The sequence below is a fragment of the Megalopta genalis genome, unplaced genomic scaffold (genome assembly GCF_051020955.1).
Source record: "Megalopta genalis isolate 19385.01 unplaced genomic scaffold, iyMegGena1_principal scaffold0237, whole genome shotgun sequence".
In the NCBI taxonomy this organism is placed as follows: Eukaryota; Metazoa; Arthropoda; class Insecta; order Hymenoptera; family Halictidae; genus Megalopta; species Megalopta genalis.
In genome coordinates, this window is record NW_027476306.1 from 20,159 (window position 1) to 92,247 (window position 72,089).

Sequence of the window (72,089 nt, forward strand, 5' to 3'; positions counted from 1 at the left end):
TAAATTCTTAATTTACTATCATATAAATTCTTAATTTACTATAAATTCTTAATTTACTATAAATTCTTAATTTACCATCATATAAATTTTTAATTTATTATAAATTTTATATTTAAATTTAATTTATTATAAATTATTAATATAAAATTTTAAATTTATATTAATTATGTTGAATTCAATTTAATATGAAAATGTATTTAATTCAATTATTATTATAGTAATTTAAGATAATTATTAATTTTCTTTAAATTATTAAAGAAATTTTCATGTTTTTGGGTGCTAAGGAGGTTTTTTGGCCGTTTTTCGGGGTTTTTTGGCCGTTTTTCGGGGTTTTTGGGCCGTTTTCGGAGATTTTTGGACAGGTTGGCATTTTTTTTTATTTTTTCATTAAACATTTATTGGTTAAATATTTATATATTAATAAATAATTTTACGATATATCATTTGTTAATTATATTTAATTATATTGTAGTGAGATTTATAAATTTATTCTACTTCTTAATAAGAAGTAGGATCAATAATTATTCTATAAATATATAAATTGATTTATTAAACCTTCATTATTTATCTAAATGGATCCATTTATATATATCTATGAGGACAGGTCATATGTCTAAATTTATAGTTGATCTATCAAGAATACATTTTAATAAACTCAATAATTCTGTGATTATTATTTTATAAATTTATAATATATATATTTATATATATATATAAATATATTATATATATATATTTAATTATAGTTAATTAATAAAATATTTAAATTAATATAGATATTATTATATATATAAATAAATCAATAAAATCTAAATAAATATATTGTTATTATATAAATATATATATATATATAATATATATGTATAATTATTAAATTATAAATAATAATAAATTAATAAATAAATTTAATGATTAATATAATAATAATTTATTAATAATTAAATAATTAATAGATCATATTTAATATTAAATATATATATATATATAAATATTTAATATATATATATATATATAAAGTTAGGGGTAAAAAATTAGTCAAATTAGAATTTGTATGAAAATATATTTATATAGGTATTTATTATTATACAAATATTATGTATGAATTAGAATTTGTATGAAAATATATTTATATAGGTATTTATTATTATACAAATATTATATATGAATTAGAATTTGTATGAAAATATATTTATATAGGTATTTATTATTATACAAATATTATATATGAATTAGAATTTGTATGAAAATATATTTATATAGGTATTTATTATCATACAAATATTATATATGAATTAGAATTTGTATGAAAATATATTTATATAGGTATTATTATACAAATATTATATATGAATTAGAATTTGTATGAAAATATATTTATATAGGTATTATTATACAAATATTATATATAAATTAGAATTTGTATGAAAATATATTTATTAGGTATTATTTTATATAAATATTATATTTAAATTAAGATTAAAATGAAAATGTATTTAATTCAATTATTATTATAGTAATTTAAGATAATTATTAATTTTCTTTAAATTATTAAAGAAATTTTCATGTTTTTGGGTGCTAAGGAGGTTTTTTGGCCGTTTTTCGGGGTTTTTTGGCCGTTTTTCGGGGTTTTTGGGCCGTTTTCGGAGATTTTTGGACAGGTTGGCATTTTTTTTTATTTTTTCATTAAACATTTATTGGTTAAATATTTATATATTAATAAATAATTTTACGATATATCATTTGTTAATTATATTTAATTATATTGTAGTGAGATTTATAAATTTATTCTACTTCTTAATAAGAAGTAGGATCAATAATTATTCTATAAATATATAAATTGATTTATTAAACCTTCATTATTTATCTAAATGGATCCATTTATATATATCTATGAGGACAGGTCATATGTCTAAATTTATAGTTGATCTATCAAGAATACATTTTAATAAACTCAATAATTCTGTGATTATTATTTTATAAATTTATAATATATATATTTATATATATATATAAATATATTATATATATATATTTAATTATAGTTAATTAATAAAATATTTAAATTAATATAGATATTATTATATATATAAATAAATCAATAAAATCTAAATAAATATATTGTTATTATATAAATATATATATATATATAATATATATGTATAATTATTAAATTATAAATAATAATAAATTAATAAATAAATTTAATGATTAATATAATAATAATTTATTAATAATTAAATAATTAATAGATCATATTTAATATTAAATATATATATATATATAAATATTTAATATATATATATATATATAAAGTTAGGGGTAAAAAATTAGTCAAATTAGAATTTGTATGAAAATATATTTATATAGGTATTTATTATTATACAAATATTATGTATGAATTAGAATTTGTATGAAAATATATTTATATGGGTATTTATTATTATACAAATATTATATATGAATTAGAATTTGTATGAAAATATATTTATATAGGTATTTATTATTATACAAATATTATATATGAATTAGAATTTGTATGAAAATATATTTATATAGGTATTTATTATCATACAAATATTATATATGAATTAGAATTTGTATGAAAATATATTTATATAGGTATTATTATACAAATATTATATATGAATTAGAATTTGTATGAAAATATATTTATATAGGTATTATTATACAAATATTATATATAAATTAGAATTTGTATGAAAATATATTTATTAGGTATTATTTTATATAAATATTATATTTAAATTAAGATTAAAATGAAAATGTATTTAATTCAATTATTATTATAGTAATTTAAGATAATTATTAATTTTCTTTAAATTATTAAAGAAATTTTCATGTTTTTGGGTGCTAAGGAGGTTTTTTGGCCGTTTTTCGGGGTTTTTTGGCCGTTTTTCGGGGTTTTTGGGCCGTTTTCGGAGATTTTTGGACAGGTTGGCATTTTTTTTTATTTTTTCATTAAACATTTATTGGTTAAATATTTATATATTAATAAATAATTTTACGATATATCATTTGTTAATTATATTTAATTATATTGTAGTGAGATTTATAAATTTATTCTACTTCTTAATAAGAAGTAGGATCAATAATTATTCTATAAATATATAAATTGATTTATTAAACCTTCATTATTTATCTAAATGGATCCATTTATATATATCTATGAGGACAGGTCATATGTCTAAATTTATAGTTGATCTATCAAGAATACATTTTAATAAACTCAATAATTCTGTGATTATTATTTTATAAATTTATAATATATATATTTATATATATATATAAATATATTATATATATATATTTAATTATAGTTAATTAATAAAATATTTAAATTAATATAGATATTATTATATATATAAATAAATCAATAAAATCTAAATAAATATATTGTTATTATATAAATATATATATATATATAATATATATGTATAATTATTAAATTATAAATAATAATAAATTAATAAATAAATTTAATGATTAATATAATAATAATTTATTAATAATTAAATAATTAATAGATCATATTTAATATTAAATATATATATATATATAAATATTTAATATATATATATATATATAAAGTTAGGGGTAAAAATTAGTCAAATTAGAATTTGTATGAAAATATATTTATATAGGTATTTATTATTATACAAATATTATGTATGAATTAGAATTTGTATGAAAATATATTTATATGGGTATTTATTATTATACAAATATTATATATGAATTAGAATTTGTATGAAAATATATTTATATAGGTATTTATTATTATACAAATATTATATATGAATTAGAATTTGTATGAAAATATATTTATATAGGTATTTATTATCATACAAATATTATATATGAATTAGAATTTGTATGAAAATATATTTATATAGGTATTATTATACAAATATTATATATGAATTAGAATTTGTATGAAAATATATTTATATAGGTATTATTATACAAATATTATATATAAATTAGAATTTGTATGAAAATATATTTATTAGGTATTATTTTATATAAATATTATATTTAAATTAAGATTAAAATGAAAATGTATTTAATTCAATTATTATTATAGTAATTTAAGATAATTATTAATTTTCTTTAAATTATTAAAGAAATTTTCATGTTTTTGGGTGCTAAGGAGGTTTTTTGGCCGTTTTTCGGGGTTTTTTGGCCGTTTTTCGGGGTTTTTGGGCCGTTTTCGGAGATTTTTGGACAGGTTGGCATTTTTTTTTATTTTTTCATTAAACATTTATTGGTTAAATATTTATATATTAATAAATAATTTTACGATATATCATTTGTTAATTATATTTAATTATATTGTAGTGAGATTTATAAATTTATTCTACTTCTTAATAAGAAGTAGGATCAATAATTATTCTATAAATATATAAATTGATTTATTAAACCTTCATTATTTATCTAAATGGATCCATTTATATATATCTATGAGGACAGGTCATATGTCTAAATTTATAGTTGATCTATCAAGAATACATTTTAATAAACTCAATAATTCTGTGATTATTATTTTATAAATTTATAATATATATATTTATATATATATATAAATATATTATATATATATATTTAATTATAGTTAATTAATAAAATATTTAAATTAATATAGATATTATTATATATATAAATAAATCAATAAAATCTAAATAAATATATTGTTATTATATAAATATATATATATATATAATATATATGTATAATTATTAAATTATAAATAATAATAAATTAATAAATAAATTTAATGATTAATATAATAATAATTTATTAATAATTAAATAATTAATAGATCATATTTAATATTAAATATATATATATATATAAATATTTAATATATATATATATATATAAAGTTAGGGGTAAAAAATTAGTCAAATTAGAATTTGTATGAAAATATATTTATATAGGTATTTATTATTATATAAATATTATGTATGAATTAGAATTTGTATGAAAATATATTTATATAGGTATTTATTATTATACAAATATTATATATGAATTAGAATTTGTATGAAAATATATTTATATAGGTATTTATTATCATATAAATATTATATATGAATTAGAATTTGTATGAAAATATATTTATATAGGTATTTATTGTTATACAAATATTATATATAAATTAGAATTTGTATGAAAATATATTTATATAGGTATTTATTATCATACAAATATTATATATGAATTAGAATTTGTATGTAAATAAAAATTTTTTTAAAATTTTATTATAGGAAATAAAGTTTTAATTGAATTTTTATTGTGAATAAAATTTATTATAGATTATGATTTAATGCTAATATTAATAAATTTAATTAAAGGTTATTTTATAGTAATAATTTTATTATTTTAATTAAATATACTAATAAATAAAAATTTTTTAAAAATTTTATTATAGGAGATAAAGTTTTAATTGAATTTTTATTGAAAATAAAATTTATTATAGATTATGATTTAATGTTAATATTAATAAATTTAGTTAAAGGTTATTTTATAGTAATAATTTTGTTGTTTTAATTAAATGTATTAATAAATAAAAATTTTTTAAAAATTTTATTATAAGAGATAAAGTTTTAATTGAATTTTTATTGTAAATAAATTTTATTATAGATTATTGTTTAATGTTAATATCGATAAATTTAATTAAGGGTTATTTTATAGTAATAATTTTATTGTTTTAATTAAATGTACTAATAAATAAAAATTTTTTAAAAATTTTATTATAGGAAGTAAAGTTTTAATTGAATTTTTATTGTAAATAAATTTTATTATAGATTATTGTTTAATGTTAATATCGATAAATTTAATTAAGGGTTATTTTATAGTAATAATTTTATTGTTTTAATTAAATGTACTAGTAAATAAAAATTTTTTAAAAATTTTATTATAGGAAGTAAAGTTTTAATTGAATTTTTATTGTAAATAAATTTTATTATAGATTATTGTTTAATGTTAATATCGATAAATTTAATTAAGGGTTATTTTATAGTAATAATTTTATTGTTTTAATTAAATGTACTAATAAATAAAAATTTTAAAAATTTTATTATAGGAGATAAAGTTTTAATTGAATTTTTATTGTAAATAAATTTTATTATAGATTATGATTTAATGTTAATATTTATAAATTTAATTAAAGGTTATTTTATAATAATAATTTTATTGTTTTAATTAAATGTACTAGTAAATAAAAATTTTTTAAAAATTTTATTATAGGAAGTAAAGTTTTAATTGAATTTTTATTGTAAATAAATTTTATTATAGATTATTGTTTAATGTTAATATTGATAAATTTAATTAAGGGTTATTTTATAGTAATAATTTTATTGTTTTAATTAAATGTACTAGTAAATAAAAATTTTTTAAAAATTTTATTATAGGAGATAAAGTTTTAATTGAATTTTTATTGTAAATAAGTTTTATTATAGATTATTGTTTAATATTAATATCGATAAATTTAATTAAGGGTTATTTTATAGTAATAATTTTATTGTTTTAATTAAATGTACTAATAAATAAAAATTTTTTAAAAATTTTATTAAGTTTTAATTGAATTTTTATTGAAAATAAATTTTATTATGAATTATTGTTTAATGATAATATAAATAAATTTAATTAAAGGTTATTTCATATAAATAATTTTATTGTTTTAATTAAATGTACTAGTAAATAAAATTTTTTTAAAATTTTATTATAGGAAGTAAAGTTTTAATTGAATTTTTATTGTAAATAAATTTTATTATAGATTATTGTTTAATGTTAATATTTATAAATTTAATTAAAGGTTATTTTATAGTAATAATTTTATTGTTTTAATTAAATGTACTAGTAAATAAAATTTTTTTAAAATTTTATTATAGGAGATAAAGTTTTAATTGAATTTTTATTGAAAATAAATTTTATTATGAATTATTGTTTAATGATAATATAAATAAATTTAATTAAAGGTTATTTCATATAAATAATTTTATTGTTTTAATTAAATATACTAGTAAATAAAATTTTTTTAAAATTTTATTATAAGAAGTAAAGTTTTAATTGAATTTTTATTGTAAATAAATTTTATTATAGATTATTGTTTAATGTTAATATTTATAAATTTAATTAAAGGTTATTTTATAGTAATAATTTTATTGTTTTAATTAAATATACTAGTAAATAAAATTTTTTTAAAATTTTATTATAGGAAGTAAAGTTTTAATTGAATTTTTATTGTAAATAAATTTTATTATAGATTATTGTTTAATGTTAATATTTATAAATTTAATTAAAGGTTATTTTATAGTAATAATTTTATTGTTTTAATTAAATGTACTAGTAAATAAAATTTTTTTAAAATTTTATTATAGGAGATAAAGTTTTAATTGAATTTTTATTGAAAATAAATTTTATTATGAATTATTGTTTAATGATAATATAAATAAATTTAATTAAAGGTTATTTCATATAAATAATTTTATTGTTTTAATTAAATATACTAGTAAATAAAATTTTTTTAAAATTTTATTATAAGAAGTAAAGTTTTAATTGAATTTTTATTGTAAATAAATTTTATTATAGATTATTGTTTAATGTTAATATTTATAAATTTAATTAAAGGTTATTTTATAGTAATAATTTTATTGTTTTAATTAAATGTACTAGTAAATAAAATTTTTTTAAAATTTTATTATAGGAGATAAAGTTTTAATTGAATTTTTATTGAAAATAAGTTTTATTATAGATTATTGTTTAATATTAATATTGATAAATTTAATTAAAGGTTATTTTATAGTAATAATTTTATTGTTTTAATTAAATGTACTAGTAAATAAAATTTTTTTAAAATTTTATTATAGGAAATAAAGTTTTAATTAAATTTTTATTGAAAATAAATTTTATTATAGATTATTGTTTAATGTTAATATTGATAAATTTAATTAAAGGTTATTTTATAGTAATAATTTTGTTGTTTTAATTAAATGTACTAATAAATAAAAATTTTTTAAAATTTTATTATAGGAAGTAAAGTTTTAATTGAATTTTTATTGTAAATAAATTTTATTATGAATTATTGTTTAATGTTAATATCTATAAATTTAATTAAAGGTTATTTTATAGTAATAATTTTGTTGTTTTAATTAAATATACTAGTAAATAAAATTTTTAAAAAATTTTTATATTAAATAAAGTTTTAATTGAATTTTTATTGTAAATAAATTTTATTATAGATTATTGTTTAATGTTAATATTTATAAATTTAATTAAAGGTTATTTTATAGTAATAATTTTATTGTTTTAATTAAATGTACTAGTAAATAAAATTTTTTTAAAATTTTATTATAGGAGATAAAGTTTTAATTGAATTTTTATTGAAAATAAATTTTATTATAGATTATTGTTTAATGATAATATAAATAAATTTAATTAAAGGTTATTTCATATAAATAATTTTATTGTTTTAATTAAATATACTAGTAAATAAAATTTTTTTAAAATTTTATTATAAGAAGTAAAGTTTTAATTGAATTTTTATTGTAAATAAATTTTATTATAGATTATTGTTTAATGTTAATATTTATAAATTTAATTAAAGGTTATTTTATAGTAATAATTTTATTGTTTTAATTAAATATACTAGTAAATAAAATTTTTTTAAAATTTTATTATAGGAAGTAAAGTTTTAATTGAATTTTTATTGTAAATAAATTTTATTATAGATTATTGTTTAATGTTAATATAAATAAATTTAATTAAAGGTTATTTCATATAAATAATTTTATTGTTTTAATTAAATATACTAGTAAATAAAATTTTTTTAAAATTTTATTATAAGAAGTAAAGTTTTAATTGAATTTTTATTGTAAATAAATTTTATTATAGATTATTGTTTAATGTTAATATTTATAAATTTAATTAAAGGTTATTTTATAGTAATAATTTTATTGTTTTAATTAAATGTACTAGTAAATAAAATTTTTTTAAAATTTTATTATAGGAGATAAAGTTTTAATTGAATTTTTATTGAAAATAAGTTTTATTATAGATTATTGTTTAATATTAATATTGATAAATTTAATTAAAGGTTATTTTATAGTAATAATTTTATTGTTTTAATTAAATGTACTAGTAAATAAAATTTTTTTTAAAATTTTATTATAGGAAATAAAGTTTTAATTAAATTTTTATTGAAAATAAATTTTATTATAGATTATTGTTTAATGTTAATATTGATAAATTTAATTAAAGGTTATTTTATAGTAATAATTTTGTTGTTTTAATTAAATGTACTAATAAATAAAAATTTTTTAAAATTTTATTATAGGAAGTAAAGTTTTAATTGAATTTTTATTGTAAATAAATTTTATTATGAATTATTGTTTAATGTTAATATTTATAAATTTAATTAAAGGTTATTTTATAGTAATAATTTTATTGTTTTAATTAAATGTACTAGTAAATAAAATTTTTTTAAAATTTTATTATAGGAAATAAAGTTTTAATTAAATTTTTATTGAAAATAAATTTTATTATAGATTATTGTTTAATGTTAATATCGATAAATTTAATTAAAGGTTATTTTATAGTAATAATTTTGTTGTTTTAATTAAATGTACTAATAAATAAAAATTTTTTAAAATTTTATTATAGGAAGTAAAGTTTTAATTGAATTTTTATTGTAAATAAATTTTATTATGAATTATTGTTTAATGTTAATATTTATAAATTTAATTAAAGGTTATTTTATAGTAATAATTTTGTTGTTTTAATTAAATATACTAGTAAATAAAATTTTTAAAAAATTTTTATATTAAATAAAGTTTTAATTGAATTTTTATTGTAAATAAATTTTATTATAGATTATTATTTAATGTTAATATTAATAAATTTAATTAAAGGTTATTTTATAATAATAATTTTGTTGTTTTAATTAGATATATTAGTAAATAAAATTTTTTAAAATTTTATTATAGGAGATAAAGTTTTAATTGAATTTTTATTGAAAATAAATTTTATTATAGATTATTGTTTAATGTTAATATTGATAAATTTAATTAAAGGTTATTTTATATTAATAATTTTGTTGTTTTAATTAAATGTACTAGTAAATAAAATTTTAAAAAATTTTATTATAGTAGATAAAGTTTTAATTAAATTTTTATTGTAAATAAATTTTATTATAGATTATTGTTTAATGTTAATATTGATAAATTTAATTAAAGGTTATTTTATAATAATAATTTTGTTGTTTTAATTAAATGTACTAGTAAATAAAATTATTTAAAATTTTATTATAGGAGATAAAGTTTTAATTGAATTTTTATTGAAAATAAATTTTGTTATAAATTATTGTTTAATATTAATATTGATAAATTTAATTAAAGGTTATTTTATAGTAATAATTGTTTTAATTAAATGTACTAGTAAATAAAATTTTTTAAAATTTTATTATAGGAGATAAAGTTTTAATTAAATTTTTATTGTAAATAAATTTTATTATAGATTATTGTTTAATATTAATATTGATAAATTTAATTAAAGGTTATTTTATAGTAATAATTTTGTTGTTTTAATTAAATGTACTAGTAAATAAATTTTTTTAAAATTTTATTATATGAGATAAAGTTTTAATTGAATTTTTATTGTAAATAAAATTTATTATAGATTATTGTTTAATATTAATATTGATAAATTTAATTAAAGGTTATTTTATAGTAATAATTTTATTGTTTTAATTAAATGTATTAGTAAATAAAATTTTTTTAAAATTTTATTGTAGGAAATAAAGTTTTAATTAAATTTTTATTGAAAATAAATTTTATTATAGATTATTGTTTAATGTTAATATTGATAAATTTAATTAAAGGTTATTTTATAGTAATAATCTTGTTGTTTTAATTAAATGTACTAATAAATAAAAATTTTTTAAAATTTTATTATAGGAAGTAAAGTTTTAATTGAATTTTTATTGTAAATAAATTTTATTATGAATTATTGTTTAATGTTAATATCTATAAATTTAATTAAAGGTTATTTTATAGTAATAATTTTGTTGTTTTAATTAAATATACTAGTAAATAAAATTTTTAAAAAAATTTTATATTAAATAAAGTTTTAATTGAATTTTTATTGTAAATAAATTTTATTATAGATTATTATTTAATGTTAATATTGATAAATTTAATTAAAGGTTATTTTATAATAATAATTTTGTTGTTTTAATTAGATATATTAGTAAATAAAATTTTTTAAAATTTTATTATAGGAGATAAAGTTTTAATTGAATTTTTATTGAAAATAAATTTTATTATAGATTATTGTTTAGTATTGATATTGATAAATTTAATTAAAGGTTATTTTATAGTAATAATTTTGTTGTTTTAATTAAATGTACTAGTAAATAAAATTTTTTTAAAATTTTATTATAGGAGATAAAGTTTTAATTGAATTTTTATTGTAAATAAAATTTATTATAGATTATGATTTAATGTTAATATTAATAAATTTAGTTAAAGGTTATTTTATAGTAATAATTTTGTTGTTTTAATTAAATGTACTAATAAATAAAAATTTTTTAAAATTTTATTATAGGAAGTAAAGTTTTAATTGAATTTTTATTGTAAATAAATTTTATTATGAATTATTGTTTAATATTAATATCTATAAATTTAATTAAAGGTTATTTTATAGTAATAATTTTGTTGTTTTAATTAGATATATCAGTAAATAAAATTTTAAAAAATTTTATTATAGTAGATAAAGTTTTAATTAAATTTTTATTGTAAATAAATTTTATTATAGATTATTGTTTAATGTTAATATTGATAAATTTAATTAAAGGTTATTTTATAGTAATAATTTTATTGTTTTAATTAAATGTACTAGTAAATAAAATTTTTTTAAAATTTTATTATAGGAGATAAAGTTTTAATTGAATTTTTATTGTAAATAAGTTTTATTATAGATTATTGTTTAATATTAATATTGATAAATTTAATTAAAGGTTATTTTATAGTAATAATTGTTTTAATTAAATGTACTAGTAAATAAAATTTTTTAAAATTTTATTATAGGAGATAAAGTTTTAATTAAATTTTTATTGTAAATAAATTTTATTATAGATTATTGTTTAATATTAATATTGATAAATTTAATTAAAGGTTATTTTATAGTAATAATTGTTGTTTTAATTAAATGTACTAGTAAATAAATTTTTTTAAAATTTTATATGAGATAAAGTTTTAATTGAATTTTTATTGAAAATAAAATTTATTATAGATTATGATTTAATGTTAATATTAATAAATTTAGTTAAAGGTTATTTTATAGTAATAATTTTGTTGTTTTAATTAAATGTACTAATAAATAAAAATTTTTTAAAATTTTATTATAGGAAGTAAAGTTTTAATTGAATTTTTATTGTAAATAAATTTTATTATGAATTATTGTTTAATATTAATATCTATAAATTTAATTAAAGGTTATTTTATAGTAATAATTTTGTTGTTTTAATTCGATATATCAGTAAATAAAATTTTAAAAAATTTTATTATAGTAGATAAAGTTTTAATTAAATTTTTATTGTAAATAAATTTTATTATGAATTATTGTTTAATATTAATATTGATAAATTTAATTAAAGGTTATTTTATATTAATAATTTTGTTGTTTTAATTAAATATATTAGTAAATAAAATTTTAAAAAATTTTATTATAGTAGATAAAGTTTTAATTGAATTTTTATTGTAAATAAATTTTATTATAGATTATTGTTTAATTTTAATATTGATAAATTTAATTAAAGGTTATTTTATAGTAATAATTGTTTTAATTAAATGTACTAGTAAATAAAATTTTTTAAAATTTTATTATAGGAGATAAAGTTTTAATTGAATTTTTATTGTAAATAAGTTTTATTATAGATTATTGTTTAATATTAATATTGATAAATTTAATTAAAGGTTATTTTATAGTAATAATTTTGTTGTTTTAATTAGATATACCAGTAAATAAAATTTTTTAAAATTTTATTATAGGAGATAAAGTTTTAATTAAATTTTTATTGTAAATAAATTTTATTATAGATTATTGTTTAATATTAATATTGATAAATTTAATTAAAGGTTATTTTATAGTAATAATTGTTGTTTTAATTAAATGTACTAGTAAATAAATTTTTTTAAAATTTTATTATAGGAAGTAAAGTTTTAATTGAATTTTTATTGTAAATAAATTTTATTATAGATTATTGTTTAATATTAATATTGATAAATTTAATTAAAGGTTATTTTATAGTAATAATTGTTGTTTTAATTAAATGTACTAGTAAATAAATTTTTTTAAAATTTTATTATAGTAGATAAAGTTTTAATTGAATTTTTATTGTAAATAAATTTTATTATGAATTATTGTTTAATGTTAATATCTATAAATTTAATTAAAGGTTATTTTATAGTAATAATTTTGTTGTTTTAATTAGATATACCAGTAAATAAAATTTTAAAAAATTTTATTATAGTAGATAAAGGTTTAATTGAATTTTTATTGTAAATAAATTTTATTATAGATTATTGTTTAATGTTAATATTGATAAATTTAATTAAAGGTTATTTTATATTAATAATTGTTGTTTTAATTAAATGTACTAGTAAATAAAATTTTTTAAAATTTTATTATAGGAGATAAAGTTTTAATTGAATTTTTATTGTAAATAAGTTTTATTATAGATTATTGTTTAATATTAATATTGATAAATTTAATTAAAGGTTATTTTATAGTAATAATTTTGTTGTTTTAATTAGATATACTAGTAAATAAAATTTTTTAAAATTTTATTATAGGAGATAAAGTTTTAATTAAATTTTTATTGTAAATAAATTTTATTATAGATTATTGTTTAATATTAATATTGATAAATTTAATTAAAGGTTATTTTATAGTAATAATTGTTGTTTTAATTAAATGTACTAGTAATTTTTTTTTAATTTTATTATAAGAGATAAAGTTTTAATTGAATTTTTATTGTAAATAAATTTTATTATGAATTATTGTTTAATGTTAATATTGATAAATTTAATTAAAGGTTATTTTATAGTAATAATTTTGTTGTTTTAATTAAATGTACTAGTAAATAAAATTTTTTAAAATTTTATTATAGTAGATAAAGTTTTAATTGAATTTTTATTGTAAATAAATTTTATTATAGATTATTGTTTAATGTTAATATTGATAAATTTAATTAAAGGTTATTTTATAGTAATAATTTTGTTGTTTTAATTAGATATATCAGTAAATAAAATTTTTTAAAATTTTATTATAGGAGATAAAGTTTTAATTAAATTTTTATTGTAAATAAATTTTATTATAAATTATTGTTTAATATTAATATTGATAAATTTAATTAAAGGTTATTTTATATTAATAATTGTTTTAATTAAATGTACTAGTAAATAAATTTTTTTAAAATTTTATTATAGGAGATAAAGTTTTAATTGAATTTTTATTTTAAATAAATTTTATTATGAATTATTGTTTAATATTAATATTGATAAATTTAATTAAAGGTTATTTTATATTAATAATTTTGTTGTTTTAATTAAATGTATTAGTAAATAAAATTTTAAAAAATTTTATTATAGTAGATAAAGTTTTAATTGAATTTTTATTGTAAATAAGTTTTATTATAGATTATTGTTTAATGTTAATATTGATAAATTTAATTAAAGGTTATTTTATAGTAATAATTTTGTTGTTTTAATTAGATATACTAGTAAATAAAATTTTTTAAAATTTTATTATAGGAGATAAAGTTTTAATTGAATTTTTATTGTAAATAAATTTTATTATAGATTATTGTTTAATATTAATATTTATAAATTTAATTAAAGGTTATTTTATAGTAATAATTGTTGTTTTAATTAAATGTACTAGTAAATAAATTTTTTTAAAATTTTATATGAGATAAAGTTTTAATTGAATTTTTATTGAAAATAAAATTTATTATAGATTATGATTTAATGTTAATATTAATAAATTTAGTTAAAGGTTATTTTATAGTAATAATTTTGTTGTTTTAATTAAATGTACTAATAAATAAAAATTTTTTAAAATTTTATTATAGGAAGTAAAGTTTTAATTGAATTTTTATTGTAAATAAATTTTATTATGAATTATTGTTTAATATTAATATCTATAAATTTAATTAAAGGTTATTTTATAGTAATAATTTTGTTGTTTTAATTAGATATACCAGTAAATAAAATTTTAAAAAATTTTATTATAGTAGATAAAGTTTTAATTAAATTTTTATTGTAAATAAATTTTATTATTAATTATTGTTTAATATTAATATTGATAAATTTAATTAAAGGTTATTTTATATTAATAATTTTGTTGTTTTAATTAAATATATTAGTAAATAAAATTTTTTAAAATTTTATTATAGTAGATAAAGTTTTAATTGAATTTTTATTGTAAATAAATTTTATTATAGATTATTGTTTAATTTTAATATTGATAAATTTAATTAAAGGTTATTTTATAGTAATAATTGTTTTAATTAAATGTACTAGTAAATAAAATTTTTTAAAATTTTATTATAGGAGATAAAGTTTTAATTGAATTTTTATTGTAAATAAGTTTTATTATAGATTATTGTTTAATATTAATATTGATAAATTTAATTAAAGGTTATTTTATAGTAATAATTTTGTTGTTTTAATTAGATATACCAGTAAATAAAATTTTTTAAAATTTTATTATAGGAGATAAAGTTTTAATTAAATTTTTATTGTAAATAAATTTTATTATAGATTATTGTTTAATATTAATATTGATAAATTTAATTAAAGGTTATTTTATAGTAATAATTGTTGTTTTAATTAAATGTACTAGTAAATAAATTTTTTTAAAATTTTATTATAGGAAGTAAAGTTTTAATTGAATTTTTATTGTAAATAAATTTTATTATAGATTATTGTTTAATATTAATATTGATAAATTTAATTAAAGGTTATTTTATAGTAATAATTGTTGTTTTAATTAAATGTACTAGTAAATAAATTTTTTTAAAATTTTATTATAGTAGATAAAGTTTTAATTGAATTTTTATTGTAAATAAATTTTATTATGAATTATTGTTTAATGTTAATATCTATAAATTTAATTAAAGGTTATTTTATAGTAATAATTTTGTTGTTTTAATTAGATATACCAGTAAATAAAATTTTAAAAAATTTTATTATAGTAGATAAAGGTTTAATTGAATTTTTATTGTAAATAAATTTTATTATAGATTATTGTTTAATGTTAATATTGATAAATTTAATTAAAGGTTATTTTATATTAATAATTGTTGTTTTAATTAAATGTACTAGTAAATAAAATTTTTTAAAATTTTATTATAGGAGATAAAGTTTTAATTGAATTTTTATTGTAAATAAGTTTTATTATAAATTATTGTTTAATATTAATATTGATAAATTTAATTAAAGGTTATTTTATAGTAATAATTTTGTTGTTTTAATTAGATATACTAGTAAATAAAATTTTTTAAAATTTTATTATAGGAGATAAAGTTTTAATTAAATTTTTATTGTAAATAAATTTTATTATAGATTATTGTTTAATATTAATATTGATAAATTTAATTAAAGGTTATTTTATAGTAATAATTGTTGTTTTAATTAAATGTACTAGTAATTTTTTTTTAATTTTATTATAAGAGATAAAGTTTTAATTGAATTTTTATTGTAAATAAATTTTATTATGAATTATTGTTTAATGTTAATATTGATAAATTTAATTAAAGGTTATTTTATAGTAATAATTTTGTTGTTTTAATTAAATGTATTAGTAAATAAAATTTTAAAAAATTTTATTATAGTAGATAAAGTTTTAATTGAATTTTTATTGTAAATAAATTTTATTATAGATTATTGTTTAATATTAATATTGATAAATTTAATTAAAGGTTATTTTATAGTAATAATTTTGTTGTTTTAATTAAATGTACTAGTAAATAAAATTTTTTAAAATTTTATTATAGGAGATAAAGTTTTAATTGAATTTTTATTGTAAATAAGTTTTATTATAGATTATTGTTTAATATTAATATTGATAAATTTAATTAAAGGTTATTTTATATTAATAATTTTGTTGTTTTAATTAAATGTATTAGTGAATAAAATTTTTTTATTTTATTATAGTAGATAAAGTTTTAATTGAATTTTTATTGTAAGTAAATTTTATTATAGATTATTGTTTAATGTTAATATTGATAAATTTAATTAAAGGTTATTTTATAGTAATAATTTTGTTGTTTTAATTAAATGTACTAGTAAATAAAATTTTTTTATTTTATTATAGGAGATAAAGTTTTAATTGAATTTTTATTGAAAATAAATTTTATTATAGATTATTGTTTAATGTTAATATTGATAAATTTAATTAAAGGTTATTTTATAGTAATAATTTTGTTGTTTTAATTAGATATACTAGTAAATAAAATTTTTTAAAATTTTATTATAGGAGATAAAGTTTTAATTGAATTTTTATTGTAGATAAATTTTATTATAGATTATTGTTTAATATTAATATTGATAAATTTAATTAAAGGTTATTTTATATTAATAATTTTGTTGTTTTAATTAAATGTATTAGTAAATAAAATTTTTTTATTTTATTATAGAAGATAAAGTTTTAATTGAATTTTTATTGTAAATAAATTTTATTATAGATTATTGTTTAATGATAATATTGATAAATTTAATTAAAGGTTATTTTATAGTAATAATTTTGTTGTTTTAATTAGATATATTAGTAAATAAAATTTTTTAAAATTTTATTATAGGAGATAAAGTTTTAATTGAATTTTTATTGTAAATAAGTTTTATTATAGATTATTGTTTAATATTAATATTGATAAATTTAATTAAAGGTTATTTTATAGTAATAATTTTGTTGTTTTAATTAGATATATTAGTAAATAAAATTTTTTAAAATTTTATTATAGGAGATAAAGTTTTAATTGAATTTTTATTGAAAATAAATTTTATTATAGATTATTGTTTAATGATAATATTGATAAATTTAATTAAAGGTTATTTTATAGTAATAATTTTGTTGTTTTAATTAGATATACTAGTAAATAAAATTTTTTAAAATTTTATTATAGGAGATAAAGTTTTAATTGAATTTTTATTGTAAATAAGTTTTATTATAGATTATTGTTTAATATTAATATTGATAAATTTAATTAAAGGTTATTTTATAGTAATAATTTTTTTGTTTTAATTAAATATATTAGTAAATAAAATTTTTTAAAATTTTATTATAGGAGATAAAGTTTTAATTGAATTTTTATTGTAAATAAGTTTTATTATAGATTATTGTTTAATATTAATATTGATAAATTTAATTAAAGGTTATTTTATAGTAATAATTTTGTTGTTTTAATTAGATATATTAGTAAATAAAATTTTTTAAAATTTTATTATAGGAGATAAAGTTTTAATTGAATTTTTATTGAAAATAAATTTTATTATAGATTATTGTTTAATGATAATATTGATAAATTTAATTAAAGGTTATTTTATAGTAATAATTTTGTTGTTTTAATTAAATATACTAGTAAATAAAATTTTTTAAAATTTTATTATAGGAGATAAAGTTTTAATTGAATTTTTATTGTAAATAAGTTTTATTATAGATTATTGTTTAATATTAATATTGATAAATTTAATTAAAGGTTATTTTATAGTAATAATTTTTTTGTTTTAATTAAATATATTAGTAAATAAAATTTTAAAAAATTTTATTATAGTAGATAAAGTTTTAATTGAATTTTTATTGAAAATAAATTTTATTATAGATTATTGTTTAATGTTAATATTGATAAATTTAATTAAAGGTTATTTTATAGTAATAATTTTGTTGTTTTAATTAGATATACTAGTAAATAAAATTTTTTAAAATTTTATTATAGGAGATAAAGTTTTAATTGAATTTTTATTGTAGATAAATTTTATTATAGATTATTGTTTAATATTAATATTGATAAATTTAATTAAAGGTTAATTTATAGTAATAATTTTGTTGTTTTAATTAGATATATTAGTAAATAAAATTTTTTAAAATTTTATTATAGGAGATAAAGTTTTAATTGAATTTTTATTGAAAATAAATTTTATTATAGATTATTGTTTAATGTTAATATTGATAAATTTAATTAAAGGTTATTTTATAGTAATAATTTTGTTGTTTAAATTAGATATACTAGTAAATAAAATTTTTTAAAATTTTATTATAGGAGATAAAGTTTTAATTGAATTTTTATTGTAAATAAATTTTATTATGAATTATTGTTTAATATTAATATTTATAAATTTAATTAAAGGTTATTTTATAGTAATAATAATATATTTAATTTGAATATAATGATTAAATTTATGGAATTTTATGATTTTAAGTTTAATTTTATTGTGTATATTTATATAATATTATTTAATATTAAAAATTAATAAATATTAATTAAAGGTTATTTTGTATTAATTTGTTTTTATTGATATATTTAATTAAGGTTTATTTTGTAATAATTATTTATTAATTTAATTTAATATATTAGGGGATTATTTATTAGGTAAGTTAATGTTATTAAAATTTTAAATTATAATATAATTAAATAAATATTATATAAATAGTTTTATTTTAATTAAATATAATAATACTTATATAAATATATTTTCATATAAATTTTAATTTGATTAATTTTTATTTATAAATTTTTATATATTAAATTTATTTTAATAAAATAGGTTAATGGTAATTGATTATGACTATAAATTTGACTAATTTTAAAAATTTAATATTAAGTATAAATTTTTAATATTTAATATGTTAATATGATTAGTTTTTTTAATAATTATTTATTAATTTAATTAATTGTAGTATTATAGATTTATATTATTTTTTAATAAAATTATTTAAATTTAAGTATTAATATATTTATATTAAATAAATTAATATTAATAATAAAGTTTAAAAGTATAAAATTATTTAAATAAGGATTTTTTGTAAATAATTTTTATTTAATTTGAATATTTTTAATTAATTAATAAACAATAAATTCTAATTTGACTAATTTTTATATATTAAATTTATTTTTATAATAGGTTAAGGGTAAGTGATTATTATAAATTTAATATTATTTATAATTTAATTAATTTTTAAAAAAAAAATTAATATTGAATATAAATTCTTAGTATAATATGTTGATATAATTAATTATAAATTTAATTAATTGTATCAGATTTTATTATTTTTAATAAAATTATTTAAATTTAAATATCAATATAATATTTATAGTAAATAAATTAATATTAATAATGAAGTTTTAAAGTTTAATATTATTTGAATAAGGATTTTTATAAAAATAGTTTTTATTTAATTTAAATATATTTAAATTATTAATAAAAAATTCTAATTTGACTAATTTTTATTAATATTTATATATTATTAATATTATTATTATTATTAAATTTTATTATAATAATAAGTTAGGGGTAAATTATTATTATAATAAATTAATAGAATTTATATTTTGATTAAATTTAAAAAGATTAATATTAGGAATAAATTTTTAATAAATTATTAATTTTAATATAAAATATTGATATAATTAGATAGTTTATTTTGTAATAATTATTTACTAATTTAATTAAATATATAAAAGATTTTATTATATAAGTTTATTTAAATTTAAATATTAATATGATAATATTAAATAAATTAATATTAATAATAAAGTTTAAATAAGGATTTTTATATAAATAGTTTTTATTTGATTTAAATATATTTAATAAATTAATTAATAAATAATAAATTCTTAATTTACTAATTTTTATATATAAAATTTATTTTAATAATAGGTTAAGGGTAAGTGATTATTATTATAAATTTAATATTATTTATAATTTAATTAATTTTTTTAAAAAAAATTAATATTGAATATAAATTCTTAATTTACTAGGATATAAATTCTTAATTTATTATAAATTCTTAATTTACTATAAATTCTTAATTTACTAGGATATAAATTCTTAATATAATATGTTGATATAATTAATTAGTTTATTTTTAATAATTATTTATAAATTTAATTAATTATATAAATATATTTAAATTATCAATAAATAATAAGTTTTAATTTGACTAATTTTTATTAATATATATATATATACATATATATTATTATTAAATTTTATTATAATAATAAGAAGTTAGGGGTAAATTATTATTATAATAAATTAATAGAATTTATGTTTTGATTAAATTTAAAAAGATTAATATTAGGAATAAATTTTTAATAAATTATTAATTTTAATATAAAATATTGATATAATTAGTTAGTTTATTTTGTAATAATTATTTAAATTTAATTAAATATATAAAAGATTTTATTATATAAGTTTATTTAAATTTAAATATTAATATGATAATATTAAATAAATTAATATTAATAATAAAGTTTAAATAAGGATTTTTATATAAATAGTTTTTATTTGATTTAAATATATTTAATAAATTAATTAATAAATAATAAATTCTAATTTGACTAATTTTTATATATAAAATTTATTTTAATAATAGGTTAAGGGTAAGTGATTATTATTATAAATTTAATATTATTTATAATTTAATTAATTTTTTTAAAAAAATTAATATTGAATATAAATTCTTAATTTACCATCATATAAATTCTTAATTTACTATAAATTCTTAATTTACTAGGATATAAATTCTTAATTTACTATAAATTCTTAATATAATATGTTGATATAATTAATTAGTTTATTTTTAATAATTATTTATAAATTTAATTAATTATATAAATATATTTAAATTATCAATAAATAATAAATTCTAATTTGACTAATTTTTATTAATATATATATATATATATATACATATATATTATTATTAAATTTTATTATAATAATAAGAAGTTAGGGGTAAATTATTATTATAATAAATTAATAGAATTTATGTTTTGATTAAATTTAAAAAGATTAATATTAGGAATAAATTTTTAATAAATTATTGATATAATTAGTTAGTTTATTTTGTAATAATTATTTACTAATTTAATTAAATATATAAAAGATTTTATTATATAAGTTTATCTAAATTTAAATATTAATATAATAATATTAAATAAATTAATATTAATAATAAAATTTAAATAAGGATTTTTATGTAAATAGTTTTTATTTGATTTAAATATATTTAATTAATTAATTAATAAATAATAAATTCTAATTTGACTAATTTTTATATTTAAAATTTATTTTAATAATAGGTTAAGGGTAAGTGATTATTATTATAAATTTAATATTATTTTTAATTTGACTAATTTTTTAAAAAAAAATTAATATTGAATATAAATTCTTAATCTACTATAAATTTTTAATTTACTATAAATTCTTAATTTACTAGATATAAATTCTTAAAAGATTATGAATTATTAATATAATATGTTGATATAGTTAATTAGTTAATTTTAATAATTATTTATTAATTTAATTAATTGTATTATAGATTTTATTATTTTTTAATAAAATTATTTAAATTTAAATAAATATCAATATAATATTTATAATAAATAAATTAATATTAATAATGAAGTTTTAAAATATAATATTGTTTGAATAAGGATTTTTATAAAAAGTTTTTATTTAATTTAAATATATTTAAATTATTAATAAATAATAAATTTTAATTTGATTAATTTTTCATTAATATATATATAATATATATATATATATATATATATATATATATATATATATATATATTATTAAATTTTATTATAATAATAAGAAGTTAGGGGTAAATTATTATTATAATAAATTAATAGAATTTATATTAGGAATAAATTTAAAAAGATTAATATTAGGAATAAATTTTTAATAAATTATTAATTTTAATATAAGATATTGATATAATTAATTAGTTTATTTTTTAATAATTATTTGTTAATTTAATTAAATATATAAAAGATTTTATTATATAAGTTTATTTAAATTTAAATATTAATATGATAATATTAAATAAATTAATATTAATAATAAAGTTTAAATAAGGATTTTTATTCAAATAGTTTTTATTTGATTTAAATATATTTAATTAATTAATTAATAAATAACATTTTAATTTGACTAGTTTTTTATATAAAATTTATTTTAATAATAGGTTAAGGGTAAGTGATTATTATTATAAATTTAATATTATTTTTAATTTGACTAATTTTTTAAAAAAAAATTAATATTGAATATAAATTCTTAATTTACTATAAATTCTTAATTTACTATAAATTCTTAATTTACCATAAATTCTTAATAGATTATGAATTATAAATATAATATGTTAATATAATTAATTAGTTTGTTTTTAATAATTATTTATTAATTTAATTAATTGTATTAGAGATTTAATTTTTTAATAAAATTATTTAAATTTAAATGTTAATATAATATTTATAATAAATAAATTAATATTAATAATTAAGTTTTAAAGTATAATATTATTTAAATAAGGATTTTTGTGAAAAAAAATTATTTAAATTAAATTATTTAAATCATTAATAAATAATAAATTCTAATTTGACTAATTTTTATTAGTATGTATATATATATATATATATATATATATATATATATTGTAATAACAAGTTAGGGGTATAAATTATTATTATAATAAATTAATAGAATTTATGTTTTGATTAAATTTAAAAAGATTAATATTGAATGAATTTTAATAAATCATTAATTTTAATATAATATATTGATATAATTAATCAGTTTATTTTATAATAATTATTTATTAATTTAATAAAATGTGTAAAAGATTTTATTATATAAGTTTATTTGAATTTAAATATTAATGTAATAATAATATTAAATAAATTAATATTAATAATAAAGTTTAAATAAGAATTTTTATGTAAAAAGTTTTTATTTAGTTTAAATATATTAATTATTAGTAAATAATAAATTCTAATTTGACTAATTTTTAAAAATAATAGATAATAAATTTAATTAAATTATGAATTTTAATAAAATATATTGATATAATTAATTAGAAGGTTTGAAATAATTATTTATTAATTTAATAAAATGTATTAGAAGTTTTATTGATTATATGATTTTTATTTAAATTTAAATATTTATATAATAGTATAGTATTTAAATTATATTTAATATACATTATATATATTAAATTTTATTATAATAAATAATAATTTAGAATTAATTATTATTATAATAAATTTAATATAATTAATGTTTATGATTAAATTTTAAAAGAAAATATTGGGTATAAATTTTTAATATGAATATATTGATACAATTAATTAAGGGTTATTTTATAATAATTATTTAAATTTTATTATAATAAATAATAATTTAGAATTAATTATTATTATAATAAATTTAATATAATTAATGTTTATGATTAAATTTTAAAAGAAAATATTGGGTATAAATTTTTAATATGAATATATTGATACAATTAATTAAGGGTTATTTTATAATAATTATTTATTAATTTAATTAAATAAATAAAAATTTTTATTAAAATTTAAATATTAATAGAAAAGTTTAAGTAAGAATTTTTGTTTAAATAGTTTTTGTTTAATTAAAATATATTTAATTTATTAATAAATAAATTCTAATTTGACTAATTTTTGTAAATATTATATATATATATATATATATATTAAATTTTGTTTTATTTTAGTATTAAATTTAGGGGTGAAGTTATAAATTTAATATTTATATTTTAATAAATTAATTTATGGATTTAGAATTAAAATATAAAAATTTTAGTTTAATAAAAAATTGGTTCATTTACATTGAAGGGATTCTTGAATAAGGAAAATTTTAAATGTAAATATATGTGTATATATATATATAAATATTATTTTAATTATGGATAAAACAATTAACTATAAGATTTATTTTATAAATAAAAATTTTTGAATTATATAAATTTAAAAGGTTTATATAAATATTAAGTAGAGATTAATTTTTAATATTAAATGAGAGTTTGAATAAGAAATTTAAATTAAATAATGGTGAAATTAGTGCCAGCACCAGCGGTTAAACTAATGTTATTAGTTAATTTTAATAATTTTTAAATTATTAAAGAGTAATTAAATATTAAGTAAATAATTATTAGTTAAGTGAAATTTTTAATATTAATAGGCTTAATAATTAAAGTTTAATTATTTAATAAGGTTTTTTAAAAGACTAGGATTAGATACCCTATTATAAAATTATAATTTATTAATTTAAAGTTAATAATTAAATGTAAAACATTAAAATTAAATAATTTGGCAGTTTTATATTCTTATTAGGGGAACCTGTAATTAATCGATGATCCACGTTAAGATTTACTTAGATTTATTAGCTTATGTATTGTCGTTTTCAATTTTTATGGAGATATAAATTTTTTAATATTAGATAATTATAGAATTTAATTTACTGATAATAATTCAGATCAAAACGTAGTTTATCTAAGATATTATATGGGTTACTTTTAATTTAAAGTTTTTAGTATTATATTTAATTATAATTATCTAAAGAGGATTTAATAGTAAATTTAAATAATTATTTAAATTGAAACAAGTTATATAAAGTGTACAAATTGCCCGTCACTTTCATTATAAGTGGAATAAGTCGTAACATAGTAAAGGTATTGGAAAATGTTTTTATTAAAATTTTAATTATATAAAGTAATTCATTTATAGTGAAAATAATTTTTATACAAAAAAATTTTATTTATTTAATTTAATGTTATTATTTAAGTGTAAATTTAATTTTTTTAAAAAAGATTATTATATAATTTTAAGTTTTAGTATTTATTTAAGAATAAATTTAATAATTTTAGAATGTATTGTAAAAGATTTTAATAATATTATTTAAAGTAAAAGTTAATTTTGTACCTTTTGTATCAGGGTTAATTAATTATTAATTATGTTTTTTAATTTTCTCGAAGATAAAAGAGTTAATTTAATATTATTTTTTATATTTCATAATAATTATTAATATTAAGTTAGTTGTGAAAAGTAATTCGATTTTATTGATATCTAGTTTTTTTAGAAATGAATTTAATTCATATATTAATTTATTTATATAATATATAAATAATTATTTGATAAAAATAGTTAATATAAAAAATTTAAGGGTTAAACTTTAAATTTATTATATAATTTAGTAATTAAAGTTAATAAATGGTTTATAATAAAATTTTATTAATCTTTAAGATAATTTAATAATTTAAATTAAAATATAATAATTTATAGTAAATATATGTAAATTTATAAAAAAAAATTTATAAATAATTAATTTATTATTAGAATGATTAAATTAGTAAATTTTAAATATTTATATTATAATTAAAGTGATAAGTAATTTTAAGGAATTCGGCAAAATATAATATTCACCTGTTTAACAAAAACATGTCTTTTTGTTTATAATTTAAAGTCAGCCCTGCACAATGAATTTATTTTAAATCGCTGCGGTATTTTGACTGTACGAAGGTAGCATAATCATTTGTCTTTTAATTGAGGACTAGAATGAAGGGGTTAATGAGATATAAACTGTCTAATATTAAATAAATAATTTAGATTTTAAGTAAAAATGCTTAAATAATATAAGGGGACGAGAAGACCCTATAGAATTTAATAGATTTATTTATATTTTAGTTAAATAACAATATTAATAAATTTATTTTATTGGGGGGGTATTTAAATTTAAATAACTTTAAAAAAAAATTATCATAATTTTATGTAAGTTAAATGATTGTTTAATAAAAATAATTAGAAAAATTACCTTAGGGATAACAGCATAATATTTTTGGAAAGATCATATTGATAAAAATGTTTATGACCTCGATGTTGAATTAAGAATAAAATTAAGTGTAGTAGTTTAATTATTGAGTCTGTTCGACTTATTATATCTTACATGATTTGAGTTCAGATCGGTGTGAGCCAGATCGGTTTCTATCTTTTATAATTTTAAATAATTTTGTACGAAAGGACCAATTATTTTTATTTTATTAATGATTTAAGTAATAAAATAAATTATATTATTTTGGCAGAATAAAGTGCGGTAAATTTAGAATTTATATATGTAAGAAATTACAAATAATAATGTTAATATCTAATATTTTATTTAATTGTTTTTTAATAATTTTATTAATATTAAAAATATTATTAAGTTTAGCTTATTTAACTTTATTTGAACGAAAAATTTTAAGTTACATACAAAGTCGTAAGGGCCCTAATAAAGTTGGGGTTTTAGGGGTTTTACAACCTTTTAGTGATGCTTTAAAATTATTATTAAAGGAATTTTTTATTATTGAAAGAATTAGTTATTATTATTATTTATTAATACCAATATTAATAATTATTTTATCATTTATAATATGATTTATTTATCCTTATTATGTTAATTGAATTTCAATAGATATAGGTTTATTATTATTATTGAGTTTATTGGGAATTAATGTTTATCCTGTAATATTAATAGGGTGATCATCAAGTTCAAATTATTCAATATTAGGTTCTATTCGTTCTATTGCGCAATCTATTTCTTATGAAGTTAGTTTATTTTTAATTTTTTTTATTTTAATTATTATAATTGAAGATTTTAATATAATTAGATTTATTAAATTTCAATTTATAGTTAGGTTTATTATTTTTATATATCCAATTTATTTAATTTTTTTTTTGAGGATGATGATTGAGTTGAATCGTACTCCTTTTGATTTAGTTGAGGGTGAATCAGAGTTAGTTTCTGGATTTAATACTGAATATTATGGTAGATTATTTACAATAATTTTTATATCTGAATATTTAATAATTGTTTTTGTTAGATTTTTAATTTCGTTAATGTTTTTTGGTTTTAATTTAATAAATTTTATATTTAATTTATTTATAGTAATTCATATATTTATAATTATTTGAATTCGAAGAGTTTTACCTCGTATACGATATGATGATTTAATAAATTTATGTTGAAAAAAAGTATTAACTTTGGCTTTAATATTTATTTTATTTTATATAGGGGTTAAGGAAATTATTATTGAATATATACTTTAATATTCATATAAATTTTTAATTTACCATCATATAAATTCTTAATTTACTAGGATATAAATTCTTAATTTACTATAAATTTTTAATTTACTATAAATTCTTAATTTACCATCATATAAATTCTTAATTTACTATAAATTCTTAATTTACCATAAACGTTAGGATTATAATAATTAAAATATGATGTTAATGTTGAATAATTAAATAGTAATTTTAATTAGAATAAATAAATACTTAAAATGTTATATTTATATAAATTCTTAATTTACTATAAATTCTTAATTTACCATCATATAAATTCTTAATTTACTATAAATTCTTAATTTACTATAAACGTTAGGATTATAATAATTAAAATATGATGTTAATGTTGAATAATTAAATAGTAATTTTAATTAGAATAAATAAATACTTAAAATGTTATATTTACCAGGATATAAATTCTTAATTTACCATAAATTCTTAATTTACCATCATATAAATTCTTAATTTACTATAAATTCTTAATTTACTATAAACGTTAGGATTATAATAATTAAAATATGATGTTAATGTTGAATAATTAAATAGTAATTTTAATTAGAATAAATAAATACTTAAAATGTTATATTTATATAAATTTTTAATTTACTATAAATTCTTAATTTACCATCATATAAATTCTTAATTTACTATAAATTCTTAATTTACCATAAACGTTAGGATTATAATAATTAAAATATGATGTTAATGTTGAATAATTAAATAGTAATTTTAATTAGAATAAATAAATACTTAAAATGTTATATTTACTAGGATATAAATTCTTAATTTACCATAAATTCTTAATTTACCATCATATAAATTCTTAATTTACTATAAATTCTTAATTTACCATCATATAAATTCTTAATTTACTATAAATTCTTAATTTACTATAAATTCTTAATTTACTAGGATATAAATTCTTAATTTACTATAAATTCTTAATTTACTATAAATTCTTAATTTACTATAAATTCTTAATTTACTAGGATATAAATTCTTAATTTACTATAAATTCTTAATTTACCAGGATATAAATTCTTAATTTACTATAAATTCTTAATTTACTATAAATTCTTAATTTATCATAAACGTTAGGATTTATAATAATTAAAATATGATAATGTTGAATAATTAAATAGTAATTTTAATTAGAATAAATAAATACTTAAAATGTTATATTTATATAAATTAATTTACTATAAATTCTTAATTTATCATAAACGTTAGGATTATAATAGAATTAAAATATATTTAATTTTTATTGTTGTATAATTAAATAGTAATTTTAATTAGAATAAATAAATACTTAAAATGTTACTATTATATAAATTCTTAATTTACTATAAATTCTTAATTTACTATAAATTCTTAATTTACCATAAATTTTTAATTTACCAGGATATAAATTCTTAATTTACTAGGATATAAATTCTTAATTTACTATAAACTCTTAATTTACAATTTATCATTTATAGTAAAATTAAATTTATCAATATTAACATTAAACAATAATTTATAATAAAATAAAATAAAATTATTTAGTTAAAAATTAATATATTTATATATATAAGTTAATAAATAGTTTTATATTTATGTTATATTTTCAAGATATATGCTTATAAAGCTTATTAACTAAAATAATATTTTATCTCAAATTAAATTTAATATAGGAGATACAATAAAATAAAAAAAATATAAAATAGTAAAAATTAATCTTAATTGGTTAAAAGGATATTCAATTAATTGCCCTCCTAATCATGTTAATATAATAAAAGAGAGAATAAATAATCAATAGGTGTATTGATTTAGGTAATAAAATTTATTTGATGAATATTTATTTAAGTTTAATATTGGTATAAATAATAAAATAAAAATTGATATAAATAATGCAATTACACCTCCGAATTTGTTTGGAATTACGCGAAGAATTGTATAAGCAAATAGAAAATATCATTCAGGTTTAATGTGTTCAGGGGTAATTATTGGATTTGCTATAATGAAATTATCTGGATCTGAAAGTAAATATGGATATTTTATAATAATAATTAAAAATATATTGATAATTAGTATGTATCCTAAAATGTCTTTAATAATAAAATAAGGATAAAAAGATGTTAGATAATATTTATTTCTTGTTCCTAGTGGGTTTGATGATCCTTTATTATGAAGAAAAAATAAATGAATAATAACTATTATTGTAATAATTAATGGTATAATAAAATGTAAAGTATAGAATCGATTTAATGTAGCATTATTAATAGAAAATCCACCTCAGATTCATTCTACAATTATTGGTCCTATATAAGGAATAGCAGATAATAAATTAGTAATTACAGTTGCTCCTCAAAATGATATTTGTCCTCATGGTAGTACATATCCTAAAAAGGCTGTTGCTATGGATATGATAAAGATTAGTACACCTATATTTCATACATTTATTTTATTAAATGAATGATAATAGATTCCTCGTCCAATGTGAATATATATAATAAAAAAAAAAAATGATGCTCCATTTATATGAATTAAGCGAATTAATCATCCAAAATTTACATTTTTTATGATATGGATAGTTCTTTCAAAAGCATATATGGTATTTGGACAATAATGTATTGTTAAAAATAATCCAGATATAATTTGGATCATAAGAAATAATCCTAAAATAGATCCAAAATTTCATCAGTAATTAATATTATTAGGGGTTGGTAATTTATTTAATGAATTTATAAATATATTTAATAAAGGGTTTAATTTTGTTAATTTAATTATTTTTGAATTTTTCATAATAATTAAATTATTAATTTTTGAGTAAATTAAAAATTTGTTAATTTATTTTTTAATTTTTCGTAGGGGTTGTAAATATATTATAGAACATGTTTTTATTGATAAATATATAATTCATAATAAGTAACATATTATTGTTGAGGTTAAAATTGCTAATGGATATAAATATACATTAAAAATTGTGTAGTTATTTGATTGAGTTATTAAATTTATTGAATAATTTTTTTGTTGACTGGTAATATATGTTATTAATATAAATAAAAAAATTAATATTAATAAATAGTTGAAATTATATTTAATTTTAATATAATTATTATTTATTAAACTTGTAAAATATAAAAATATAATTATAATTCCTCTTACTATTGAAATTATAATTATATAGCAATATATTGCTATTTGATTAAATAAATAATTTATAATTAATATTATAATTGTAAAAATAATTAATAAAATTATATAATTTAATGGTATTAATTTTTTTTTTATAATAATAATAATTATAATATTAATTAAATAGAATAATAAGATTTTAATTAAAAATTCATTAGTTGGGGTTATCATATATGATGTTGAGTATAAAAATTCAAGTATTTATTTATACTAATTATTTAATAATTAATCAAGAAATAGTTTAAGTAAAACATTAATTTTGGGAATTAAAAATATAATAATTTTATTTTTTTGAAAATTTAGTTAGAAGAAAAGTTAAAAGTATAATACTAATTTTAATTTACAAAATTAATGTTTTATTTAAACTATTTAACTAGGTTTAATTCATATTGACTTTTTTATAAGTTTTAATTTAATCATATTTTTATTAATTATTTTAATTTTATATAAGTTTGAGGAAAGATTTTTTATGTTATTAATTAGATTCGAATTTATTTTAATTTATTCAATAATAATAATAATAATTATTAATTCAAGAGAAAGAAATGATTATTTATTTATTTATTTATTAGTTATGGGGGTAAGTGATAGAGTAATTGGAATTACTTTAATAATTAGATTAATTTTTGAGAAAGGTAATCAAAGATTAAAAATTTTAAATTTAAATATATAATGAAAATTCAACAGAAGTTTGTAATAATTTATTTAGGGAATTTATTAGTGGTATTAAGAGTTTTTATGTTATTTGATTTTAATTTATTTAGTGGGTATACATTTAATTATGGTGTATTAGGAATTCATGAATATTCTTTTGTTTTAATTATAATAAGATTTTGAATTTTTGGAATTATTTTTATGTTTTTATATAGAGAGAAAATTTATAGTTGTATAAGTATTTTATTATTATTATTATTAAGATTATTAATTTATTTTTCTTCTTTAAATTTATATAATTTTTATTTAAGATTTGAAGTAGGTTTATTAATAATTTTTTATTTAATTGTAAAATGAGGAAATGGCTCTAATCGTTTAGAGGCGGCTTATTATATTATATTTTATACTTTATATTTTTCTTTGCCATTATTAATTTTTATTTTTATAATTGATGATATAATATTATTAATATCTATTGATTTATTAGAATTTATTTATGAGGATGAGTGTGATTTTATAGAATCATTATATTTATATTTTTTTATATCATTTTTTGTTAAAATTCCTTTATTTATATTTCATGGTTGGTTATTAAAGGCTCATGTTGAAGCTCCAGTTTTTGGATCAATAATTTTGGCTTCAATTTTATTGAAAATGGGGACTTATGGAATATTTCGTATATTAATTATATTTAATAGATCTTTATTGAATTTTAATAGATGAATTATTGTTTATAGCTTATTGGGTGCAATTATTTTAAGTTTAAATTGTTTACGTCAATTGGATATAAAATTATTAGTAGCTTATTCTTCAGTAGTTCATATAGGTATATTAGTTAGAAGTATATTAACATTAAATGAAGTTAGATTTAAAGGATGTTATATTATTATAATTGGCCATGGTTTATGTTCTTCTGGTTTATTTTATTTAGTTAATGTAAATTATAAAGAAACTAATAGACGATTAATATTAATTAATAAGGGTATATTAAATTATATGCCTAAAATAAGATTAATATGATTTTTATTTTGTTCTTCAAATATAGCGAGACCAATTTCATTAAATTTAGTGGGCGAGATTATAATATTAGTAGGGTTAATTATGTGGAGTAATAAATTAATTTTATTATTAATATTATTGTGTTTTTTTAGTTTTTCTTATTCTTTATATATATATTATTATATTCAACATGGTGAAATGAATTATTATTTAAGAATTAAGGGGGGTAAATTTATTGATTATTTAGTTTTAATTTTACATTGAATTCCTTTAAATTTATTGTTTTTATGATTAAATTTATTTTATTTAAATAGTTTATGTAAAATTTTGGATTGTGGTTCCAAGGAAATAATTTTTTATTTTAAATTATAAATCTTTTAGTTGTTTTTAGATTAATTATATTTTTTTTTAGTTTATTTTTATTTTTTTTGGGTTTGTTAATAGAAATATTTAAATTTATAATTTTATTTGAATGAGTAATTGATATAATTAATAGTATGAAATTTAGTTATTTATTATACTTGGATTGAATAGGATTAATATATATTAGAGTAGTTTTATTTATTTCGGGGTTTATTATAATTTATTCCGTTAATTATATAAGTAGTGATATAAATTTATTTCGTTTTATTTATTTATTATTATTATTTATTTTATCTATATGTTTAATAATTTTAAGTCCTAGATTATTAAGAATTATGTTAGGTTGAGATGGATTAGGCTTTATTTCTTATTGTTTAGTAATTTATTATCAAAATAGAAATAGAATAAATTCAGGTACATTAACAATTTTAAGTAATCGAGTAGGTGATGTAGGAATTTTAATATTAATTGGTGTTGTATCAATAAATGGTTCTTGACATTTGTTATTATATAGTATAAGTTTATTATGTTTATTTATATTAGTATTAGCTATTATTACAAAAAGAGCTCAATTACCATTTTCTTCTTGATTACCTGTTGCTATAACTGCTCCTACACCAATTTCATCTTTAGTTCATTCTTCAACATTAGTAACAGCTGGTGTTTATTTATTTATTCGTTTTAATGATTTTTTTTATATAAATGATAGTAATATTTTGTTATATTTATTTTTAATTTTTAGATTTACTATATTTATATCTGGTTTAATAGCTAATTTTGAAATAAATATTAAAAAAATTATTGCATTATCAACTTTAAGACAACTAGGATTTATAATAAGAATTTTAAGAATAGGGTATATTGAATTAGGTTTCTTTCATATATTAATTCATGCTTTTTTTAAGTCTTTAATATTTATATGTATTGGAAGATTTATTCATAGAAATATAAATTCTCAAGATTTACGTTTATTAAGAGGTTTATTTTATTTATATCCTTTGAAATCAATTGTTTTAATTTTTTCTATTTTAAATTTATGTGGGTTTCCTTTTTTATCGGGTTTTTATTCTAAAGATTTAATTTTAGAATTTTATTTAATTAATGAGGTAAGAATTATTGGAATTTTAATAATATATTTATCTACAATTTTTACTATTAGATATTCTATTCGATTAATTTTAATTTTAATTAATAAAAATAAGAATATGTTTATATATATATATTTAATAAAAATAAATTTTATATATGTATGTAAGTTTTTTTTAATATTGCTAATTATTTTTTTAGGTATAATATATGTAATTCTTGTTAATAAAGAATTTTTTTTTTTAATAGTAATTGATAAAGAATTATTGATTTATTTAACATTTATGGGTTATATATTTAATTTTTATTTAAGTAAAATTAAGTATAAAATGACTGGTATTTTTTTTATTATTAGAATATTTTATTTAAATATTTTGAATAAAATTATTTATATTGATTTAATAAAAAAAATTAATATTTTTTTATACTATGAAAAAATAATTGAAATATTAATAGGTTATAAATTAGTAAATTTTTATTTAATATATAAAATTTTAAAAAAAACTAATTCTTGAAAAAATTATTTAAATTTAGTAATTTTAATTCAATTTTATGTATTTTTAATATATATAGTAATTTTAATGACATTAATTTATTTAAATAGCTTAATTTAAAGCATAATATTGAAAATATTAATATAATTTTTAATTTTTAAATATTTATAAATAAGATTAATTAATTTTATATTGAAAATATAATGTTTTATTTAAACTATATAAAATTTGTATTATAATTTATATAGAAATATAAATGTTTATTAACATTAAAATTGGAATTAGAAGTTCTTATTAATATATTTCTTTAATTGGTTTAAAAACAATAAAATTATTAACAATAATTTACCTCAATATTTGGTTTCAATTAAGATATAAATTTATTTTGATTTTAAAATGCAATTTTAATATTATTATTTTTAATTAATATCCTATTTTATTAAATATATATATATATATATATATGAAATTTGAGTTCCTATTTTTAAGTCGAAATTAAATGTAAAATATTTTTACTTTATATATATATATATATATATATATATATATATATATATATATATATATATTTAAAAAATTCAATTAAAATAATTTGATAGTCATTCATATCAAAGTCTAATAATTAAAATTATTATAAATATAAAAAATGTAGATAATGCAATTATTGGTAAATTTTCTAGTAATTCAAAAATGGGTAAAATTAAAATTACTTCTACATCGAAAATTAAAAATAAAAGTGTTATAATAAAAAAATTAATAGAAAATGGTATATGTGAGTTAGTAATTGGGTCGAATCCACATTCAAATGGGGTTGATTTTTCACGATTTTTATTTAATTTTATTGAGGAAATAAAATTAATAGTAAAAATTAAAATAGGAAATAAAATAAATATGAATATACAAATAATTATGCATAGAATTATATATATATTTTTATTAAAAATTATTTAATTGGAAATTAATTGTATTAATTTATACTATATATATATATATATATATATATATATATATATATATATATATATATATATATATATATATATATATATATATATATATTAATATATTCATCAATAAATTATAATATATAATATTAATCAAATAATATCTACAAAATGTCAATATCATCTGGCAGCTTCAAAATGAAAATGGTGAATTATAGAAAAATGGGATTTTATTATACGAATTAGACAGGTAGTTATAAAAATAATACCAATAATTACATGTAATCCGTGGAATCCTGTTGCTATAAAAAAAATTGAACCAAAAATTCCGTCATTAAAGGTAAATGAGGCTTCTTTATATTCAATTATTTGAAGTATTGAAAAATAACACCCTAGTGTAATAGTGATTAATAGAATAATTTTGGATTTTTTTTTATTATTAATTAGAAGATGATGGGCTCAAGTAATGGTAAATCCTGATGAAACTAAAATAATTGAATTTAATAATGGAATATCATATGGGTTAAATATAATAATATTTTTGGGGGGTCAGTTATTTCCAATTTCAATATTAGGTGCGATCGCACAATGAATAAATGTTCAAAAAAAAGATAAAAAAAAAAATAGTTCAGAAATAATAAATAAAATTATTCCAAATTTTATTAATTTTAGTACTTTTAGAGTATGATATCCTTGTATAGTTCCTTCACGAATTACATCTCGTCATCATTGAGTTAAAGTTAAAGTTAAAGTAATTAAGTTAAATAAAATAATTAATACATTTGAAGAGTTAAATCAAATAATTATTCTTAATAATATATTTATAATATTAAATGATAAAATTATTGGTCATGGACTTAAAGTTACTAGGTGATAAGGATGGTTTGAAATTGTCATATTATAAAGATTCATTATAATATAAAAGTCTAAGAATTACAAATACATATGATTGAATAATTGAGACAGATATTTCTAAAATTATTAATAAATTTTGTATAATAATTATAATAAATATAGATGAAATATTTATAGATGAGCCTAGTAAAGATAGTAATAAATGACCTGCTAATATGTTAGCTGATAATCGGATTGCAAGAGTTCAGGGTCGAATTAAATTTCTAATTCTTTCAATAATAACTATAAAGATTATTAGTATAGGGGGAGTATTTAAGGGTAATAAATGTGTAAATATATGATTAGTATTTATTAATCACCCATATAATATAAATGATATTCATAATATTAATGATATAGATAGATTAATTACTATATGACTAGTAGGAGTAAAAATATATGGAAATAATCTTATTAAGTTTATATTTAAAATAAGTATTATTATAGAAATTAAAATAATTAAGTTAGGATAAAAGTATTTTTTTGATAGATTTAAGAATTCTTTAAAAATATAATTATAAGTATATATTAAAAAAATATTAAATCGTGATGGAATTATTCAATATGATCAATTTAATAAAATTAAAGGTAAAATAATTGATATTCAATTAAGTGATAAAATTTTAGTTGAGGGGTCAAAAATAGAGAATATATTATTTATCATATTTTATCTTTAATTTAATTTTTAATTTTAAAGTGATATTTTGATGGGGGGTAGATTTTAATATATTTGTATTTATTTTTAGAGGTAATAATTTTAAATTATAATAATTGATGTGTACTAACAATAAAATTGTTAAAGTTAAAAATAGGTATAATAATAGTCAATATATTGGGCTTATTTGAGGCGTTAAAGAATTTTAAATTAAATAATTATATAATTAATATTTAATATTATAGTTATTTAATTATAATAAATTTACTATCATTAGGAGTAAGTATTATTACTATAAATTGGTTTAAGAGACCATTTCTTTAATTCAGACACCTAATGGTAAAGAGTATTATAAAATAATTATTTTAAATTGACAATTTAATGTTATATAAATTAACTAATTCTTTATTTTTATTTAATATTATGGATTCAGTTAATAAAATTTCAATAATTAGTTCTTTCAATTACAATAGGTATAAATCTATGATATATACCACAAATTTCTGAACATTGTCCAAAATATAAACCAGGTCGGTAAGTAATTAAAGATATTTGATTAATTCGTCCAGGAGTAGCATCTATTTTAATTCCTAATGAAGGGACTGTTCAAGAATGAATTACATCTATGGAAGTTACTAGTAATCGAGTAGGGGTATTAAATGGGATAATTACTCGATTATCAACATCTAATAAGCGAAATTGATTAAAATTTTCAATATATTTAATTATATATGAATCAAATGATACATTTTTAAATTCTGGATATTCATATGATCAATATCATTGATGCCCAATAGATTTTAAAGTAAAATAAGTTGGATTTCATAATTCATCAATAAAATATAATGTTTTTAGAGATGGTACTGAGATAATTATTAATATAATTATAGGAGTAATAGTTCATATAATTTCAATATTATTATTTTTTAATAATTTTAAATTTAAAAATTTATTATTTAAAATAAAAATTATAATATATATAGTTAATATAATAATTATTGTTAATAGAATTATAGTAAAATTGTAAAAATAAATTAAATTATCGGCAAAGGGGGAATTTGGATCTTGAAATGATAATATATTTCATGTAGCTATTTTAATTTGGATTTTATGATTATTTAATCAGGGAATAAATTATTTTAATAAAAATTATTGAATTTTATTTATGAGGCTTAAACTCATTGCACTTTATTCTGCCATATTAAATTATTTTTTAATAATAATAGGAATTTCGTTGAATCTATGTTCTAAAGGAGGATAATTTATTAATCATTCTAAAGATGAATGGTTAAATTTGAATAAAATTAATCGTTTTAATATTAAACTTTCTAAAATAATAATAATTAATAAAATTATTCTATTAAAAGAGATAAATGATCCAATAGATGAAATTATATTTCAACAATAATAGGCATCGGGGTAATCAGAATATCGTCGTGGTATTCCTATTAATCCTAAAAAGTGTTGAGGGAAAAAAGTTATATTTACTCCAATAAATATTATAATAAATTGAAAATTTAATAAATATTTATTTAGGGTTAGACCTGTAAATACAGGGAATCAATGAATTAATCTTGCAATAATTGCGAATACCGCTCCTATTGAAAGGACATAGTGAAAATGACCAATTACGTAGTAAGTATCGTGAAGAATAATATCAATAGAAGAATTTGATAATATAATACCTGTTAGTCCTCCTATAGTAAATAAAAAGATAAATCCTAATGATCAAATAATGGATGGATTTAAATAAATTTTTGAACCACAATAAGTTGCTAGTCAACTAAATACTTTAATACCAGTTGGAATAGCAATAATTATTGTAGCTGAAGTAAAATAAGCTCGTGTGTCTACATCTAATCCTACGGTAAATATATGATGGGCTCATACAATAAATCCTAAAAATCCAATTCCTAGTATAGCATAAATTATTCTTAAGTTTCCAAAAATTTCTTTTTTTCCTCTTTCATTAAAAATAATATGAGAAATTAATCCAAATCCGGGTAAAATTAAAATATAAACTTCAGGGTGTCCAAAAAATCAAAATAAATGTTGGTATAAAATAGGGTCACCTCCACCTGATGGGTCAAAAAATGATGAATTTAAATTTCGATCTGTAAGTAATATAGTAATAGCTCCTGCTAATACAGGGAGGGATAATAAAAGTAGAATTGCAGTAATTATTACTGATCAGGGAAATAAGGGGATTTGATCAAAATTTAGTGATAAATTTTTTATTAATATAATTGAAGCAATAAAATTAATTGCTCCTATAATTGAAGAAATTCCAGCAATATGAAGAGAAAAAATAGTAAAATCTACTGAAGATCTTGGATGAAAATCTATTGAAGATAATGGAGGATAAATTGTTCATCCAGTTCCTGATCCTGTGTTAAGGATATTTCTTAATATTAAAAGTAATAAAGATGGAATTAATAATCAAAATCTTATATTATTTATACGTGGGAAAGCTATGTCAGGAGCACCAATTATTAATGGGATTAGTCAATTTCCAAATCCTCCAATTATAAAAGGTATTACTATAAAAAAAATTATAATAAAAGCATGGGATGTAACAATAGAATTATAAATTTGATCATTGTTAATTCATCCTCCTGGAGTTCTTAATTCTATACGAATAATTATTCTTAATGAAGCTCCTATAGCAGCAGCTCATATAGCAAAAATGAAATATAATATTCCAATATTTTTATGGTTAGTTGAATAAAATCATTTTTTATTTTTAATTAAGATATAATTATTATTATAAATATATTAAACTTTGAAGGTTTAAAGTTTAATTAACTTAAAATCTTAATTTAAAATTTAATATTATGCCTGAATTAAAGGAATAAATTGTAAATTTATTTATGAAATTATATTAATTTCTAATATTAACATTAAATCATAATCTATAATAAAATTTATTTACAATAAAAATTCAATTAAAACTTTATCTCCTATAATAAAATTTTAAAAAAATTTTTTTATGTAATTTAAAAAAAATATTAAATTGCAAATTTAATTTTAATAATAAAATTATTCATAAATTATAAATAATTAAAAGCAAAAGTAAAGATAGTTATAATTATAAATATATAGTAACTTAATAAGGATTTATTTATTTGATTTGATTTAAATTTATAGTTAAATTTAGCTATATAGTTATAATAAGTTATATTAGTTAAATTTATATAATTAAAACATATAATAATAGAAGTTAGAATATAAATTATTCTGTATATATATATATGGTTTTTAATTATGTTTTGTAATATGATTCATTTTATTGTAAAAGTTAAAAATGGTGGTAATTGGGCATTTATAAATATAATAATATTAAATATAAATTTATTATTATTAAAAAAATAGTTTATACTATTTTTGTGTAAGATTTTAAATTCATTTAAAATTTTTAATGTTACTCATACAGTTATTCTATAAAATGTTAAATATCAATATAATAAATAATCATTTGTGTAAGCTGCAATAAGAATGAATCTTGTGTGGAATATTGAAGAGTAGTTTAATAATAGTGGGTAATAATTAATATTAAAGGCTATTAGAGTAGGTATAATTCCTCTAATTAATAAAATAGATAAAATTATTTTATTTTCTGGGATAGATATAGAAAATAAAATTAATGGTATAATTTTAATTAATACTAAGGCTGTAAATATTATATTATATGAAATTTCTTTTATAACTAAATTTATTCAGTAATTTATTGGATAAATTCCTAATTTTAATCAAAGGCCAAGTAATAAAATTAAATTAAGGATTATTTCAAAGCAAAATATTAGTCCTATTAAAATTATAAATGATGCTAGAGTAGAAATTAAATAAAATGTTATAGCTGCTTTTTTTAAGTAATTATAATTTAATATAATAGCAAAAGTTAAAGTAGTTATTTCTAATGAAATTCATATATAAAATGGTTCTGAAATAAAAAGAAATGAAATTGAAAGGGCTAATAATATAAATAAACATAATAATGTAAATGGCCTGGAAAAAATAATATACAATTTTAAATTGAGCATACAAGTGTTAAAATATTTATCTTATTTTTAGTTTGTCTTAAATTATATTTTATTGTATCAGCATATAAAATTTTGAATTTTATGGAATTAATTTAAATTAATAAATATAATTTTAATCTTATATAATTTATATAAAAGATATAAATATCTATTTTTAGAGTATGAATCTACTAGCTTAAATTTAGCTTACTTATATTTATAAAAATGGGTTAATTAATTAAAATTATTTTATAATTTGAATAATTAGTATAAATAATACATATAAAAATAATATAAATTATACATTAATAATATAAATATAAGTATAATAAGGTAATATAATATAATTAATATAAATTATACATTAATAATATAAATATAAGTGTAATAAGGTAATATAATTAATATAAATAATATAAATAATATAAATAGATTTATTAATATATAAATAATTTAATTAATATAAATAAGTAAAATTTATTTAAATACAAATAATACAAATAGTATTAATATAAAAGTATTAATAAATAATTTAAATAATTTAAATAACACAAATAATATAAATAATTTAAATAATATAATTAATATAAATAATACAAATAATATTAATATAAATAATATTAATAATGTGAATTTTACAATTATCATATAAATATTATATGGAGGTTTTTTTTTTTTTTTTAGGATATAAATTCTTAATTTACTATAAATTCTTAATTTACTATAAATTCTTAATTTACTATAAATTCTTAATTTACTATAAATTCTTAATTTACTATAAATTCTTAATTTACTATAAATTCTTAATTTACTATAAATTCTTAATTTACTATAAATTCTTAATTTACCATCATATAAATTCTTAATTTACTATAAATTCTTAATTTATCATCATATAAATTCTTAATTTACTATAAATTCTTAATTTATTATAAATTTTAAATTTATAAATATTAACATTAAATCATAATCTATAATAAAATTTATTTACAATAAAAATTCAATTAAAACTTTACTTCTTATAATAAAATTTTAATTAGTAATAATGATTATGAATCATATGATTTATTATATCAAAATAATCCTTTTTTCAGGCATATTACTTATATATATATATATATATATATATATATATATATATATATGATAAATTAATAAAAATTATTATAATAAAATAATTTACTAGGATATAAATTCTTAATTTATTATAAATTCTTAATTTACTATAAATTCTTAATTTACCATCATATAAATTCTTAACTTACTATAAATTCTTAATTTACTAGGATATAAATTCTTAATTTACCATCATATAAATTTATTGTTGAATTTAATAATAGTATATAAATTTTAAGTATTAATTTATACTATATATATATATATATATATATATATATATATATATATATATATATATATATATATATATATATATATATAATAATAATAATAATAATAATAATAATAATAATAATAATAAATTAAAACAATTTTTAATTTACTATAAACTCTTAATTTACTATAAATTCTTAATTTACTATAAATTCTTAATTTACCATAAACGTTAGGATTATAATTTATTAGGTATTTTTAAAACAACAATATTCAAATTACTATAAATTTTTAATTTAAATGTAATATTTATACAATAAAATAATTTACTAGGATATAAATTCTTAATTTACTATAAATTCTTAATTTACTATAAATTCTTAATTTACTATAAATTCTTAATTTACCATCATATAAATTCTTAATTTACTATAAATTCTTAATTTACTAGGATATAAATTTTTAATTTATTATAAATTTTTAATTTATTAATATTAACATTAAACAATAATCTATAATAAAATTTATTTACAATAAAAATTCAATTAAAACTTTATCTTTTATAATAAAATTTTAATTAGTAATAATGATTATGAATCATATGATTTATTATATCAAAATAATCCTTTTTTCAGGCATATTATATATATATATATAATGATATATATATAATGATAAATTAATAAAAATTATTATAATAAAATAATTTACTAGGATATAAATTCTTAATTTACTATAAATTCTTAATTTACCATCATATAAATTCTTAATTTATTATAAATTCTTAATTTACCATAAATTCTTAATTTACCATCATATAAATTCTTAATTTACTATAAATTCTTAATTTACTAGGATATAAATTCTTAATTTACTATAAACTCTTAATTTACTATTATATAAATTTTTAATTTACTATCATATAAATTCTTAATTTACTATAAATTCTTAATTTACTAGGATATAAATTCTTAATTTACCATCATATAAATTCTTAATTTACTATAAATTCTTAATTTACCATAAACGTTAGGATTATAATTTATTAGGTATTTTTAAAACAACAATATTCAAATTACTATAAATTTTTAATTTAAATGTAATATTTATATAATAAAATAATTTACTAGGATATAAATTCTTAATTTACTATAAATTCTTAATTTACTAGGATATAAATTCTTAATTTACCATAAACTTTTAATTTACCATTATATAAATTCTTAATTTACTATAAATTCTTAATTTACTATAAATTCTTAATTTACCATCATATAAATTCTTAATTTACTATAAATTCTTAATTTACTATAAATTCTTAATTTACCATCATATAAATTCTTAATTTACTATAAACTTTTAATTTACTATTATATAAATTCTTAATTTATTATAAATTTTTAATTTATTAATATTAACATTAAACAATAATCTATAATAAAATTTATTTACAATAAAAATTCAATTAAAACTTTATTTCTTATAATAAAATTTTAATTAGTAATAATGATTATGAATCATATGATTTATTATATCAAAATAATCTTTTTTTCAGGTATATTATATATATATATATATATATATATATATATATATAATGATAAATTAATAAAAATTATTATAATAAAATAATTTACTAGGATATAAATTCTTAATTTACTATAAATTCTTAATTTACTAGGATATAAATTCTTAATTTACTATAAATTCTTAATTTACCATCATATAAATTTATTGTTGAATTTAATAATAGTATATAAATTTTAAGTATTAATTTATACTAATATATATATATATATATATATAATAATAATAATAATAATAATAATAATAATAATAATAATAATAATAATAATAATAATAATAATAATAATAATAATAAATTAAAACAATTTTTAATTTACTAGGATATAAATTCTTAATTTACTATAAATTCTTAATTTACCAGTATATAAATTTATTGTTGAATTAAATAATAGTATATAAATTTTAAGTATTAATTTATACTAATATGTATATATATATATATATATAATAATAATAATAATAATAATAATAATAATAATAATAATAATAATAATAATAATAATAATAATAATAATAATAATAATAATAATAATAATTTACTAGGATATAAATTCTTAATTTATTATAAATTCTTAATTTACCATCATATAAATTCTTAATTTACTATAAATTCTTAATTTATTATAAATTCTTAATTTACTATCATATAAATTCTTAATTTACTATAAATTCTTAATTTACCATCATATAAATTCTTAATTTACTAGGATATAAATTCTTAATTTACTATAAATTCTTAATTTACTAGGATATAAATTCTTAATTTACTATAAATTCTTAATTTACTATAAATTCTTAATTTACCATAAACGTTAGGATTATAATTTATTAGGTATTTTTAAAACAACAATATTTAAATTACTATAAATTTTTAATTTAAATGTAATATTTATATAATAAAATAATTTACCATCATATAAATTTTTAATTTACTATAAATTCTTAATTTACTATAAATTCTTAATTTACTAGGATATAAATTCTTAATTTACTATAAATTCTTAATTTACTATAAATTCTTAATTTACCATAAACTCTTAATTTACTAGGATACAAATTCTTAATTTACTATAAATTCTTAATTTACTATAAATTCTTAATTTACTAGGATATAAATTCTTAATTTACCATCATATAAATTCTTAATTTACCATCATATAAATTCTTAATTTACTATAAATTCTTAATTTACCATAAACGTTAGGATTATAATTTATTAGGTATTTTTAAAACAACAATATTCAAATTACTATAAATTTTTAATTTAAATGTAATATATAATAAAATAATTTATTAGGATATAAATTCTTAATTTACTATAAATTCTTAATTTACTAGGATATAAATTCTTAATTTACTATAAATTCTTAATTTACCATCATATAAATTCTTAATTTACTATAAATTCTTAATTTACTAGGATATAAATTCTTAATTTACTATAAATTCTTAATTTACCATCATATAAATTCTTAATTTATTATAAATTCTTAATTTACTATCATATAAATTCTTAATTTATTAGGATATAAATTCTTAATTTACTATAAATTCTTAATTTACTATAAATTCTTAATTTACCATCATATAAATTCTTAATTTACTATAAATTCTTAATTTACCATAAACGTTAGGATTATAATTTATTAGGTATTTTTAAAACAACAATATTCAAATTACTATAAATTTTTAATTTAAATGTAATATTTATATAATAAAATAATTTACCATCATATAAATTCTTAATTTACTATAAATTCTTAATTTACTAGGATATAAATTCTTAATTTATTATAAATTCTTAATTTACTATAAATTCTTAATTTACTAGGATATAAATTCTTAATTTACCATTATATAAATTCTTAATTTACTATAAATTCTTAATTTACTAGGATATAAATTCTTAATTTACTATAAATTCTTAATTTACCATCATATAAATTCTTAATTTACTATAAATTCTTAATTTACTATAAATTCTTAATTTACCATAAACGTTAGGATTATAATTTATTAGGTATTTTTAAAACAACAATATTCAAATTACTATAAATTTTTAATTTAAATGTAATATTTATATAATAAAATAATTTACTAGGATATAAATTCTTAATTTACCATAAATTCTTAATTTACCATAAATTCTTAATTTACTATAAATTCTTAATTTACCATCATATAAATTCTTAATTTACTATAAATTCTTAATTTACCATAAACGTTAGGATTATAATTTATTAGGTATTTTTAAAACAACAATATTCAAATTATTATAAATTTTTAATTTAATTGTAATATTTATACAATAAAATAATTTACTAGGATATAAATTCTTAATTTACTATAAATTCTTAATTTACCATCATATAAATTCTTAATTTATTATAAATTCTTAATTTACTATAAATTCTTAATTTACTAGGATATAAATTCTTAATTTATTATAAATTCTTAATTTACTATAAATTCTTAATTTACTAGGATATAAATTCTTAATTTACTATAAATTCTTAATTTACTATAAATTCTTAATTTACTAGGATATAAATTCTTAATTTATTATAAATTCTTAATTTACTATAAATTCTTAATTTACTAGGATATAAATTCTTAATTTACTATAAATTCTTAATTTACTAGGATATAAATTCTTAATTTACTATAAATTCTTAATTTACCATCATATAAATTCTTAATTTACCATTATATAAATTCTTAATTTACCATAAACGTTAGGATTATAATTTATTAGGTATTTTTAAAACAACAATATTCAAATTACTATAAATTTTTAATTTAAATGTAATATTTATACAATAAAATAATTTACCATCATATAAATTCTTAATTTACTATAAATTCTTAATTTACCAGGATATAAATTCTTAATTTACTATAAATTCTTAATTTACCATCATATAAATTCTTAATTTATTATAAATTCTTAATTTACTAGGATATAAATTCTTAATTTATTATAAATTCTTAATTTACCATAAACGTTAGGATTATAATTTATTAGGTATTTTTAAAACAACAATATTTAAATTACTATAAATTTTTAATTTAAATGTAATATTTATACAATAAAATAATTTACTAGGATATAAATTCTTAATTTATCATTATATAAATTCTTAAATTACTATAAATTCTTAATTTACTAGGATATAAATTCTTAATTTATTATAAATTCTTAATTTATTAGGATATAAATTCTTAATTTACTATAAATTCTTAATTTACTATAAATTCTTAATTTACCATCATATAAATTCTTAATTTACTATAAATTCTTAATTTACTATAAATTCTTAATTTACCATTATATAAATTCTTAAATTACTGTAAATTTTTAATTTACTATAAATTCTTAATTTACCAGGATATAAATTCTTAATTTACTATAAATTCTTAATTTACCATTATATAAATTCTTAATTTATTATAAATTCTTAATTTATCATCATATAAATTCTTAATTTACTATAAATTCTTAATTTACCATCATATAAATTCTTAATTTACTATAAATTCTTAATTTACCATAAACGTTAGGATTATAATTTATTAGGTATTTTTAAAACAACAATATTCAAATTACTATAAATTTTTAATTTAAATGTAATATTTATATAATAAAATAATTTACTAGGATATAAATTCTTAATTTACTATAAATTCTTAATTTACTAGGATATAAATTCTTAATTTACCATTATATAAATTCTTAATTTACTATAAATTCTTAATTTATTAGGATATAAATTCTTAATTTACTATAAATTCTTAATTTACTATAAATTCTTAATTTACCATAAACGTTAGGATTATAATTTATTAGGTATTTTTAAAACAACAATATTCAAATTACTATAAATTTTTAATTTAAATGTAATATTTATATAATAAAATAATTTACTAGGATATAAATTCTTAATTTACTATAAATTCTTAATTTACTAGGATATAAATTCTTAATTTACTATAAATTCTTAATTTACTATAAATTCTTAATTTACTAGGATATAAATTCTTAATTTACTATAAATTCTTAATTTACCATCATATAAATTCTTAATTTATTATAAATTCTTAATTTACTATAAACGTTAGGATTATAATTTATTAGGTATTTTTAAAACAATATTCAAATTACTATAAATTTTTAATTTAAATGTAATATTTATATAATAAAATAATTTACTAGGATATAAATTCTTAATTTACTATAAATTCTTAATTTACTAGGATATAAATTCTTAATTTACTATAAATTCTTAATTTACCATAAACGTTAGGATTATAATTTATTAGGTATTTTTAAAACAACAATATTCAAATTACTATAAATTTTTAATTTAAATGTAATATTTATATAATAAAATAATTTACTAGGATATAAATTCTTAATTTACTATAAATTCTTAATTTACTATAAATTCTTAATTTACTATAAATTCTTAATTTACTAGGATATAAATTCTTAATTTACTATAAATTCTTAATTTACCAGGATATAAATTCTTAATTTACTATAAACTCTTAATTTACTATCATATAAATTCTTAATTTACTATAAATTCTTAATTTACTATAAATTCTTAATTTACTATAAATTCTTAATTTACTATAAATTCTTAATTTACTATAAATTCTTAATTTACCATCATATAAATTCTTAATTTACTAGGATATAAATTCTTAATTTACTATAAATTCTTAATTTACCATCATATAAATTCTTAATTTACTATAAATTCTTAATTTACTATAAATTCTTAATTTATTATAAATTCTTAATTTACTATAAATTCTTAATTTACTATAAATTCTTAATTTATTATAAATTCTTAATTTACTATAAATTCTTAATTTACTATAAATTCTTAATTTACTATAAATTCTTAATTTACTATAAATTCTTAATTTACTAGGATATAAATTCTTAATTTACTATAAATTCTTAATTTACCATCATATAAATTCTTAATTTATTATAAATTCTTAATTTACCATTATATAAATTCTTAATTTACTATAAATTCTTAATTTACTATAAATTCTTAATTTATTAGGATATAAATTCTTAATTTACTATAAATTCTTAATTTACCATCATATAAATTCTTAATTTACTATAAATTCTTAATTTACTAGGATATAAATTCTTAATTTACTATAAATTCTTAATTTACTATAAATTCTTAATTTACTATAAATTCTTAATTTACTATAAATTCTTAATTTACTATAAATTCTTAATTTACCATAAACGTTAGGATTATAATTTATTAGGTATTTTTAAAACAACAATATTCAAATTACTATAAATTTTTAATTTAAATGTAATATTTATACAATAAAATAATTTACTAGGATATAAATTCTTAATTTACTATAAATTCTTAATTTACTAGGATATAAATTCTTAATTTATTATAAATTCTTAATTTACTATAAATTCTTAATTTACTATAAATTCTTAATTTACCATTATATAAATTCTTAATTTACTATAAACTCTTAATTTACCATAAACGTTAGGATTATAATTTATTAGGTATTTTTAAAACAACAATATTCAAATTACTATAAATTTTTAATTTAAATGTAATATTTATATAATAAAATAATTTACTAGGATATAAATTCTTAATTTACTATAAATTCTTAATTTACCATTATATAAATTCTTAATTTACTATAAATTCTTAATTTACCATAAATGTTAGGATTATAATTTATTAGGTATTTTTAAAACAACAATATTTAAATTACTATAAATTTTTAATTTAAATGTAATATTTATATAATAAAATAATTTACTAGGATATAAATTCTTAATTTACTATAAATTCTTAATTTACCATCATATAAATTCTTAATTTACTATAAATTCTTAATTTACTAGGATATAAATTCTTAATTTACTATAAATTCTTAATTTACCATCATATAAATTCTTAATTTACTATAAATTCTTAATTTACTATAAATTCTTAATTTACTATAAATTCTTAATTTACTATAAATTTTTAATTTACTATCATATAAATTCTTAATTTACTATAAATTCTTAATTTACTAGGATATAAATTCTTAATTTACTATAAATTCTTAATTTACCATTATATAAATTCTTAATTTACTATAAATTCTTAATTTACTATAAATTCTTAATTTATTATAAATTCTTAATTTACTATAAATTCTTAATTTACTATAAATTCTTAATTTACTAGGATATAAATTCTTAATTTATTATAAATTCTTAATTTATCATCATATAAATTCTTAATTTACTATAAATTCTTAATTTACTATAAATTCTTAATTTACCATCATATAAATTCTTAATTTACTATAAATTCTTAATTTACTATAAATTCTTAATTTACCATAAACGTTAGGATTATAATTTATTAGGTATTTTTAAAACAACAATATTTAAATTACTATAAATTTTTAATTTAAATGTAATATTTATACAATAAAATAATTTACCATCATATAAATTTTTAATTTACTATAAATTCTTAATTTACTATCATATAAATTCTTAATTTACTATAAATTCTTAATTTACCATTATATAAATTCTTAATTTACTATAAATTCTTAATTTACTAGGATATAAATTCTTAATTTACTATAAATTCTTAATTTACCATTATATAAATTCTTAATTTACTATAAATTTTTAATTTATTATGATATAAATTTTTAATTTACTATAAATTCTTAATTTACCATTATATAAATTCTTAATTTACTATAAATTCTTAATTTACATCATATAAACTCTTAATTTACCATAAACTCTTAATTTATTAGGATATAAATTCTTAATTTACTATAAACTTTTAATTTATCATCATATAAATTCTTAATTTATTATAAATTCTTAATTTACTATAAATTCTTAATTTACTATAAATTCTTAATTTACTATAAATTCTTAATTTACTATAAACGTTAGGATTATAATTTATTAGGTATTTTTAAAACAACAATATTCAAATTACTATAAATTTTTAATTTAAATGTAATATTTATACAATAAAATAATTTACTAGGATATAAATTCTTAATTTATCATTATATAAATTCTTAATTTACTATAAATTCTTAATTTACTAGGATATAAATTCTTAATTTATTATAAATTCTTAATTTACCATCATATAAATTCTTAATTTACTATAAATTCTTAATTTACTATCATATAAATTCTTAATTTACTATAAATTCTTAATTTACCATTATATAAATTCTTAAATTACTATAAATTTTTAATTTACTATAAATTCTTAATTTACCATCATATAAATTCTTAATTTATTATAAATTCTTAATTTACTATAAATTCTTAATTTACTAGGATATAAATTCTTAATTTACTATAAATTCTTAATTTACTATAAATTCTTAATTTACTAGGATATAAATTCTTAATTTATTATAAATTCTTAATTTACTATAAATTCTTAATTTACTAGGATATAAATTCTTAATTTACCATCATATAAATTCTTAATTTACTATAAATTCTTAATTTACTAGGATATAAATTCTTAATTTACTATAAATTCTTAATTTACCATAAACGTTAGGATTATAATTTATTAGGTATTTTTAAAACAATATTCAAATTACTATAAATTTTTAATTTAAATGTAATATTTATATAATAAAATAATTTACTAGGATATAAATTCTTAATTTACTATAAATTCTTAATTTACCATCATATAAATTCTTAATTTACTATAAATTCTTAATTTACTAGGATATAAATTCTTAATTTACTATAAATTCTTAATTTACCATCATATAAATTCTTAATTTACTATAAATTCTTAATTTACTAGGATATAAATTCTTAATTTACTATAAATTCTTAATTTACTATAAATTCTTAATTTACTAGGATATAAATTCTTAATTTACTATAAACTCTTAATTTATTAGGATATAAATTCTTAATTTACTATAAATTCTTAATTTACTAGGATATAAATTCTTAATTTACTATAAATTCTTAATTTATTATAAATTCTTAATTTACTAGGATATAAATTCTTAATTTACTATAAATTCTTAATTTACTATAAATTCTTAATTTACCATCATATAAATTCTTAATTTACCATCATATAAATTCTTAATTTACTATAAATTCTTAATTTACTAGAATATAAATTCTTAATTTACTATAAATTCTTAATTTACCATCATATAAATTCTTAATTTATTATAAATTCTTAATTTACTATAAATTCTTAATTTACTATAAATTCTTAATTTACTATAAATTCTTAATTTACTATAAATTCTTAATTTACTATAAACGTTAGGATTATAATTTATTAGGTATTTTTAAAACAACAATATTCAAATTACTATAAATTTTTAATTTAAATGTAATATTTATATAATAAAATAATTTACTAGGATATAAATTCTTAATTTACTATAAATTCTTAATTTACTAGGATATAAATTCTTAATTTACTATAAATTCTTAATTTACTATAAATTCTTAATTTACCATAAACGTTAGGATTATAATTTATTAGGTATTTTTAAAACAACAATATTTAAATTACTATAAATTTTTAATTTAAATGTAATATTTATATAATAAAATAATTTACTAGGATATAAATTCTTAATTTACTATAAATTCTTAATTTACTATAAATTCTTAATTTACTAGGATATAAATTCTTAATTTATTATAAATTCTTAATTTACTATAAATTCTTAATTTATCATAAACGTTAGGATTATAATTTATTAGGTATTTTTAAAACAACAATATTCAAATTATTATAAATTTTTAATTTAATTGTAATATTTATACAATAAAATAATTTACTAGGATATAAATTCTTAATTTACTATAAATTCTTAATTTACTAGGATATAAATTCTTAATTTACTATAAATTCTTAATTTACCATCATATAAATTCTTAATTTACTATAAATTCTTAATTTACTATAAATTCTTAATTTATTAGGATATAAATTCTTAATTTACTATAAATTCTTAATTTACTATAAATTCTTAATTTACCATAAACGTTAGGATTATAATTTATTAGGTATTTTTAAAACAACAATATTCAAATTACTATAAATTTTTAATTTAAATGTAATATTTATATAATAAAATAATTTACTAGGATATAAATTCTTAATTTACCATAAATTCTTAATTTACCATCATATAAATTCTTAATTTATTATAAATTCTTAATTTACTAGGATATAAATTCTTAATTTACTATAAATTCTTAATTTACCATCATATAAATTCTTAATTTACTATAAATTCTTAATTTACTATAAATTCTTAATTTACTATAAATTCTTAATTTACTATAAATTCTTAATTTACTATAAATTCTTAATTTACCATCATATAAATTCTTAATTTACCATAAACGTTAGGATTATAATTTATTAGGTATTTTTAAAACAACAATATTCAAATTACTATAAATTCTTAATTTACTATAAATTCTTAATTTACCATTATATAAATTCTTAATTTACTATAAATTCTTAATTTACTAGGATATAAATTCTTAATTTACTATAAATTCTTAATTTACCATTATATAAATTCTTAATTTACTATAAATTTTTAATTTACTATAAATTCTTAATTTACCATCATATAAATTCTTAATTTACTATAAATTCTTAATTTACATCATATACTCTAATTTACCATAAACTCTTAATTTATTAGGATATAAATTCTTAATTTACTATAAACTCTTAATTTATCATCATATAAATTCTTAATTTACTATAAATTCTTAATTTACTAGGATATAAATTCTTAATTTACTATAAATTCTTAATTTACCATCATATAAATTCTTAATTTACTAGGATATAAATTCTTAATTTACTATAAATTCTTAATTTACTATAAATTCTTAATTTACTATAAATTCTTAATTTACTATAAATTCTTAATTTACCATAAACGTTAGGATTATAATTTATTAGGTATTTTTAAAACAACAATATTCAAATTACTATAAATTTTTAATTTAAATGTAATATTTATACAATAAAATAATTTACTAGGATATAAATTCTTAATTTATCATTATATAAATTCTTAATTTACTATAAATTCTTAATTTACTAGGATATAAATTCTTAATTTACTATAAATTCTTAATTTACCATCATATAAATTCTTAATTTACTAGGATATAAATTCTTAATTTACTATCATATAAATTCTTAATTTACTATAAATTCTTAATTTACCATTATATAAATTCTTAATTTACTATAAATTCTTAATTTACTAGGATATAAATTCTTAATTTACTATAAATTCTTAATTTACCAGGATATAAATTCTTAATTTACTATAAACTCTTAATTTACTATCATATAAATTCTTAATTTATTATAAATTCTTAATTTACTATAAATTCTTAATTTATCATAAACGTTAGGATTATAATTTATTAGGTATTTTTAAAACAACAATATTCAAATTACTATAAATTTTTAATTTAAATGTAATATTTATATAATAAAATAATTTACCATCATATAAATTCTTAATTTACTATAAATTCTTAATTTACTATAAATTCTTAATTTACTAGGATATAAATTCTTAATTTACTATAAATTCTTAATTTACCATAAACGTTAGGATTATAATTTATTAGGTATTTTTAAAACAACAATATTCAAATTACTATAAATTTTTAATTTAAATGTAATATTTATATAATAAAATAATTTACTAGGATATAAATTCTTAATTTACTATAAATTCTTAATTTACTAGGATATAAATTCTTAATTTACTATAAATTCTTAATTTACCATCATATAAATTCTTAATTTACTATAAATTCTTAATTTACTAGGATATAAATTCTTAATTTACTATAAATTCTTAATTTACTATAAATTCTTAATTTACTAGGATATAAATTCTTAATTTACTATAAACTCTTAATTTACTAGGATATAAATTCTTAATTTACTAGGATATAAATTCTTAATTTACTATAAATTCTTAATTTATTATAAATTCTTAATTTACTAGGATATAAATTCTTAATTTACTATAAATTCTTAATTTACTATAAATTCTTAATTTACTAGGATATAAATTCTTAATTTACTATAAATTCTTAATTTACTAGGATATAAATTCTTAATTTACTATAAATTCTTAATTTACCATCATATAAATTCTTAATTTATTATAAATTCTTAATTTACTATAAATTCTTAATTTACTATAAATTCTTAATTTACTATAAATTCTTAATTTATTATAAATTCTTAATTTACTATAAACGTTAGGATTATAATTTATTAGGTATTTTTAAAACAACAATATTCAAATTACTATAAATTTTTAATTTAAATGTAATATTTATATAATAAAATAATTTACCATTATATAAATTCTTAATTTACTATAAATTCTTAATTTACTAGGATATAAATTCTTAATTTACTATAAATTCTTAATTTACTATAAATTCTTAATTTACCAGGATATAAATTCTTAATTTACTATAAATTCTTAATTTACCAGGATATAAATTCTTAATTTACTATAAATTCTTAATTTACCATAAACGTTAGGATTATAATTTATTAGGTATTTTTAAAACAACAATATTCAAATTACTATAAATTTTTAATTTAAATGTAATATTTATATAATAAAATAATTTACTAGGATATAAATTCTTAATTTACTATAAATTCTTAATTTATTAGGATATAAATTCTTAATTTACCATAAATTCTTAATTTACTATCATATAAATTCTTAATTTACCATAAATTCTTAATTTATCATCATATAAATTCTTAATTTACTATAAATTCTTAATTTACTATAAATTCTTAATTTACTAGGATATAAATTCTTAATTTATTATAAATTCTTAATTTACTATAAATTTTTAATTTACTATAAATTCTTAATTTACCATCATATAAATTCTTAATTTACTATAAATTCTTAATTTACCATAAACGTTAGGATTATAATTTATTAGGTATTTTTAAAACAACAATATTCAAATTACTATAAATTTTTAATTTAAATGTAATATTTATATAATAAAATAATTTACTAGGATATAAATTCTTAATTTACTATAAATTCTTAATTTACTAGGATATAAATTCTTAATTTATTATAAATTCTTAATTTACTATAAATTCTTAATTTACTATAAATTCTTAATTTACCATAAACGTTAGGATTATAATTTATTAGGTATTTTTAAAACAACAATATTTAAATTACTATAAATTTTTAATTTAAATGTAATATTTATATAATAAAATAATTTACTAGGATATAAATTCTTAATTTACTATAAATTCTTAATTTACTATAAATTCTTAATTTACTAGGATATAAATTCTTAATTTACCATAAATTCTTAATTTATTATAAATTCTTAATTTACCATAAACGTTAGGATTATAATTTATTAGGTATTTTTAAAACAACAATATTCAAATTATTATAAATTTTTAATTTAATTGTAATATTTATACAATAAAATAATTTACTAGGATATAAATTCTTAATTTATTATAAATTCTTAATTTACTATAAATTCTTAATTTACTATAAATTCTTAATTTACTATAAATTCTTAATTTACCATCATATAAATTCTTAATTTACTATAAATTCTTAATTTACTAGGATATAAATTCTTAATTTACTATAAATTCTTAATTTACCATAAACGTTAGGATTATAATTTATTAGGTATTTTTAAAACAACAATATTCAAATTACTATAAATTTTTAATTTAAATGTAATATTTATATAATAAAATAATTTACTAGGATATAAATTCTTAATTTACTATAAATTCTTAATTTACTAGGATATAAATTCTTAATTTACTATAAATTCTTAATTTACCATAAACGTTAGGATTATAATTTATTAGGTATTTTTAAAACAACAATATTCAAATTACTATAAATTTTTAATTTAAATGTAATATTTATATAATAAAATAATTTACTAGGATATAAATTCTTAATTTACTATAAATTCTTAATTTACTATAAATTCTTAATTTACTAGGATATAAATTCTTAATTTATTATAAATTCTTAATTTACTATAAATTCTTAATTTATCATAAACGTTAGGATTATAATTTATTAGGTATTTTTAAAACAACAATATTCAAATTATTATAAATTTTTAATTTAATTGTAATATTTATACAATAAAATAATTTACTAGGATATAAATTCTTAATTTACTATAAATTCTTAATTTACTAGGATATAAATTCTTAATTTACTATAAATTCTTAATTTACCATCATATAAATTCTTAATTTACTAGGATATAAATTCTTAATTTACTATAAATTCTTAATTTACTATAAATTCTTAATTTACTATAAATTCTTAATTTACCATAAACGTTAGGATTATAATTTATTAGGTATTTTTAAAACAACAATATTCAAATTACTATAAATTTTTAATTTAAATGTAATATTTATACAATAAAATAATTTACTAGGATATAAATTCTTAATTTACTATAAATTCTTAATTTACCATCATACAAATTCTTAATTTACTATAAATTTTTAATTTACTAGGATATAAATTCTTAATTTACTATAAATTCTTAATTTACCATCATATAAATTCTTAATTTACTATAAATTTTTAATTTACTAGGATATAAATTCTTAATTTACTATAAATTCTTAATTTACTATAAATTCTTAATTTACTAGGATATAAATTCTTAATTTACTATAAATTCTTAATTTACCATCATATAAATTCTTAATTTACTATAAATTCTTAATTTACTATAAATTCTTAATTTACTAGGATATAAATTCTTAATTTACTATAAATTCTTAATTTACTATAAATTCTTAATTTACTATAAATTCTTAATTTACTATAAATTCTTAATTTACCATCATATAAATTCTTAATTTACTATAAATTCTTAATTTACTATAAATTCTTAATTTACCATAAACGTTAGGATTATAATTTATTAGGTATTTTTAAAACAACAATATTCAAATTACTATAAATTTTTAATTTAAATGTAATATTTATATAATAAAATAATTTACTATAAATTCTTAATTTACTATAAATTCTTAATTTACTATAAATTCTTAATTTACCATTATATAAATTCTTAATTTATTATAAATTCTTAATTTACCATAAACGTTAGGATTATAATTTATTAGTTATTTTTAAAACAACAATATTCAAATTACTATAAATTTTTAATTTAAATGTAATATTTATACAATAAAATAATTTACTAGGATATAAATTCTTAATTTACTATAAATTCTTAATTTACCATAAACGTTAGGATTATAATTTATTAGGTATTTTTAAAACAACAATATTCAAATTACTATAAATTTTTAATTTAAATGTAATATTTATACAATAAAATAATTTATTAGGATATAAATTCTTAATTTACTAGGATATAAATTCTTAATTTACTATAAATTCTTAATTTACTATAAATTCTTAATTTACCATCATATAAATTCTTAATTTACTATAAATTCTTAATTTACTATAAATTCTTAATTTACCATCATATAAATTCTTAATTTACTATAAATTCTTAATTTACTATAAATTCTTAATTTACTAGGATACAAATTCTTAATTTATTATAAATTCTTAATTTACTATAAATTCTTAATTTACTATAAATTCTTAATTTACTATAAACTCTTAATTTACCAGGATATAAATTCTTAATTTACTATAAACTCTTAATTTACTATAAACGTTAGGATTATAATTTATTAGGTATTTTTAAAACAACAATATTCAAATTACTATAAATTTTTAATTTAAATGTAATATTTATATAATAAAATAATTTACTAGGATATAAATTCTTAATTTACTATAAATTCTTAATTTACTAGGATATAAATTCTTAATTTACTATAAATTCTTAATTTACTATAAATTCTTAATTTACCATAAACGTTAGGATTATAATTTATTAGGTATTTTTAAAACAACAATATTCAAATTACTATAAATTTTTAATTTAAATGTAATATTTATACAATAAAATAATTTACTAGGATATAAATTCTTAATTTACTATAAATTCTTAATTTACTATAAATTCTTAATTTACTATAAATTCTTAATTTACTATAAATTCTTAATTTACTATAAATTCTTAATTTATCATAAACGTTAGGATTATAATTTATTAGGTATTTTTAAAACAACAATATTCAAATTATTATAAATTTTTAATTTAATTGTAATATTTATACAATAAAATAATTTACTAGGATATAAATTCTTAATTTACTATAAATTCTTAATTTACTAGGATATAAATTCTTAATTTACTATAAATTCTTAATTTACCATCATATAAATTCTTAATTTACTATAAATTCTTAATTTACTATAAATTCTTAATTTATTAGGATATAAATTCTTAATTTACTATAAATTCTTAATTTACTATAAATTCTTAATTTACCATAAACGTTAGGATTATAATTTATTAGGTATTTTTAAAACAACAATATTCAAATTACTATAAATTTTTAATTTAAATGTAATATTTATATAATAAAATAATTTACTAGGATATAAATTCTTAATTTACCATAAATTCTTAATTTACCATCATATAAATTCTTAATTTATTATAAATTCTTAATTTACCATAAACGTTAGGATTATAATTTATTAGGTATTTTTAAAACAACAATATTCAAATTACTATAAATTTTTAATTTAATTGTAATATTTATACAATAAAATAATTTACTAGGATATAAATTCTTAATTTACTATAAATTCTTAATTTACTATAAATTCTTAATTTACCATCATATAAATTCTTAATTTACTATAAATTCTTAATTTACTAGGATATAAATTCTTAATTTACTATAAATTCTTAATTTACTATAAATTCTTAATTTACTATAAATTCTTAATTTACTATAAATTCTTAATTTACTATAAATTCTTAATTTACTATAAATTCTTAATTTACCATAAACGTTAGGATTATAATTTATTAGGTATTTTTAAAACAACAATATTCAAATTACTATAAATTTTTAATTTAAATGTAATATTTATACAATAAAATAATTTACCATCATATAAATTTTTAATTTACTATAAATTCTTAATTTACCAGGATATAAATTCTTAATTTACTATAAATTCTTAATTTACCATTATATAAATTCTTAATTTATTATAAATTCTTAATTTATCATCATATAAATTCTTAATTTACTATAAATTCTTAATTTACCATCATATAAATTCTTAATTTATTATAAATTCTTAATTTACCATAAACGTTAGGATTATAATTTATTAGGTATTTTTAAAACAACAATATTCAAATTACTATAAATTTTTAATTTAAATGTAATATTTATATAAATTCTTAATTTACTAGGATATAAATTCTTAATTTACTATAAATTCTTAATTTACTAGGATATAAATTCTTAATTTATTATAAATTCTTAATTTATTAGGATATAAATTCTTAATTTACTATAAATTCTTAATTTATTAGGATATAAATTCTTAATTTATTATAAATTCTTAATTTACTATAAATTCTTAATTTACTAGGATATAAATTCTTAATTTATTATAAATTCTTAATTTACTATAAATTCTTAATTTACTAGGATATAAATTCTTAATTTACCATCATATAAATTCTTAATTTACTATAAACTCTTAATTTACTATCATATAAATTCTTAATTTACCATAAATTCTTAATTTACTATAAATTCTTAATTTACCATAAACGTTAGGATTATAATTTATTAGGTATTTTTAAAACAACAATATTCAAATTACTATAAATTTTTAATTTAAATGTAATATTTATATAATAAAATAATTTACCATTATATAAATTCTTAATTTATTATAAATTCTTAATTTATTAGGATATAAATTCTTAATTTACTATAAATTCTTAATTTACTATAAATTCTTAATTTACCATAAACGTTAGGATTATAATTTATTAGGTATTTTTAAAACAACAATATTCAAATTACTATAAATTTTTAATTTAAATGTAATATTTATACAATAAAATAATTTATTAGGATATAAATTCTTAATTTACTATAAATTCTTAATTTACTAGGATATAAATTCTTAATTTACTATAAATTCTTAATTTACTAGGATATAAATTCTTAATTTACTATAAATTCTTAATTTACTATAAATTCTTAATTTACCATAAACGTTAGGATTATAATTTATTAGGTATTTTTAAAACAACAATATTCAAATTACTATAAATTTTTAATTTAAATGTAATATTTATACAATAAAATAATTTACTAGGATATAAATTCTTAATTTACTATAAATTCTTAATTTACCATCATATAAATTCTTAATTTACTATAAATTCTTAATTTACTATAAATTCTTAATTTATTAGGATATAAATTCTTAATTTACTATAAATTCTTAATTTACTATAAATTCTTAATTTACCATAAACGTTAGGATTATAATTTATTAGGTATTTTTAAAACAACAATATTCAAATTACTATAAATTTTTAATTTAAATGTAATATTTATATAATAAAATAATTTACTAGGATATAAATTCTTAATTTACTATAAATTCTTAATTTACTAGGATATAAATTCTTAATTTACTATAAATTCTTAATTTACCATCATATAAATTCTTAATTTACTATAAATTCTTAATTTACCATAAACGTTAAGATTATAATTTATTAGGTATTTTTAAAACAACAATATTCAAATTACTATAAATTTTTAATTTAAATGTAATATTTATACAATAAAATAATTTACTAGGATATAAATTCTTAATTTACTATAAATTCTTAATTTACTAGGATATAAATTCTTAATTTATTATAAATTCTTAATTTATCATCATATAAATTCTTAATTTACTATAAATTCTTAATTTACTATAAATTCTTAATTTACCATTATATAAATTCTTAATTTACTATAAATTCTTAATTTACTAGGATATAAATTCTTAATTTACTATAAATTCTTAATTTACTATAAATTCTTAATTTACCATAAACGTTAGGATTATAATTTATTAGGTATTTTTAAAACAACAATATTCAAATTACTATAAATTTTTAATTTAAATGTAATATTTATATAATAAAATAATTTACTAGGATATAAATTCTTAATTTACTATAAATTCTTAATTTACTAGGATATAAATTCTTAATTTACTATAAATTCTTAATTTACCATAAACGTTAGGATTATAATTTATTAGGTATTTTTAAAACAACAATATTCAAATTACTATAAATTTTTAATTTAAATGTAATATTTATATAATAAAATAATTTACTATTATATAAATTCTTAATTTACTATAAATTCTTAATTTACTAGGATATAAATTCTTAATTTACTATAAATTCTTAATTTACCATAAACGTTAGGATTATAATTTATTAGGTATTTTTAAAACAACAATATTCAAATTACTATAAATTTTTAATTTAAATGTAATATTTATATAATAAAATAATTTACTAGGATATAAATTCTTAATTTACTATAAATTCTTAATTTACCATCATATAAATTCTTAATTTATTATAAATTCTTAATTTACCATAAACGTTAGGATTATAATTTATTAGGTATTTTTAAAACAACAATATTCAAATTACTATAAATTTTTAATTTAATTGTAATATTTATACAATAAAATAATTTACTAGGATATAAATTCTTAATTTACTATAAATTCTTAATTTACCATAAACGTTAGGATTATAATTTATTAGGTATTTTTAAAACAACAATATTCAAATTATTATAAATTTTTAATTTAAATGTAATATTTATACAATAAAATAATTTACCATCATATAAATTCTTAATTTACTATAAATTCTTAATTTACTATCATATAAATTCTTAATTTACTATAAATTCTTAATTTACTATAAATTCTTAATTTACCATCATATAAATTTTTAATTTATTATAAATTTTATATTTAAATTTAATTTATTATAAATTATTAATATAAAATTTTAAATTTATATTAATTATGTTGAATTCAATTTAATATGAAAATGTATTTAATTCAATTATTATTATAGTAATTTAAGATAATTATTAATTTTCTTTAAATTATTAAAGAAATTTTCATGTTTTTGGGTGCTAAGGAGGTTTTTTGGCCGTTTTTCGGGGTTTTTTGGCCGTTTTTCGGGGTTTTTGGGCCGTTTTCGGAGATTTTTGGACAGGTTGGCATTTTTTTTTATTTTTTCATTAAACATTTATTGGTTAAATATTTATATATTAATAAATAATTTTACGATATATCATTTGTTAATTATATTTAATTATATTGTAGTGAGATTTATAAATTTATTCTACTTCTTAATAAGAAGTAGGATCAATAATTATTCTATAAATATATAAATTGATTTATTAAACCTTCATTATTTATCTAAATGGATCCATTTATATATATCTATGAGGACAGGTCATATGTCTAAATTTATAGTTGATCTATCAAGAATACATTTTAATAAACTCAATAATTCTGTGATTATTATTTTATAAATTTATAATATATATATTTATATATATATATAAATATATTATATATATATATTTAATTATAGTTAATTAATAAAATATTTAAATTAATATAGATATTATTATATATATAAATAAATCAATAAAATCTAAATAAATATATTGTTATTATATAAATATATATATATATATAATATATATGTATAATTATTAAATTATAAATAATAATAAATTAATAAATAAATTTAATGATTAATATAATAATAATTTATTAATAATTAAATAATTAATAGATCATATTTAATATTAAATATATATATATATATAAATATTTAATATATATATATATATATAAAGTTAGGGGTAAAAAATTAGTCAAATTAGAATTTGTATGAAAATATATTTATATAGGTATTTATTATTATACAAATATTATGTATGAATTAGAATTTGTATGAAAATATATTTATATAGGTATTTATTATTATACAAATATTATATATGAATTAGAATTTGTATGAAAATATATTTATATAGGTATTTATTATTATACAAATATTATATATGAATTAGAATTTGTATGAAAATATATTTATATAGGTATTTATTATCATACAAATATTATATATGAATTAGAATTTGTATGAAAATATATTTATATAGGTATTATTATACAAATATTATATATGAATTAGAATTTGTATGAAAATATATTTATATAGGTATTATTATACAAATATTATATATAAATTAGAATTTGTATGAAAATATATTTATTAGGTATTATTTTATATAAATATTATATTTAAATTAAGATTAAAATGAAAATGTATTTAATTCAATTATTATTATAGTAATTTAAGATAATTATTAATTTTCTTTAAATTATTAAAGAAATTTTCATGTTTTTGGGTGCTAAGGAGGTTTTTTGGCCGTTTTTCGGGGTTTTTTGGCCGTTTTTCGGGGTTTTTGGGCCGTTTTCGGAGATTTTTGGACAGGTTGGCATTTTTTTTTATTTTTTCATTAAACATTTATTGGTTAAATATTTATATATTAATAAATAATTTTACGATATATCATTTGTTAATTATATTTAATTATATTGTAGTGAGATTTATAAATTTATTCTACTTCTTAATAAGAAGTAGGATCAATAATTATTCTATAAATATATAAATTGATTTATTAAACCTTCATTATTTATCTAAATGGATCCATTTATATATATCTATGAGGACAGGTCATATGTCTAAATTTATAGTTGATCTATCAAGAATACATTTTAATAAACTCAATAATTCTGTGATTATTATTTTATAAATTTATAATATATATATTTATATATATATATAAATATATTATATATATATATTTAATTATAGTTAATTAATAAAATATTTAAATTAATATAGATATTATTATATATATAAATAAATCAATAAAATCTAAATAAATATATTGTTATTATATAAATATATATATATATATAATATATATGTATAATTATTAAATTATAAATAATAATAAATTAATAAATAAATTTAATGATTAATATAATAATAATTTATTAATAATTAAATAATTAATAGATCATATTTAATATTAAATATATATATATATATAAATATTTAATATATATATATATATATAAAGTTAGGGGTAAAAAATTAGTCAAATTAGAATTTGTATGAAAATATATTTATATAGGTATTTATTATTATACAAATATTATGTATGAATTAGAATTTGTATGAAAATATATTTATATGGGTATTTATTATTATACAAATATTATATATGAATTAGAATTTGTATGAAAATATATTTATATAGGTATTTATTATTATACAAATATTATATATGAATTAGAATTTGTATGAAAATATATTTATATAGGTATTTATTATCATACAAATATTATATATGAATTAGAATTTGTATGAAAATATATTTATATAGGTATTATTATACAAATATTATATATGAATTAGAATTTGTATGAAAATATATTTATATAGGTATTATTATACAAATATTATATATAAATTAGAATTTGTATGAAAATATATTTATTAGGTATTATTTTATATAAATATTATATTTAAATTAAGATTAAAATGAAAATGTATTTAATTCAATTATTATTATAGTAATTTAAGATAATTATTAATTTTCTTTAAATTATTAAAGAAATTTTCATGTTTTTGGGTGCTAAGGAGGTTTTTTGGCCGTTTTTCGGGGTTTTTTGGCCGTTTTTCGGGGTTTTTGGGCCGTTTTCGGAGATTTTTGGACAGGTTGGCATTTTTTTTTATTTTTTCATTAAACATTTATTGGTTAAATATTTATATATTAATAAATAATTTTACGATATATCATTTGTTAATTATATTTAATTATATTGTAGTGAGATTTATAAATTTATTCTACTTCTTAATAAGAAGTAGGATCAATAATTATTCTATAAATATATAAATTGATTTATTAAACCTTCATTATTTATCTAAATGGATCCATTTATATATATCTATGAGGACAGGTCATATGTCTAAATTTATAGTTGATCTATCAAGAATACATTTTAATAAACTCAATAATTCTGTGATTATTATTTTATAAATTTATAATATATATATTTATATATATATATAAATATATTATATATATATATTTAATTATAGTTAATTAATAAAATATTTAAATTAATATAGATATTATTATATATATAAATAAATCAATAAAATCTAAATAAATATATTGTTATTATATAAATATATATATATATATAATATATATGTATAATTATTAAATTATAAATAATAATAAATTAATAAATAAATTTAATGATTAATATAATAATAATTTATTAATAATTAAATAATTAATAGATCATATTTAATATTAAATATATATATATATATAAATATTTAATATATATATATATATATAAAGTTAGGGGTAAAAAATTAGTCAAATTAGAATTTGTATGAAAATATATTTATATAGGTATTTATTATTATACAAATATTATGTATGAATTAGAATTTGTATGAAAATATATTTATATGGGTATTTATTATTATACAAATATTATATATGAATTAGAATTTGTATGAAAATATATTTATATAGGTATTTATTATTATACAAATATTATATATGAATTAGAATTTGTATGAAAATATATTTATATAGGTATTTATTATCATACAAATATTATATATGAATTAGAATTTGTATGAAAATATATTTATATAGGTATTATTATACAAATATTATATATGAATTAGAATTTGTATGAAAATATATTTATATAGGTATTATTATACAAATATTATATATAAATTAGAATTTGTATGAAAATATATTTATTAGGTATTATTTTATATAAATATTATATTTAAATTAAGATTAAAATGAAAATGTATTTAATTCAATTATTATTATAGTAATTTAAGATAATTATTAATTTTCTTTAAATTATTAAAGAAATTTTCATGTTTTTGGGTGCTAAGGAGGTTTTTTGGCCGTTTTTCGGGGTTTTTTGGCCGTTTTTCGGGGTTTTTGGGCCGTTTTCGGAGATTTTTGGACAGGTTGGCATTTTTTTTTATTTTTTCATTAAACATTTATTGGTTAAATATTTATATATTAATAAATAATTTTACGATATATCATTTGTTAATTATATTTAATTATATTGTAGTGAGATTTATAAATTTATTCTACTTCTTAATAAGAAGTAGGATCAATAATTATTCTATAAATATATAAATTGATTTATTAAACCTTCATTATTTATCTAAATGGATCCATTTATATATATCTATGAGGACAGGTCATATGTCTAAATTTATAGTTGATCTATCAAGAATACATTTTAATAAACTCAATAATTCTGTGATTATTATTTTATAAATTTATAATATATATATTTATATATATATATAAATATATTATATATATATATTTAATTATAGTTAATTAATAAAATATTTAAATTAATATAGATATTATTATATATATAAATAAATCAATAAAATCTAAATAAATATATTGTTATTATATAAATATATATATATATATAATATATATGTATAATTATTAAATTATAAATAATAATAAATTAATAAATAAATTTAATGATTAATATAATAATAATTTATTAATAATTAAATAATTAATAGATCATATTTAATATTAAATATATATATATATATAAATATTTAATATATATATATATATATAAAGTTAGGGGTAAAAATTAGTCAAATTAGAATTTGTATGAAAATATATTTATATAGGTATTTATTATTATACAAATATTATGTATGAATTAGAATTTGTATGAAAATATATTTATATGGGTATTTATTATTATACAAATATTATATATGAATTAGAATTTGTATGAAAATATATTTATATAGGTATTTATTATTATACAAATATTATATATGAATTAGAATTTGTATGAAAATATATTTATATAGGTATTTATTATCATACAAATATTATATATGAATTAGAATTTGTATGAAAATATATTTATATAGGTATTATTATACAAATATTATATATGAATTAGAATTTGTATGAAAATATATTTATATAGGTATTATTATACAAATATTATATATAAATTAGAATTTGTATGAAAATATATTTATTAGGTATTATTTTATATAAATATTATATTTAAATTAAGATTAAAATGAAAATGTATTTAATTCAATTATTATTATAGTAATTTAAGATAATTATTAATTTTCTTTAAATTATTAAAGAAATTTTCATGTTTTTGGGTGCTAAGGAGGTTTTTTGGCCGTTTTTCGGGGTTTTTTGGCCGTTTTTCGGGGTTTTTGGGCCGTTTTCGGAGATTTTTGGACAGGTTGGCATTTTTTTTTATTTTTTCATTAAACATTTATTGGTTAAATATTTATATATTAATAAATAATTTTACGATATATCATTTGTTAATTATATTTAATTATATTGTAGTGAGATTTATAAATTTATTCTACTTCTTAATAAGAAGTAGGATCAATAATTATTCTATAAATATATAAATTGATTTATTAAACCTTCATTATTTATCTAAATGGATCCATTTATATATATCTATGAGGACAGGTCATATGTCTAAATTTATAGTTGATCTATCAAGAATACATTTTAATAAACTCAATAATTCTGTGATTATTATTTTATAAATTTATAATATATATATTTATATATATATATAAATATATTATATATATATATTTAATTATAGTTAATTAATAAAATATTTAAATTAATATAGATATTATTATATATATAAATAAATCAATAAAATCTAAATAAATATATTGTTATTATATAAATATATATATATATATAATATATATGTATAATTATTAAATTATAAATAATAATAAATTAATAAATAAATTTAATGATTAATATAATAATAATTTATTAATAATTAAATAATTAATAGATCATATTTAATATTAAATATATATATATATATAAATATTTAATATATATATATATATATAAAGTTAGGGGTAAAAAATTAGTCAAATTAGAATTTGTATGAAAATATATTTATATAGGTATTTATTATTATATAAATATTATGTATGAATTAGAATTTGTATGAAAATATATTTATATAGGTATTTATTATTATACAAATATTATATATGAATTAGAATTTGTATGAAAATATATTTATATAGGTATTTATTATCATATAAATATTATATATGAATTAGAATTTGTATGAAAATATATTTATATAGGTATTTATTGTTATACAAATATTATATATAAATTAGAATTTGTATGAAAATATATTTATATAGGTATTTATTATCATACAAATATTATATATGAATTAGAATTTGTATGTAAATAAAAATTTTTTTAAAATTTTATTATAGGAAATAAAGTTTTAATTGAATTTTTATTGTGAATAAAATTTATTATAGATTATGATTTAATGCTAATATTAATAAATTTAATTAAAGGTTATTTTATAGTAATAATTTTATTATTTTAATTAAATATACTAATAAATAAAAATTTTTTAAAAATTTTATTATAGGAGATAAAGTTTTAATTGAATTTTTATTGAAAATAAAATTTATTATAGATTATGATTTAATGTTAATATTAATAAATTTAGTTAAAGGTTATTTTATAGTAATAATTTTGTTGTTTTAATTAAATGTATTAATAAATAAAAATTTTTTAAAAATTTTATTATAAGAGATAAAGTTTTAATTGAATTTTTATTGTAAATAAATTTTATTATAGATTATTGTTTAATGTTAATATCGATAAATTTAATTAAGGGTTATTTTATAGTAATAATTTTATTGTTTTAATTAAATGTACTAATAAATAAAAATTTTTTAAAAATTTTATTATAGGAAGTAAAGTTTTAATTGAATTTTTATTGTAAATAAATTTTATTATAGATTATTGTTTAATGTTAATATCGATAAATTTAATTAAGGGTTATTTTATAGTAATAATTTTATTGTTTTAATTAAATGTACTAGTAAATAAAAATTTTTTAAAAATTTTATTATAGGAAGTAAAGTTTTAATTGAATTTTTATTGTAAATAAATTTTATTATAGATTATTGTTTAATGTTAATATCGATAAATTTAATTAAGGGTTATTTTATAGTAATAATTTTATTGTTTTAATTAAATGTACTAATAAATAAAAATTTTAAAAATTTTATTATAGGAGATAAAGTTTTAATTGAATTTTTATTGTAAATAAATTTTATTATAGATTATGATTTAATGTTAATATTTATAAATTTAATTAAAGGTTATTTTATAATAATAATTTTATTGTTTTAATTAAATGTACTAGTAAATAAAAATTTTTTAAAAATTTTATTATAGGAAGTAAAGTTTTAATTGAATTTTTATTGTAAATAAATTTTATTATAGATTATTGTTTAATGTTAATATTGATAAATTTAATTAAGGGTTATTTTATAGTAATAATTTTATTGTTTTAATTAAATGTACTAGTAAATAAAAATTTTTTAAAAATTTTATTATAGGAGATAAAGTTTTAATTGAATTTTTATTGTAAATAAGTTTTATTATAGATTATTGTTTAATATTAATATCGATAAATTTAATTAAGGGTTATTTTATAGTAATAATTTTATTGTTTTAATTAAATGTACTAATAAATAAAAATTTTTTAAAAATTTTATTAAGTTTTAATTGAATTTTTATTGAAAATAAATTTTATTATGAATTATTGTTTAATGATAATATAAATAAATTTAATTAAAGGTTATTTCATATAAATAATTTTATTGTTTTAATTAAATGTACTAGTAAATAAAATTTTTTTAAAATTTTATTATAGGAAGTAAAGTTTTAATTGAATTTTTATTGTAAATAAATTTTATTATAGATTATTGTTTAATGTTAATATTTATAAATTTAATTAAAGGTTATTTTATAGTAATAATTTTATTGTTTTAATTAAATGTACTAGTAAATAAAATTTTTTTAAAATTTTATTATAGGAGATAAAGTTTTAATTGAATTTTTATTGAAAATAAATTTTATTATGAATTATTGTTTAATGATAATATAAATAAATTTAATTAAAGGTTATTTCATATAAATAATTTTATTGTTTTAATTAAATATACTAGTAAATAAAATTTTTTTAAAATTTTATTATAAGAAGTAAAGTTTTAATTGAATTTTTATTGTAAATAAATTTTATTATAGATTATTGTTTAATGTTAATATTTATAAATTTAATTAAAGGTTATTTTATAGTAATAATTTTATTGTTTTAATTAAATATACTAGTAAATAAAATTTTTTTAAAATTTTATTATAGGAAGTAAAGTTTTAATTGAATTTTTATTGTAAATAAATTTTATTATAGATTATTGTTTAATGTTAATATTTATAAATTTAATTAAAGGTTATTTTATAGTAATAA

General features: G+C 12.8%; 1 protein-coding gene, 1 long non-coding RNA gene and 7 pseudogenes across 2 annotated transcripts; 4 read left to right on the top strand and 5 right to left on the bottom strand.

Moving 5' to 3' along the window:
* The first annotated feature begins 9,025 nt into the window (after positions 1 to 9,025).
* Positions 9,026 to 11,551, top strand: LOC143262901 (uncharacterized). Its single transcript, XR_013036537.1, has 2 exons — positions 9,026 to 9,118; positions 11,387 to 11,551. It is a non-coding gene; the product is annotated as an uncharacterized LOC143262901 (long non-coding RNA).
* A 15,621-nt stretch (positions 11,552 to 27,172) lies between these two features.
* On the top strand, positions 27,173 to 28,089 carry LOC143262903 (NADH-ubiquinone oxidoreductase chain 1 pseudogene; annotated as a pseudogene).
* A 1,763-nt stretch (positions 28,090 to 29,852) lies between these two features.
* LOC143262908 (cytochrome b pseudogene) lies at positions 29,853 to 31,574 on the bottom strand (annotated as a pseudogene).
* A 195-nt stretch (positions 31,575 to 31,769) lies between these two features.
* Positions 31,770 to 33,351, top strand: LOC143262907 (NADH-ubiquinone oxidoreductase chain 4-like). Its single transcript, XM_076528278.1, is given in 1 exon segment — positions 31,770 to 33,351. A coding segment is annotated over 1 exon segment (1,062 nt). The 5' UTR covers positions 31,770 to 32,248; the 3' UTR covers positions 33,311 to 33,351.
* Positions 33,352 to 33,518: 167 nt separating this feature from the next.
* On the top strand, positions 33,519 to 40,312 carry LOC143262888 (NADH-ubiquinone oxidoreductase chain 5 pseudogene; annotated as a pseudogene).
* On the bottom strand, positions 36,038 to 36,719 carry LOC143262889 (cytochrome c oxidase subunit 3 pseudogene; annotated as a pseudogene).
* LOC143262909 (ATP synthase subunit a-like) lies at positions 36,830 to 37,491 on the bottom strand (annotated as a pseudogene).
* LOC117221529 (cytochrome c oxidase subunit 2-like) lies at positions 36,830 to 38,664 on the bottom strand (annotated as a pseudogene).
* On the bottom strand, positions 38,689 to 40,209 carry LOC117221528 (cytochrome c oxidase subunit 1 pseudogene; annotated as a pseudogene).
* Positions 40,313 to 72,089: the final 31,777 nt, after the last annotated feature.